Source organism: Aphelocoma coerulescens, chromosome 4 (genome assembly GCF_041296385.1).
Source record: "Aphelocoma coerulescens isolate FSJ_1873_10779 chromosome 4, UR_Acoe_1.0, whole genome shotgun sequence".
In the NCBI taxonomy this organism is placed as follows: Eukaryota; Metazoa; Chordata; class Aves; order Passeriformes; family Corvidae; genus Aphelocoma; species Aphelocoma coerulescens.
The window spans coordinates 76,860,659-76,931,945 of NC_091017.1; the positions used below are offsets into that span (position 1 = coordinate 76,860,659).

Here is a 71,287-nt window from a genome sequence, read left to right on the forward strand (position 1 = left end):
TAGTGTCCTTCCCTCTTCATCCCCAGTTTCAGCTCCAGCTCGTCTCATAGGATCTTAGCAGGATGCCCAAACCTCGCCCAAAATGTTTTCCCAGCTGGCAGCAAACCCAGCCACTCTCCCAGGAAGGGGGAGAGGGAGGAAAAGTGAAGCAGAGACGTTCCAGCCTCCAGCACAGCCTCTGAATGCATCTGAAGCCTTCCTCTGTCCCCCTTGGATCTGCCCTGACACCATCCCATCGTGACCTGCTTCCAGAGACGTGGGAGAATCCCCTCTCTACCCAAGGGACCTCTTGGATTCCCTGGTGGCACAGGTCATTCCCGTCCTGATGGGTCCCTGCCCTTTTATGTTAAAAAATACATTTTTATTTAAAGCTGTTGGCAGGGACAGAGCCATGGGAGCCCAGCTGCAACCACTCTGCTCAGTGTAGGATTTTTCCTCACAGAAGGTGTCTGGACATCTTAAGAACGTGCCAATTTCAATATCTAGAGGTGTAGAGGAGGGATGTGGTTCCTGACAGCCTGATTTAAGCCTTGCAGAGGAAGAAAAAACTCCTTTTTCTCCCTTTTTTCTGGCCTTGGCTCAGAGCAGGCTCCATCAAACTGAAGATTTGATGTTCCCTGTTGAGCTCAGCTGGTTGGGAGAACAACAGGACTCCTGGCACGAGTCAAACCCTCTGGAGAAGATCCTTCTGCCATGTTTCTGTCCAAGTTTATTGTCTGGAGTAGACACAGGGGGTTGGGTTTGGGAGGAAGGGTGGGGATGTGGTGAAGCCCAGTCCCTGTGGTCTGCGAGGGAGGGAGCCCCTGGCCCTTGCTACAGCTGATCCCTGGGCATGTGAAAAACGTGGGGTGACCCCACATCCTCACTACAGAACTCCGGGAGATTTTTAGGGAGGTGCTTTTGTGGGGGAATTTTTCCTTTTCTGCTGTTCCACACAGAGAGGAGCCCCACAGGCTGAGGGAATGGGTCAGGCCACTGCCAGCAGCCAAGGCTCCCTCAGGTCCAGAGGCTGGGGTGGGTTTTCAGAACAGGACAAACAGCTGGGCTGAGCTGGGTGTTTGTGAAGCTTCTCAGAGATTAAAAATAAAGCTCAGACTGCTTTGGACAGGGGGCAGGATGACTTTCCTGGCATAATCAACCTTCTAGCAGAGAAAACCAAGGTCCCTTGCAAGCACCACCGGTGCTTTCTGCTGCCTGCACAAGCAGTTTGCTTTGCATTCTGGCTTTATTCTATTCCATTTCAATTTACCCAAAATATCTCGGCATGCTGGTGAGTGGCAGCTCTCTGGGATGAGTGTGCATGTGAATAAACTGCTAACTCAGTGCGAATCCTTTCTGCCAGTCAGGCAAATAATGACAGCAGGGAAAATTAGCAAGGGGAAAAAGAAGACAAAGTCAAGCAGCATCTCTGGAGAGCGACCAAACAGCCCAGGAGAGCTGATCTGTGCCATTCCCACCCTCCTTGACCGGGTCCTATGGAGCTGGGCACCACAGCTGAGGTCCCTGTCCTGCCCCTGTGCCATCCTCCTCCACTCCTGACTCTCCAGACCATGGGGACATGGCTTGGGACAGGGCACCTCACCCACTGCTGAGCTGGTAAAAGCTGCAGCCCTTCAGAGCTGTTCAAATTATAAAATGAAACAAGTCAGGATCTGTCCAACGAAACTTCCAAAGGAAAACAGGTGTAATCCTTCCAGAGAGGAAACCCAAAACTGCACAAGAGTAGGAGCCATCTGGCAGATTCCTAAGGATCCCAAAGGCATGATGATGATGACGATGATGATGATGATGATGATGATGATGATGATGATGATGATGATGATGATGTGTGTTTTTCTGTGGGGTCATATCTGCTGTGTCAGTCCTTCTCTGGGACTGGAAACCACAGCAGCTGGTCAGCAGGGCTGGAACAGCAGCAGGGCAGTGCCTGGTTGTGCTGTGTCAGGTCCCAGCAGGGTGACACCAGCATGGTCAGCACCTCTTGCTGGAGCTGAATCCCAAAGGGAAAGATCCAGCAGCTGGGGAGCGGCCCTGGGACAGGATCTGTGTTGTTCCTGCTTTCTGCTGGGGGGAAAAGGGATGAATGAGCTCCAGGGATCAGCTTGTGAGTGCTGGGTTATCCCCCCAGTGCTGAAGGGAATACCACTGGAATTACAGAAGGGGTTGGCTTGGAGGGGACCTTAAAGCCCATCTTGTTCCACCCCTGCCATGGGCAGGAACACCTTCCACTATCCCAGGTGGCTCCAAGCCCTGTCCAACCTGGCCTTGGGCACTGCCAGGGATGAAAGCATCAAACTGAGCAATCAAATGTAATTTATTGACACAACAGAGCAGCCTTGAGAACTTGATACAACCCCTTCCAAACACTGCCCTTGCCCTGCTTGAACAGCACTTCGAGCCATGCCTTGACTCCACAGAACGATGGCACGTTTGTGCTGACAGTGGGAATGGCTTTAAACTGCCAGGGGGCAGGGTTAGATGGGATATTGGGAAGGAATTGTTCCCTCTGAGGGTGGTGAGGCCCTGGCACAGGGTGACCAGAGCTGCTGTGGCTGCCCCTGGATCCCTGGAAGTGCCCACGGCCAGGTTGGACAGGGCTTGGAGTAACCTGGGATAGTGGGAGGTGTCCCTGCCCATGGCAGGGGGTGGCACTGGATGATCTTTAAGGTCCTTTCCCACCCAAATTCCGTGATTCAATGGAAAACCCCTTCCTTGGAGCTTTCCAGCCCAGGTCTGAGCTGCATCCCAGAGCTCAGCTCATGACCTGCCCACGATTCACCCCGCTGCGAGTGGCATTAGCCACAGAGGGAAGGACACGTTCCCGGCGACAGTTCAGCGTTCTGTTCAAATTAGGGTGGCGCCTAATTGCCAAAAACTCGCCGTGCAAGTCCCCGGACGAGCCGCGGCGCTTCCCGTGCTGCGGGAGCCGGGCTCTGCCACCAGGAGCATCCCCAAGCGCTGAGGAGCTCCCCGCGCTGCTCCTGCCACGAGCGCGGCCGTGGATTACAGCACATGTGCTAAGCTGCTTACTCGGGGAGGAAAGCTGGGAGCAGCCAGCTTCCCAAACACTCCGGAGCCTCTGTTTAGGAGCAGCAGGATCTAAGCTCGCCAACAATTCCCTGCTCCGGCTGCTCCCGGCCGATGGCCGCTACACAGTGAAGATGCTGCAAAGCTTTTGCTGTCAGTCCTGCCTTTTTCAGTGCATCCAGGAGCTGCGTCATTTCTCCGGGGGCTTTTCCGTGCTGTTAAAAGAAGTAAAACTCGGCAACCTTGGTTAATTCAACCCCGATCCCCGGCTGTCACCTCAATGTCGCAATGCTGGGCGAAGAGCAGAACACCAGCGGGTTCCTCCAGCCTGTCCCGAGCCCCGGGAAGCCGGGAGAGGGGCTGCGTGCCGGGACACGATGGTTTTCCCTAACCTTGCGGTCGCCCTCCAGGCTCTGGGGGATGCTTCGCTGCCGTTGCCATGGAAATGCTGCGCGGGAGGGGGGGATGCGAGATCTGCTGCTGCCATCTCCTGGAGGAGCCGGGATGGCGAGGGGAGGTTAGGAAGAGCACGGGCAGGTCGGAGATGTTCCGGGCAGAGCTCAGCGCAAACCTGGGCAGGGACATTGGTACCGAGTGGTCTGGGCACAGCAGAGCTCACCTGGGGCCACCAGATACTGGCAGAATGTCACCCTGAATCCGCGGGCTCTGCCAGAACTTTAATCAGTGGCCATGACCCCAAATCATGAAGTCATTAAAGTTGGAGAAGCCCTCTAAGATCATCCAGTCTAATGATGAACCCAGCACTGCCAAGGCCACCACTGACCCAAGTCCCCACATGGCCTTTAAATCCTTCCAAGGATGGGGACTCCACCACTGCCCTGGGCAGCTGTGCCAGGGCCAGACAACCCTTTCCATGAAGAAATTTTCCTGAATCCAATCTAAACCTCCCCTGGCCCAGCCTGAGGCCGTTCCCTCTCCTCCTGTCCCTGCGAGCAGAGCCCGACCCCCCCAGGCTGCCCCCTCCTGCCAGGGAGTTGTGCAGAGCCACAAGGTCCCCCCGAGCCTCCTTTGCTCCAGGCTGAGCCCCCTTCCCAGCTCCCTCAGCCACTCCTGGTGCTCCAGCCCCTTCCCCAATGTCCTTTTTGTCACAAGGGGCCCAGAAGTGCCGTCAGGACTGGAGGTGCCCCAGCAGTGCCAGCCCAGGGGACGGGCGCTGCCCTGGCCCTGCTGCCACCCCAGTGCTGGCACAAACCAGGATCATGCCCAGAACTGCCCATGCTGTATTTTGGGAGCTTTGGGCACATCTCGTGCTGGACTGGCCTCCCTGGGAAGACCCTGAAGGGCTGGTGAGGTCAGCCCCAGGATGAAGAGTGGCTGCCGTTAGAAGAGAACACCCTGAAGGAGTTAATCCCACCCTCTTTAATTCCACTGATGGAAGCAGCAGCAAGGAAATAAATGTGGCAGCACAGGGTGCAGATGGGAGGGGATGGGTGTGAGGTTCCTCTGCCTGTGTGGAGGCACCACAATGAGCGTGGGACGTGTTGGAGCTGCAGCTCAGCCTCGTTTCTCAGGGTTATGACCAAGAGCTGCAGCTTTGCTGCACTTTTCCATCCGTTCCCATCCTTCCTGGCAGCAGGCGCTCACGGGGATCAGGGATCCCAGCCCACAGGATGCAAACCTCGGCTGTGGGTGGCTCCTGGTCGTGAAGGTGACATGAGACACATGCCAGGCTGTTGGATGGCATGGACACACTGTGGGGCAGGAGATGGGAGACACGGCCTGGATTCCTGTGAGTGACCATTTTAGGGACAAGGTGACAGGAGCTGGAACATGGGAGCACCTGTGCTGATGGCCAGAAACACCGAGGTATTAAATGATTTTCAGTGGGGTAGCCTGACCCTGTGCTTGGTCACCATCACCCAGGGAAAGGTGTCCTCAGGAGCTGCCATGCTCCTGTGTGATGTCCTCATCCCACCCTGGAGGAGATGAGAGAAATTTAGATAATTGGTGCTGCCAGCTCAGCTCCAGCTGCAGCAGCACCTCCTGCAGGGGTTGTCCCATCCCAGCCTTCTCCTTGCTTGGACATCCGGGGCCCATGATCCCGCTGATCCCCTCAGACACCTGAGCTCTGCCCTTCCCAAAGAGCTCAGGCCAAGTGGGAGAAGTTCACACACAGCATTCCAGAGGAGCATCTTCCCAGCAGGAGGATGGGGAACAAAGCCACACCAGTGTCCCCCAGCTCTTCTGGGTGTGGGAGATGGTCCAAAGGTACCATCAGAACCAGGATATCCACATCCTGCTCCGTGACTGTGGCACCCACACTCCTGATCCCAGAATCCCCTGCCAGGCTCAAGCAGGGCCACTGTTCTGCTCCTGTCCCCTGCTCTTAATTTGGTACTGGCAGGAATTCTCCCCTGACACAAACCAGGAATCTCTGTCCTCTGCAGGGATCCTGGATCCACCTGGCCAGGAGGTGTTTTAGGAGGTGCCCATCCCTCCTGCAGTTCACATCTGAGCACAGGGCGAGATCCCCTCTGCAACCATTCTGACCCTGCTTTTAGTCATCTTAAACAACTTCCAGGCCACTAAAAGGTCTGAAAAAGAAAGACCAAAGGGAATTGTGCCTCTGCTGCTGGACTGCATCCCAGAGTGCAGGTCTGCACAGGACCTCAGGGATAACCAGCTCAGCTGGTTCACTTCAGAAAGGGAAGGGCAGGTCTTTGGCTCTAGAAGGGAAATGAACTGGGTTACTGGACAATGAATAAAACTGGAGTTCCTCTAATGTCATCACCAAACCAGTCCATGCCAGTATGAGAAGCCTTTTGAAGAACCCTTTTGGTTTGGGTTGGAAGGGACCTTAAAGCCCATCTCATTGAGGGACACCTTCCACTCTCCCAGGTTCCTCCAGGTCCTGTCCAGCCTGGCCTGGAACAGCAGGATGGGTGAGGAAGGCAAAGCCATACCTGGACCAGGTGGGCTGGGAAGGGCTGGGGCACCCCAGGTGTGGGGGTTTTATCCCAGGCCAGCTGATGCTGCTCTTTGCTCCACCTCGTCCCCAGGGACAGAAAATGTCACGTTTGATGACTCCAGAAGTATCCAGAGAGATCATAAAATGTTCTTTTGTCTTTAGGGCAGGAAGGAGATATTTCCCCCCTCCTTTGTTTTACTTTTCTTTTGTAGCAAAGAAGATGAAAAGAATTAAAGTCCCAACCCTGCAGTGCTGCAGGCACAACACTTCCCTGGGTATCAGCTTTTTTCTGCAGGGATCCCTGCAGCCACAGATTGGTATTAATGATCTGGATTTGCTTTTGGGGTTAAAAAGAAAGAAATCTGTGATTGCAGAACGTGGCTGTTCCTGCACAGAGGGGAATACTGCAGCTTTGTAATTCACTGCCATCTTGTGATATTTAACATTTTCCTAAAATGATGAACATGCAACATGAATTAGAACAGAACCCCAAACAAGAAAAAAAAAACCCCCAAATCTGTTCCTAGTATCCATAGTTACAGAGAAAACTCAGAGACCCTGAGGGTGATGGGTAAAAAATGAAAAGTTGTGACATTTGTTGCTTTTATTTTCTAGCCTGTAAACACTTCACATAAACTCCATTATTTCATAGGAAGAGAAGCTGGAGTTTTTGATGAGATCTCACCTTGTGTGTTCTGGAGACAAGGTTTCCAATCTCATTTTTCCTGGCCTTTGCCTTTGGGTGGAATGGCAAAATTAGGACAATTGAGCTCGTACTTATTATTATTAGTGGTAGTAGTAGTATTCCTTCCATGTACAGCCAGAGTACCTGGGAGTCCTGTGCTACTTCAGAGGGAAAACATGAGGAAAAATGCTGCATAATGCATGGACAAAGTTTCACAGAAAATAGGGAATGGAGTTTTTTGAAAGTCAGATAATAGGGGGATGTTCCACCCTTTTAAAACTGATGAAAGCAGATTGGACAAAGCAGCAGGAAGCAAAATATCAACACCATCCTGCCTCTAGCAAAGAGGGGCAGTGGGAGGAGCTGCCCTTGCCCACAGGATAATCCTGATGAGCCATTTGTGTATGCATCAGCCCAAAATCCCCTGCCCAGAATTTTACTGTATTTACCATTTTACCAGTGTTTTGCTGCCCTGTATTTGGTGCTGACTGTGCCAGACTGTCAGGGCTTAACCCCAGCTGGCAGCTGAGTCTCACAGAACCACAGGGGCATGGGATGAGGGAGGGAATCAGAGGGGTAAAAGTGAGAAAACTCATGGGCTGAGACCACAGATTGATGGAATTGTGTGGGAAGGGACCTTAAAGCCCATCCAGTTCCACCCCTGCCATGGGCAGGGACACCTTCCACTATCCCAGGTTGCTCCAAGCCCCATCCATCCTGGCCTTGGACCCTTCCAGGGATCCAGGGGCAGCCACAGCTTCTCTGGGCACCCTGTGCCAGGGCATCCACACCCTCACAGGAAGGAATTCCTTCCCAATATCTCATCTAACCCTGCCCTCTGTTAAGTGTGAAGCCATTCCTCCTTGTCCTGTCACTCCAGGACTTTGTCCAAAGTCCCTCTCCAACTCTCCTGGAGCCCCTTTAGGCTCTGGAATGCTGGAGGGAGATAAAGACAGTTTAATACCTAAACATTGGGGAAAGAGGAACACTCCAGTACCCACAGACTGTTTGACCTCTCCTCCAGCACCCTCAGCCACCATCCTCACCCACAACACTGGGGACAACTCCCAGCTCAGCCAGGACACCCAGGAGTGTTCCCTATTTCAGTGCCAGCAGGGAGGGAACAACTCTCCTCCCATTAGATGTCTCTCTGGGATATATGAAATGTCTGTTTAGAATTCAGTCAGTGCAGTAATTCTGGGGGCACAGCCCTGAATTTCTTCCCCCTCCACTTCCAGAGATGCAGATTGAAACAGCAGCGTAGGTTTGAATTGCCTCATTCATAAACCATCCAAACAGATGGCCTGAAGCAATGGTGTTCCAGACTTTCAACTGCCTCCTTGGACTTTGGAAGTGGATTCCTAGAAAACACCAAGAGCTCCTTAAGAGAAAACTGAGCTGCAGCTGGAAGAGTGGTGACTGTTCCCCAAGGCACAGGGTCAGAGCACCAACCTGTCCTCACCTCCTAGAGCCACTCAGGAAATGCAGAGAAGTGGAAGAATTCCTTCAAGGCAGAGCAGAGTTTGTTCCACAGGAGTTTTCAGCAGAGTTAGAAGCCCCCTCATGTTTTTTGTTACCTGCATTATTTTCCCCTGGCTCATGGAATTCCCCAGCCTCACAATTCACATGCAGCAAAGACCCCAAAATGAGAGAAAAATGAGTTTTCCTAAGTGCTGAGAGGATGCAGCTGGGTGAAAAGAACAGGAATGGAAATGGTGGGAGAGGATTAAGAGAGCAGAGCAGCTGCTGGCAGAGCTACACAGTCATGTCTTACCCCAGCTGTGTCCCTGCCCATTTCTAACACAAACCTCTGCAGTTCTTTCAATATTGTTGACTTTATTACAAGAGTAGTTTAAGACAGAACAAAAAAATAATGGCAAAACCAAATGTTTTTTAAAATTTAATATGAAATCCATACGTAAGAGACTTTACAAGCCTCAAATGTTAAATAACTCTTTGCTGGCTGTGGTTGTACAGCACTAAGAATGTGCTGATCTTTCACACCAACACGTGGTGCTGGTGGAACTCCACTCTCCTGCACTCTCACATCCAGCAGCAGTGCAGAGATTAAAAGGAAGTGCTTCCTTCCATTGTTTTACTGCTGTCTCATCCCACTGCTAACGTGGCTTTTAGTCTGCTCAAGTTAACTCCAACTTTGGCAAAAACAAAGCCTCTTGTCCTCCCCAATTTATCCACATAGGTTCTGCTGATTTCAGAAAGGAGAATGAATGAATGATCTAAAAAAGAAATATTCTTACGCAGGAAATGCAGTGACCCATACAATTAATACATTAATAATCATTAACTTGGAACATTAATTGCATGACTCAGAGTGTCTGAAGCTTTTATTTAAAAATCCCCAAACCTGCAGAACACAGAGGCCACGGGGTGGGGGTGTCTGAGACCTTCAGACACTCTGAGCTGGCTCTGACTTCAAAGGATGAATCACCAGGATCTGGTTGGTATCAGCAGAACTGGCCTGCACAATAAATGAGCCGAGTTAGCCCTTCCCTGGAGGAGTTTCTGTCTCTTGGCTACAGGGAAATGATGCAGCTTGTCTGCAAGCCAACTTTTTATATTATATAAACCAAGGAAAACATATTTATATAGCAAAGGTTTCCTGAATTAGCCCCTGGAAGTTTTCACAACAGAGCAACCATTCTTTCCAGAGTTTTGGGATATATTTCAGCAAGAACAAAGACAAACTTAGAATATTTTCTTTTTACTCTTTCCTTCCAGTGTGGGTACAGCAGCCAAAACCTACACACCTATGGCTGTGTCCATCATGAAGTTAAACTGCTCCACAGTGCAGAGCAAGTCTGGAGAATCCTGAATGCAATCAACCCCAAATCTATTTGATACAGACATCAGAATGTGCAAAGGATAAAAGGTTTGTTTATAGCAACGTGAGACTGACTGCCAAGGGACAAATTACTGATCTCCAAGGGCTACAGGTGCATCAGTGTTTCAGTTCCTGGCCAGTCTCGTGTACAATCAACTCTCCCATTTAAAACCAGTTCTAACAGAAGGAAAAGCAAAACTTCTGAGTTTGCAGCTGATGCTTCCCAAGAGCATCCTACCTTCAGGCACCACCAACGGACCGGGGAGATTCCTGTTTGTTTTTAATTACGTGGTTTATTCATTAACAGGTCGAACTCCTGCAGTGTTTTTTCTCAGGCCACGGTTGGAGGCACAGCTCTGCTGTCAGGCTGGAGGTTGATGAGGGAGTTGCTGGCCTGGGCCAGCTCTGCGATGGAGACTCGGCCTCGCTGCTTGATGTACTGGGCCACGGCTGCCATCTCCTCTGCAGTGATGTAGATGAACTTTCCCCTGTCATCAATCACACCTGCAGGACAAAGACAGGACCCTGCAGTCAGCACTTGGGCTCCCAACAGGCACCAGTCACTGCTTTGGGAAGGGACATTCCAGCTGCTGAGGCAGCACTTCCTATCTAGGCCAGGCTGGCTTTTATCTCCTCACCACGGCCGGGTGCTGGAGCAGGGCTGTGCCAGCAGCCCAGGGCCCTGGGAATGCTCATTCTGGTCGAAGGAACACGTTCTGAGCACTGGGCACAGCTGGCTGGGAGCTCCACAGGTCCCTCGTTTTCATGGAATCACAGAATGTCCTGAGCTGGAAGGAACCCACCAGGGCCCTGCCCAGCCACCCCAACAATCCCACCCTGTGCCTGGGAACGCTGTCCAAGTGCTCCTGGAGCTCTGGCAGCCTCAGGGCTGTGCCCATTCCCTGGGGAGCCTGGGCAGTGCCCAGCCCCTCTGGGGGAAGAACCTTTCCCTGATATCCGACCTAAACCTCCCCTGACCCAGCTCCAGCCATTCCCTGGGTCCTGTCACTGTCCCAGAGATCGGAGCTGCCCCTGCACTGCCCCTCAGGAGGAGCTGCAGACCATGGTGAGGTCTGACCTCCATCTCCTCCAGGCTGAACAAACCAAGTGCCCTCAGCTGCTCCTCATATGGATTCCTCTCCAGACCCTTCCCCATCCTCATAGCCCTGCTTTTTTGGTGCTCATGTTCTCAGCTCAGGCAGTTGGTGGAGAAAGGCAGAGCAGGAGGGGCCAGGAGGGCACTGAGAGTCCCTGTGGGGCCCAGCTCAGCCTTTCCAGCTTTCCCTGTGACAGGGAATGCAGCTCACTTTCCATATTTCAGTTGCTCCAACCTGACTGAGAACAGAACTCTGCTTTTATGTATTACACCAAGGCAGAGCCTCCCTGGCTTTGGGCCTCAGCCAGCCAGGACAGCACACATCCTTATCCTTATTCCAAGCACTTTTAGGGCATTTAAAAGGGCATCCACATGTACCTGCTGAGACACTTGTTCCCCAGCCACGAGCACAGGATCAGGTCAGTAAATGTTTGTGCTGGCACCTTCCCCTACTTCACCCTTGCAGAGAACAAGGCTGCCCAGCAATAAACCAGCCTTGTTCATACTCAGTCTCTGCTGCCATTCCAACTTGGACTGGGTGGGTACGTGGCTGGGAAAAACACTTCACTGACTCCAGCATCCTGCAGTGCTCTGGGATGTTTTGCCTCTCCCACATGCCATACCCCAGCCCTGGCTTCAGCCACCAGGCTTGGAAGCCACCCCGCATCATCCCAGTGATCCTCTCAAATTCAGAGTTCAGAGGGCCCCATTTGCAGCTGGCTGCTCAGCAGCCCCAAGAGGCCTTCAGCAGATGGGAAAATAAATAAAATAGAAACATCTAGCTATCAAGTCCGACTAGATCCTTAAAACAGGAATGACACTGGAAGTCTCTCTCTGTAACAGGCATTTTCTGCACCACCACCTCTTCACCAGCTACAGAAAGATCCCCTTTGTGCTTTGGCTGTCACCTGTCAGGGTGCCATCTGCCATCAGGTCCTGGATTCTGTTAATTGCATCCTGTGCAGAAGAGAAAAAGGAATAACAGGCTGATCAAAAGGGAAGCAAAAAACATTTCACACGTTCAGATAAACTACAGAGGGATTTTACATTTAAATCCCTCAGGGTTAAGGAATTCAGTACTCCCACGTGGAGAGATGCAGGAAGCCCTTTGGTCTTAGAGGGATGAATTGTTTTTGCGTTTTGGGATGTTCAAATTAAATTCCCCTATCCCTTAAATGAGACTTTTATTTCCATTACTTGGCTGTTTCAAGGAGCAGGGGGTTACAGGAATCTTCCCATGGAAAGGCTGTGCAGTGCCATGAAGTTCCATGAAGCACACTGAGGTCCTTCTCCAAGGTCCTTTGCTCAATAATTCCACATTTTTAAAATATCTTTTCCTGCTCCTTTCAGGAGCAAACCTCTCCTACCAACCCAAAACAACAACTTGTTGAATTTATGGCTGGGTTTACTCTACAGTTACTCCAAGCATGCAGGTCCACTGGACCTTAAGATTGGTTTCTGCAGTTCTACCTCTCTTTTTCTTGTTGTTATATGACTGCAGAAGGAGATTATAATTTAGATTTTAACCAGATAAATTCCTTTAAGTAACCCACTGCACACTTAAATGGAGTTCTGGTTTAAGAGGGAGGCAGGGACCCAGCAAAAATTAGTGCTTCCACCCCAAACTCAGTGCTTACCTGTGTCCTTAAACCCATATGTGAAGCCAAGTCCTCCAGCTGGACAACCTTTGTTTTCTGTGGAAACAAACAAGAGTTAAGCTGATGAATGAGAAGGTTGGGATTTTTTTTCCATTCAAATAAAAAATGCATTAACCAGACAAAGCAGAACCTGTCCCTGTAACTAGCTTTTCCTAGTAAGCACTTTCCTCTGATGAAAAAAAACTCTCAAGTTACCTAAAGCAGCGAGCTCTGTGGAAAGACTGAGTGCTCTGACCCACTTAGGGCAAGACTCAAACACATTTGCCAGCGTTGATCCTGGACTTTTCCTTCCATCACAAGGAGCACAAGGAACAGCCATGGCTCTGCTCCCCCACCTCCTGAGTTCCTCAGCTGCTACCTTTAATTTCCAGCGTGTTTCATCAAGATCCCTTTTTTCTTCGAGGGATGTTTCAAAGCACCTTTTAAAACGCTCACTGGTGTGCATCAGCACTTACATAAAACCCAGGCAAGACTGGCAGCATTAAGTGCTTTAGTCTGTTTTACTGATGTCGTGTGTATTAATGCCATAATAATCTTCCTAAGCAAGCCAACACCTTATTAAAATTGTCACTGTTGGAACTGCAAATTGTCACTTTGCTTTTGACAGATTCTTCCTGCAGCTTTTCTCAGTCAGGGTGCAGCCACCACTGCTCACATCTGGTTTTGTGCTTCTCTGTAGCTCCAGAGAAAACACCTGCACTGCTTGTCTGGAGCTACTTGGTTCCTGTTTTCTTCTCTGCCAAAGTTTTAGGAACTCAACTGTTTAGATGCAAAAGGATGCGGTGTTTGTAAGGAGCTTGGAAAAGATAAAACTGTTGGAAAGCTCAGTTGATATTCAGGACTACATTCCTAAAATCCATGTATGTACAGCCACAGGAGCTGCATCTCCATTAACAAATTAAATACTTCAAACAATAAAGTCCTTTGTTTCTGGTCTTGAGAATACACTGGGAGGCCACTGAAGAAATAAAGAGAGGCTGAAATAGATTAATTTCTTTCATTAATAAAATCAGACAAAAAAAAAAAAAAGCCACACACAGATTTAGCAGTTGTGAAGTTCGATGCAGCCAAGCTAGAGAACTGAATACCATGGACTGAACACATGGAACTGGAACCAGTCCATGGAATTCAGTTCTCAGAGCTGGGAACTGCCAACATTCGTCACATCTTCTTTTAAAGGGACTGGGGGGAGGGTTGGTGCAAAGCCACATGAACAAGAAAAACAGGACTTAAACCTTCACTTAAAGATATTCCCCCTCAATGACCACGTTTAGTGGAAACTCTCCAAGACAGATCCTGCTGGGAATGAGAGCCCGAGGGGGTGGGGTGGGATTAGGATGCACCCCACATGCACGCTCTGGAATACAAGGACAATGTGAGGTCCCAAGGGAATGAAACACTTCTCCACATGCATCATGTTCCAGAGCCAGGTTTAACTTTCCTTCAGCAACAAAAACATATCCACATTTTCCTGAATTCATTTCATTTTAGGGGTGATGCTGCTGCTGTCCTCAGCAAGGGGTGAAACAGAGCAAGAGGCTGCATTTTAACTCCAACATTTAAGAACGAAGCACGGGGTTGAGCTATCTCCAGTCAATGACCAGCATAAGAAATTATTCAACAGAAGAGCTAAAGTCAGTTTTATTTTTTAAAAAATGCCAATTAATTTATACATTTTTTCAGACAGCTACGAGCAGCTCAGCGCTGCTTCCTGTCAATGGTTTCTGTGAACAGAACAGAAGATGAGGGCAATATGTAATCTATATGTTAAGCACACTTTCAAGATTAAAGAAAAATACTTAAAACTCGTAAAAGAAAGCGATGCCCCAGTTCTGCAGCTCAGCTCTGCAGAGGAAATCAGGTGTCGAATATTCAGACTTCGGTTTTCAGCCCAAGTTTAATTTCTCTGACGTCAAGATGGAGTGACTGATACAAAACTCAGTGCTGCAACACTGAACTGGGAGTTTCTGACTAACCTGGTCCATCCACCACAAGCCCCGGGGCAATGGGCAGAGTCTGCCCCGGCTGTGTCATCCCTTGGAAAACTCCCAGTGTTTGTGGAAGATCCCAAGGGACACTGGAATCTCCTTTTTTACCTACAGAGGTAGAAGAGAGGCAGAGAACAGCCCTGCAGAGCTTTGGGGGGGCTCTGCACCGAGCTCTCCTCCAGAGCTGCCTGGCAATCACTCCAAAGGACTCCCTAAGGAGAGTTATCCATGAGGCCAATCTGTGAGTCCAGGAGGTAAATCAGCTCTAAGTCCAGGGTTTTGCTGGGATAATGGACATGCAAAACCGGCCCAAAGCATGAGATTTTGGAATACAAAATGATTAGGGGCTCACTAAGCATCCAACTGATTTGCTTGCTAGAGAAGCCTTCCACACACATCACACATCCTGAGAGTTCAGAGACCAGTAAGGGAAGAAAGGGATTCATTAGGAAAAAAAGATTTGCATGGCACTGTTAGAATGAGAGGAGAAAAATGCATCTGACCTTTGCTATAGCAAGAGTGGAGAGCGTTTGTCCTCACCGATCAAAAGCACAAACCCTCATGGACACACCCCAGGTTTTAAATACCCAACCATACAATGGGATGAAAGGGAGACTGACACACCCTGTTTAAAACAAGTGAGCTGCTTCTTAAACTGCCCTGCCGAACATGATGCAAGCTGCAGGGATAGAAAAAAGTGAAGGAACCACAGGAAAAGTCGGGATTGAGCTTTCCAATGCCAGTGTTGGAGGCCCAGAAACACCCTCCTGGTACAGCAACTCTCCTTACTGCTGAGCTCACATGGAGAGACAGGTTTTTAAATCCATGGCTGATGTTCACAAACAAAAAAACCTGAACGTCCCAAATCTCAATCCACAGCAAACATTGCTTCCATAAACTCTGAGGGAGATCCACCAGGCTGTCTTTATAACACAGGGCAAGAGCCACATCCTGCTCCAAAAGCCAAGACCCAGCTGGAATGAAACGATTTTAGCAATGCTGGATGTGCTCGTGCTTGTGCACTAAATAACACTTAGTGAAGGTATCACTCTTGTTACTCGTTGAATATTTAAGTAAATGAAAGAGGAAGTAAAGATGTCCCTCTTTGACAAAAGGGATTTTACATCATCTAAGGAGAAAAACCAATGGCACCTTACCTTAACATATTCCAGGAATTCCATAAGAAAGCTGCGAGACTGGAGAGAGCAAGGAAAACAATTGTTATTTCAAATTCATGAGCATTAAATGCATCAAAAACTTGCTGAGTATGAACACTATAAAAGTGTTTAGATTGCATAATTCCTAAATTTTAACTACACACACTGAGATGTTGAACTGTGAAGAAAAATAATCCAGATTTAATCTTAACGAGGGATTTCTGACAGGTATTTTCTGAGACAGAATGTGGCTCAGGTACAACTTAAGCATTTTCTGAAAGGTTATCATAAAATTTTTTATTCTTCCCCGAAATAACCACACCTGAGTGAGTTTGAGCATGGTTAAGTCACACACCAAGGACATTCTGTGCAGAGGTAAACCCAGAGTGAGTCAGGACACAGCTCCTGCAGATGGCCAAGTGCAGCACAGCTGCAGCACAGCTGGGGAGGCTCAAGCATTTCAAAGGGATGCACCTGGAATGCAGCACATGAACGGCAGCAGCTCCATTGCAGAGGCAAGGCAAACAATGTGCATTGAAGTTAACAGGAGATCGGCTTACTCTGCAACCCTGGAAGTCAATCAGCCTTAATTAATTAACTGCTTAGCTCTGGACTCAGGAGGTGGATTTTCAGCACAGCAGCTCCAACAACACAAGGCAGAGTCAGCTTTTTGAACAGGATCCTGAAATGCTTCAGTACTTCAGGAACCACGAGGCCAAGGTGGCTACTTAATCTCTTTGTCGTTTCTGCTGTCTCCAAATAACTCTGTACCTGTTATAATTTCTCAGTATGACTTTTAAATCACCTGCAATTCAAGTTCTAACTCCCCACCCCCTACCAAAGTTATCTCAGGTTGAGGTCCAGGCATCATCAACTGCCTGCCAAGCTCTTCTAGGTGAGGAACACCCTTCTCTGTTCTGACATCCAGAAAGATTAATTTCTCTTTGACAGGCAGCTGTAGGAACATGGACAATCAACACATCCCAGCTTTAATGGGTGTTTGAAGTGGAACACATCAATATTTAGGGATAATCTCATCTCCTAAAAGGACAGGCACAGATTTTTGAAGGAACTGTCAATAAAAGTGTGCATTTTGCTGTTCACTGCATCTTAGGGAATTCCCCATCACCAGATACAACTTCTCTTCGTGTTAATCCTGGTGTGGTGGAGGGATTTTTCTTGATGGGAAGGGGTCCACAGTGAGAATCTGTAATGAGTCAATGCTGCTTGACACTAGGCACAATCTGCTGTGCTCAAAGCCACTCTCAGTCACACTAAAGCAAATCCATTTAATTCCAGAGTCTCTTTAGCAGAGGAGTAAATGCACACATGGCCCTGAAATAAATCCTTCCCCAGAAATGCACTGGACAGCTCAAATTGGCAGCTACAACCCAAGAGCAATTTCAGGATGTGATAGCAAATAAATTGTGTCTAACAGGTTTTGAGCAGACAAAACAAGAACTCGGCCTCCCACGACAGGAAACCTTTTTCAGGTTTGCTGTGATATTATATCAAGTATCACATTTCAACCTCCATCCACAGCAGCTCCACAGGCAGCCACAGGAGCAGCAGTGTGGGTTTCTCCTGAGAATTCTCTTATCAGAAGCCTTTTGAGACAAGAGCTTGGTTTTTAATTTGATTTCACAGCAGCTCTCTTGGTGTAGAAAATAAACCCAAACTCAAGAAATTGCCCCCAAGGTCCGAGGGCACTTTCAAACTCCAAATTCAGCTTTGCTGGCTCAGTCTCTGTGGGTAAAGCAGAGCTGCTGACGGTGAGAGATTATCTGAATTCCAGAATGAGTTTTATTTCAGCTCTTAGACACAGGGAGGACAGAACTCATTTCCAGCAAGAGACATTTCCCTCAGAACTCTAAAATAGCCCATAGGAGTCTGGTATGAGGAACTGCAGCATTCCCCAGGAAATATTCCAGGTTAACCTGTGCCACGGACACAATTTAGCTTTCACAAGGAAAAACCTTTGGCTGACTCCTGCTCTTGAGTTCATTTTACACGAGACAGAATGCAGCAAGTCTAACAAAGAGAAGGGGAACTGCAGAACCAGCCTCACATACCTGTTCCTCTGTCATTGATTCTTCAACCCCTTCCTCTTCAACTACGAAACTCTCCTTCAGCTTCAGGTACTCTTCATACTCTCTCTTCTCCTCTTCTTCCTTTGCCTTCCTTTTTTCCTCTTCCTGGACAGAAAAGATGACAAGTGGTCAGTTTGCTCTTTCCCAAGTAAGGTTTTAAGTGAAGCAGCATCTTCTTCATCTGCAGCCAGTGCATAAAAAGTTTTGAAAAGGAGTCCAAGCTCTCCCTTGATGGCACGAGTCTCACAAGCCACCCCCGAGGCAGTGACCATCTCACACCCAGTGCTGGCTTCCACACCAAGGCTGCTTCTTACCAGAGCTGACAGAGGGCAGAAAACCACTCTTAAATAGCAACCTGCCCTGCTTCATTTGCATGAATCTGCTGCTTCTGACAGGAAGTCCCTGCCCCTCCCTGCACTTTGATGCAACATCCACACTTTTGGTTACCGGCCCCAATTCTGCTCTGCCACTACAGGACATTGGGAGAGCTCACAAGTACAGTGGAGTTACACAGTGGAGAGGAAAAGCTGGCCTGTAAAAGTTTCAAGTAAAATCAAGTTTTCAAGGAAAATCTCTTTTCTTATGAAGACTTTCCTCCAGAAGCTGTGCCTTCATGGAATGGAAAGGACTGTATAAAGTGTTTTAGGCACAGGAGGCAAGGCATGATTCTATTAACAAAAGGGTTTTTTACACATTTGATTGTTAAACAAAAGCTTCAGGCTTTGCTTTTAGTTACCTGCAATAAAAAAACCCCTTCATTGCCTACCCCTGAAATAAATCTTAAAGCCTTAAAGCCCACCATAAAGCTGACCCAGAAAACTCCAAGCCCAGCATGGTGATGCCTGGTTCTGTAGAATTCACACCTTCACAAAGCAAAATGGTGATTAAAGGTTTGGGAACGTGACAGATTACTTAGAAAATGTTTCAAATAACAACAGTTTTTTACCAGGAACTCCTAAATTTGCAGCTTTCCATTATTTTAATTTAAAATTTGTTTTGCTCTTCTCCAAGAGGAGGTTGGATTAAATTTGAAGGTTGGACTTGATGATTTTGGAGGCCTTTTCCAATCTAAAAGATTCTATAGCTCACACAGAACAAAAATGTTTCCTTACAGGACAGTTTCTTCCACAGAGAAATTTATGTTTGTGCAGCACCTGGTACAAAGAAATTCCAAAAGGATCTGGCCTCTGCCTCCATCACATTCCAGAGGCTGATTAAAACAAACAGAGGAGTTCTTCAAATTTCAGTGACAAGCCCAGGACACTCCTCTATCATTAGCAGGGGAATTGATCTTTTAAAGAACAATATTGATTTCTAAATGCTTGCCATGCTACATCTGTGACAGAAATATGGTAATTGCTTCCTTAAATAGCTGAGGCGTAAATATTTGTTCCATTAAAACAGGAAGAGACAGGAACAGGTCATTCAGTACCGAGAAAAATATCCATATTATAAAAGATGCCACGTAAGGCCAAAACCAGCAAGGTACCAGAGATGGGGATGGGAGAGCTGCCCTTTGATAAAACACAAAGAGTATTTGGTCTCTTTTTTTTTTTTTTTCCATCTAATTCCCAGAAAGTCAGGAGGAAGAATCCTGCCAACATCCAAGAATGAGAAAAACAGGACTGGACGGATCTTAGTGCATCTGCAAAGCCAAATCCATTTTTTCAAACTGCTATCTCATGAAAAATCTACAGATCTGAGGAAGCTCTTGAGACAAAACAAGATCATTTTTTGGGTCATTCATCACCACAACAATTAATCCAACAGCAGATTTTTTTTCCTTATATGCACTTCAGATGCCAAGAGCAACATAACCGTATTTCATTTGGAAGCAACAGCAAATTGTTCTTTTCTTTTAAGTGCATTAAATTTAATCTTGATCCTGGAAAGACAAAAATAATGTTCTTCCCCCTGTCTATTAGAGAGGTTGTAATTCAGCAGGATTTGAAATAAAGGAAAAAAAAAGCAATCAAAAAGCCTCAAAATTGCTCTGGTAAATAATTTCTAGATGGTTCTACAAAAAAAAGAGAAAAAATCAGAAGTGTCCCATTTGTAATTGAGAGCAACAATAATTAAAATATATTTTCTTGCTTCTGGAAGGTCCCACAAACGGGCAAGGCTCATTCCTGTGGTCCTTCCCTACCTGACAAACAGCACCTTGCATTTTCTGGAGGCATCCCAGTGCGTTCCTATCAGCACTTCCACCCCCAAGACACACAGAAAAGCAGCTCTGCCACGAGACTGGCAAAGCACTCAGCTACCAGCCCCTCCTTTGCCAGCAGGAGTTCGTTTTCCAGATGCTAAATTTTGATCAGCAGAGCATTTCCAGGTGCTCTGAGCCACTGCTTTGGTTGCTAAAGTGTGTCAGCCCTCAAAGCTTCCTGGTGGTTGTAGCTTCCTCCATGACATTAAGTATTTCCAGCTGCTTTTTTCATCTAAAAATTAAAAATTCATGCAGAGCCTCGCATGCTTTACAACCTAAATTCACCTATGATTGAATCTGTAGGAAAAAAGGATTTATCCAAACTGTAGCTTGGTTCAGAGCAAGAGGAGAGACAATTTTGCACAAGTGCCCAGGGAGAGGCAACATGGAGGCTGAGCAGGGGAGCCTTGGCAGAGTCAGGATGCTTGGGAATATTTATTCCCAGCTTTTTTTGTTCCACCATCTCTCTTAACCTTCCTCTCTCACATGCTCATGGAGCAGCTGCATGGGAGCTGCAGGGTGAAACTGAGGCAGCAGCATTCCCACAAAGCCCAGTGTGTCCATACAAAGAAACACCCCCAGCCCCTCGGGGTCTCCTCACAGAACTGAGGCCAGGATTCCGTGCATCACACAGAGGGCACTGGGCTCAAACCCACATTTCAAACCCCACATCTCTGGCACTCAGCTGCCTTCTGAGCTTGTGGCTCAGATCAGAGAGCAGCTGGGCCACCCTACAGCCATGGGTGGGGTGCTGGGGAAATCCCAGCAGATGGAAATTTGGTATCTGCAGATGCTCATCTTCAGCTGCCTGCTTTTATTTTTTGGGTTTTTTTGAAGCAGCTTTGCCTCTCTCCTCACCCATCTACATGTGACCCACACTGGGGGCTTGAACAGTGTAAAGATTTCTTTTTGATCAGTTTATTCCACTGCATGTGAAGAACAAACTACCCCACTTTGACCACATTTTTATTGAACAAATAAATAAATTAGTCACTCAAACCTTTGTTCCTTCTGTTCTTTTTCTCACCCAGTCCCCCCTGCCCACAGAGGACTTGGATTTGCTGTGAGGCTCCTTTCAGATCATCACCCTCTGTTTGCCTCTTACCTTGGTCCCAGGGATTATTGCCAAACACATTCCTTGTGCCAGCTGCACAAGAGCCCAACCTTTTATCAAGTGAAACCCACAGCATCCCAAAAATTCTCTATGGCTTACAGCTGGAGGCACAACTTGATTTCTGGGATCACTGAAAAGTGCTCAGGAGTTCTGGGATGCTGCTTGGGTGGAAAAGATCTCACTGGTAGTGAGGAAGGCAGAGCAAATACTGGACACTCTTCAGCCACTACCTGCTCCCTGTCATTCCTTTATTTGTGGCTGTTTCCTTAATTTGTAGGATGAGGAAGAGCATCCTGATTGTTTTGAGGGTCAAGGACCACAGAAACCTTCCTTGTACAGCATCCAGCTTTTGTATTGTCAGTGCAGGTTCTGCAGGAAGCCAAAAGCGACTTTGCAGTGAAAATGTGGCACAGAGCAGATGATCTGTAGGACTCCTGTCCCCCTCACTGCTCAGACAGAGCAAGTGTCCTTATCCCTTCAAAATCACAGGAGAAGGAGGTTTATTGCAAGCTTTTCAGCTCGTACTCCCTTAGGAGAAATTAATTTTGAGGGAAGTATACACACACTTGAAAACTGATGTGTCAACTGAAATTATGGAGTGGTTCTCCAGCAGCCCCCAGAAATGCACTGTTTATGTAGGAAAAATGGATATAAATATCAAACAGATCATGAACAGCTCTGCTGAGAAACACACGAATCTTGATGTTCACATCATAAACCAACTAAAACTTGGTGCCTCTGCTCATGTGATCAAATATCAAAGAGGCAAAACTTTCGGGTCAAACCTTGCAGAGGCTCCTTGTGATCCTGCTGACCCTCCACTTCTAGAGCTCTGCAGATCCAGACCATTTTTATTTAGGCACTTAAATGCAAATTTACCAAAATCTCTGTGCACAGGCAAAGGAAAAAGAGCCTTTATTGTGAGCAATCTGCAAAGTTTTGGCTGAGGACTCTGTTTTGCAACATCAGAGGAAGTTCACTCTCATTGATAAGGTGTCAGTTGGTAAACCCAGCTCACCACCAAAAAACTCCAAGAGTGAAAGGGAAATCCCCAGGGTAAAGCAGAGCTGAAGCAAATGCCAATTACAAAGGAGCCTCCTCAGGCCTGTAGCCAATCAGGTCAGCAGAACACTGGAAAGGAAACTTGAATTTAAAAATACATAATCTGGTTTGCAACACTCAAGTCAAGGGGCAACCACATTTTATTTGTAAGTGCATACAAATACATTGAAATAGAAGCAGAGGGTATTTTTCTCAAGACTAGGCAAAATTTTAGCTCCCAGAACTCCCTCAAGGTACAGCTCCCACCTGTCAGCACAATTTTAGTAGCACTTCTTGGGAGAGAGACTGAAAAAAAAAGGTTCAAAGTGGAATTTAGCTACCAAAGCTGGCTCTGCTTGTCTGGGGAGTTGCCACTGTCAGTGTACCTGCAGAAATACTCTCAGGTACTGGGAAAGGAAGGGGAAAATGAGGTATCTGACAACTGTAACATTTCTCAGGCAAACTTCAGTGGCAAACTCTGAATTTTTTGTGCCTTGTGGGATTACATAAACTACAGCAATGTCAGTGACCAAAATGCCTCTATAAAAACCAGCTCCCCCCTGGTTTTTATCTCCTGACTATCAGTCACTACCTGAGCTACCTTTCAGAATTCTGCCTTGCCACCTCCTAACTTCGATGGAGGGATGGTTTCATCACGTGTGAAGTCCACAAGGTGCCAAGACATTACTCATGGCAATGAAGAATTCCTCCTCTAGAGGAAAATAAATGACATTTTATCCTATGTATTCCACAACCCAATGATCCTCTCACTGCTCACAGAGGCTGGTCCTTTTCCATCACATCCTGAATCTATAACAAGATTGGAAAGATAAGATGTTCTGAGCCTAAGGACAAGCTCTGCTTACAGGCACAGCAATCAAATATCCACTCAATTTGTTTCCCCTCCCATCCCCCTGTCAAGGCTCAATCACTGAAGGTTTGTTGTTACCACACTCCCCATGCTGCTGCTGGCTTTGCAGGAACTGGAACCTAAACATGGACAGCTCTTCAATTGTTCTGTTTCCTGTTAAAGACTCTGATGAAGAGAGATTTAAAATGACAAGAAAACACTTGAGCATGGACATTAAATGATGTCAGACACATTTACTTTGATCCACGCTCCAAATGTTCAGCAGTTACTGGATTAACAACTTAAAACACAAGCAAAAAAATTAAATAATTGAAAGCACTTTCCTCTGAGAGGCAAAATAATATTCCTGATGTAGCCTGGTGGGTGGGCTTGCTGTCCTGATAAACACTGGGAAAACAAATAATTAAACCAAACTAAAGCAGCTTAAAATTTACAGAATTTCAGTGGCTGAGGAAGGTACTGGCTAAAGTAACCATCAAGCTGGATTCAGGCATTTGAGCAATTTTCCAAGTTCTAGGAAGTACTCTGTGGATTGCTGGGCACAAAATCTATAAATAAATCAATAAATAAATAAAACCAGAGCCTTAGTTTATATTCCTCTTTTTCCCTGAGCCTGGTGAAACAGAAGTGCTGTAGTGCAGTCTTTACTAGGAATACTGTAAATTAAAACAGAAACAAATAAGAGTTCCTTCATTCAACCAAATATTAATTACACAGCCCCTCAACTGAACAGAAACAAAATTAAAAAAAAAAACAAAAAACAAACTAAATAAATATTTCTGTGTGAAGAGATCTCTGGTTAGAATTTCACCCTTATTTTCTATTCAACTTTTCAATGATGCCTGAGTGATCCTGATGATGCAGCTGAATTGCTAAAGCCCAGGTAAAATCCCAGGAGAACATCTCAGTCCTGTGCTACAGCCCCTTCTGAGCAGGCCAGCCCATTATTCGGGGTTTCAAGAAGATGAAATTCCCAGAACTTGAGGAAAATACTAAAAGAATACATTTGTACATCTCTCTTGGAAGGGAGGCTGTGGAATTATTGGTACTCTGGAATTTTGGTCAAGCTGCTTTACGAAGTCTCAGACTATTCTATATATCCTGATGTTGTAGTACTGACATTCTCTCCTTTCAATTTCTGAAATTCAAGACTTCTACTGATGGAAAGGAAATGAGAGTTCAGAAGGGAAAGGATTTGGGGGGACAACCCCAGAGCTAAATGGACATTCACATAAAGATCTCATGGATAAAATCTGTATGTGTAATGTATAGATTATTTGATTTTAAATTTCTTTATCCTGCCTTCATGCCCTTGACAGAGGAAAGGAAAAATTGTCTCTTCCTTTAAAAAATATCATCAGCAACACACCCCACTTACACAACTTGGAAAAAATCAAAATAAATCTCTACAAAGCAGAGACATAAATTTCCAAAAAATCCAAAAAAATGCACAGTGAGAGCTGAGGGCTGCAATTTTTCATCTCAGGACTGTGCAGAACACCTCTGTCCTTTCCTCCAGAAGAAAAGCCACCACACAACTTGAAGCAGCACCAGAGCATGAAGTTCTCAGCCAGCAGCACTGATGGCCTGAGTACAAAAAGCAGCTCTGAACTCAAGTTTGTCTCCCTCACTAATGAAAAGTTATTCAACAAAAGCATTTCAGCTGAGCAGTACCTGTTTTTCTGGGTCACTCCTGCTAACACATGCATAGCTTAGAGATCTCTAATTGGGAAGCACATGCAAATATGCAGAGTTAGAATGAAATCACACAATTTCACACAACACTTGCAAAATCAGTTGCTGCTGCCTTTCACTTTCTGCCCTGCTGGTTACAGCTGGCAGCTCAAAGGGAACAGGGGAAGTTGTGACATCTCCATCCTTAGGAGACACTCAGAGCTGGGCTGGCCAAAGCCCTGAGGTCCAAATGCTGGCTGAGGATGGAGCAGGACAGACCCTGTGGTCCCTGCAGGTCCCTGGTCACAGAAGCCCCCAGAAGCAATCCCAAACCCAAACCTGGCTCAGTATTTCCATATGTAAATACAATTATTCCCACCTGTCGTTCCTCCTCCAGACGAATTCTCTCCTCTTCTTTCCGCCTTTCCTCCTCTCTTTTTGACTCGAGCTTTCTCCGTTCTTCTCTCTCTGCTTCTTCAGCCTAAAACAAACATTATGCAAGCCAAGCCTTACTCTTTTTTAATACAGACATTTTAGAATTTCATATTGTGATACCACAGGGGGGTTTCTCACCACCTTTTAGATGCCTGCTCGGAAAGAAACATCAAAAAGAATAATCAGAAAAAGTCATTCTCATTTCACTTCCCCTCCCCTTCAGCACACTCGACATTGTGGTAAATTTAGAAATTACCCTCCTCGCTTGTCTTATCTGTATCTCAGTAACAGTTTAACTTTGAATGTGCTCATGAGCTTATTACTACAGTGATATTAAGCAATGTTGTGTCGTGGCATTCCATTTCTCCCCCTTTGAAGTTTAGTTAGAATGGATTCCAAGGAAGAAAAAAAGAGGACTTGGAATACAAACTGTAAAAATAAGTGCATTCAAATGTATCACTAACCTGGGCAGAATCTCCTACAGAAAAAGCTGAAGTGGTCTCTTGAAATAATTTTATTTTTGTTTTTAAGCCAAAGAGATTGTTGAAAAATGAGGGAAAAATAAGAAGGGTGTTTAGTGTATTTTTTAAAGATTTTTTTTTTCAGGCTCTTTGGGATACTTAAATTTGAAAATATATTAAGAGGACAAGCAGAAAATATTCCAGTGGAGGATTTGGTTTTGACTGTTTCAGAGAAAAAGCCCCATCCAAGGAATTTATCTGTCTACATGGGAAAATAAAAATCAGCGTGTTTTAAAATGAAGCGGGAGATTCCTCGCTCCACCAACTGATGCTTATCCAACTTCATTCATCAACTTCATTCATCCAACTTTGCTCAGATTTTCCACAACATAAAAAGGAAAATTAAACACAATGTGCATGGAAAGTAACAACAAAATCATGAAAGCACTGAGTGAGAAAAGGTTTGTAATGGAAGTTTATATATAACCAATAATTAAGTTTATTACCAACTGCTCCATCTACTACACTGGATTTAAACCTCAGGTGACACTAAAATCCCCAACTTGGGATTTCACAAGCTTTAGAAATGTTCATACAGAACAATACAGAGTCTGCAAAAAATATATAGAACAATTCCAAGGACCTAATGCACAAACTGCTGCCTTCCACAGGCACAGCTCAGAAGGCTGAAAAGCCTCCCTGAGATTAACAAAAGCAAAATGCTTTTCATATCCTCCAATCTGTAAAAACAATAAATATGGCTAAGCACGTAAAACCACACCAAGTTTCTGCACTCTGAGAGCACCTGAACCACTCCTCACAACTGCCCAGGGTGTTACAACAACACCAGGGGGGTTGGAGGGTATTTAAAGGGGAGACAGTGCCGACATTAAGCTGAAGGCAGTGGAAACATCCAAGAAAGAGCATTCAAGAGTTTAACTATTCAAGAGTTTAACTCCCTTCCTCCCCACAAGTCTGAATGGAAAGAAAATAAGACACTGTTTTCCATAGCCCTCTTGGGCCAGCAAAAGCTGAATTTACAATTTTAAAATAAAACAACCATTTAGTGATGACACTGCCTTTGCCTTTCTGGGCTGTCTCATCCCCAGTTCTCTGCTGAGCTGTTCAGGCTCTGCTCAATACGTGGCAGGAAATACTCACCTCTCTCTGTGCTTTCCTGGCTTGTTTCTCTTCTAGTTTCCTCTGCTTCTTTGCTCCAATTTTCCCAGACACCTGAAATTCTGGCACCTCCTCAGCATCCTCTTCCTCTGCAACATTGCATAAATGACAGATTTTAAATCATCTGTAAAAAAGTCCCTTGGAGAAACTTCAGTGCTGCCTAAAGCAGCAGCAGATGAAAAGGAGACACACATGCACTTCAGACAAGACCTTTTAGATGGAAAAAGGAAAAAAAAAAAATCACAGGAGACTGCCAAAGCCACAGAGCAGAAGTAACAAGGCAAACACACACTCAAGTGAAGACAGAAGTAAAAATTTCCTTGATCCTTTGAAGGAAGGCTTTTCATAAATATTTCTTGCTTTCCACAATTAAAAGAGAGACTTTCTCTGATACAGAAATTGTGCTAATGGTTGTCATTGTTTATCTGCTCAACACTGGCCTGCAGAGACTTTCTTCCCAGTTACCCTCAGGCTTTGCACAGCAGACATCCCTTGAAAAAGTGGGATTCAGGGGCACCCCACTCATCCACTGGCTCTAGCCTGACAGAACTAACCATTCAGGGATGAGGGGAAAAAAAATCCTTGAAATGCAAATCTTGGGTCTGCCTGCAAAAAAAATGACATGTAAATATCTGCCTGTTGTATGACAAATGGCTGTTTACAGAGGTGATTTCTGCAGCAGGGAAATATGAAAGAGTTTTGCTCAAAGGCTGTGCAAATGAGGGTTTCTGCTCACTCAGGAGCTGAGGAAGAAGAGCTTTTAAAGGCAACCACTTCCTCCCTGCCCAAAGCTCAGGAACATTTGGCCACTTTATTTGCTGGTCTAAATCAGCCCTTGATCCCACCAGAGTACTGGGGACTGACCTCAACACTCCAAGAGAAATCCTCAGCTCATTGCACAAACACCACACAACACATTCACAGTCATGGCAGGACCAAAATGAAGGAGCCTCACACATGGATCCCCTTTTTGGGTAAAATAACTGGTACTTTGAGCATCCCCAGTGCTGTTCTGCTCGATGCTGACTTCAGATCCAAACTGCAACAGATTTGGCAGGGCTGGTGCCAGGATGTTTTCTGGAGGGAGCTCTCTCCAGAGCACCTGGTCCCCTTTTTTGGGAACCCAAAAAGCTGCTATGAAAGGAGCATATGGAGGAATGATACTCCCCCTTCTTTTACATGCAGAATTAGGTTGGAAGCACTCTTGTTTTACTAATTCCAAGACACAGAATGGGACTATGGTTAAACCACTGAGACATCATGTGAAATAAATCTATCTGAGAGCTGTGTAGGTGGCTCTCAAATAACTGAGCTGTTTTCAGGAGATGGAATTAAGATGAGCCTGGTTGCTGAGTTGGGCTTCAGAGAATTCCTGGAGTCTGATTACTGGGATGATCAAAAGGGTTCCCCTTCCTGCACCACACAGAGCAAGGAGGGATACTCAGACCTGACACAGTTGCTTCTATAATTTTAATGATGCTTAAAATAACTTTATTTGTATTTTAAATACAGGATCAAGGGGAGTTCCAAACACAATGAGTGAGCACACCCAGCACTGGCAGTTATTACTCCAAAATTAATTGTTTAGAAAACTATTTCTTGCAAACACCTCAAGTATAAAACCCCATCTATGACACTATTCCACCTGAGGGCTTCTCAGATTTCATCTATATTAAGATTAACTGAGCCAGAGGTTAAGCAGAAATCTAAGGAAGGCTTGCTTTTAAAGCTTTTTTTTTCCAGTCCTGGATCAAATGTGCCTTTGTTGTTCAGCATTTGCTTTCCTCCTGTTTGAAGTATCTGATGTGACCCCTTAAGCACCACTTCCTCCAAGCTTTCTCCAGTGCATGAAGTTACAACAGCCAACAACAGATAGAGATGGTGATGCAGACACAGCATGTGATTCAGCAGAGCTGGAAAGGTCACCAGTGCACAAACCTGGCAGCAACTAATATGTACTAAATAAACCTGAACATGCTGACAGCAACACAAACACATGGTCAAAGTATTTGCTGAATCAATTTGTTGTTACAGCAGAATAGCTCCACCAAAAGCAGGGAGGGTGCTGCACACACAGCCAGCAATTCTTTATTTCATTTTAATAAAGCACTGATTGTTTCAGCAGCTTTTAACAATCACTTCTCACACACTCGTGGCTGTGACAACACTGGGAGACTCCATGGGGGGTGAGTCCATAGGAACTTGCACTCCATCTGTCCCTGAGCCTTGGGTGTGATGCAAGATGTTCAGTTAATGGTGTGTGAAAGCACTTTGGCATCCCCCAAGTGCTGTGCTGGGGCAGCCTGTGTTTGTGCCCAGCTGGGAAACCCCACAACGCTGACATCATTAAAACTGAAAGAGGGCAGGGTTAGATGGGATATTGGGAAGGAATTCATCCCTGTGAAAAGTGCTGAGGCCCTGGCACAGGGTGCCCAGAGAAGCTGTGGCTGCCCCTGGATCCCTGGAAGTGTCCAAGGCCAGGTTGGACAGGGCTTGGAACAACCTGGGATAGCAGAAGGCATCCCTGCCCATGGCAGGGGGTGAGACTGGATGATCTTTAAGATTCCTTCCAACCCCACCCATTCTGTGATTTCCAGAGCTTGCACAGCATTCCCACCAGTTCCCATCTCAAGAGTCAGAAAGCACAACCAGTGAGACATATCCTGCTTTACACAAACGTGGGGTTGCTCAGCTGCCCAGCTGAGAGGTGGCTTCAGGGGATCTTTGCTTTTCCTTAATATTTTGAACACACTCAGAGGCAGCACAACAGGCAATAGTTATCAGTCACACAGGTGCCTGAATTTCTTGAAATTTACAGACTTCTTTTTAAAAATGCTTGCCAGTACCATTAGAAAAAGTGCTGGAGTGCTTGATGTTCTCTGTAAGGACAGAAACTGAGCAGAATTCTGTACTGTGTACAGAATAGACAAAATCCTCCAAAATCAACAACCAGCATCAGGTATTTCAGTTATCCCAGAATCACAGAATGGTTTGGATTGGAAAGGACCTTAAAAATCATCTTATTCCAACCCCACTGCCACTCCCACCTTCTACTAGACCAAGTTTCTCCAAGCCCCATCCAACCTGATCTAGTTGTCCTTGTCTTGTTTCTTTCTAAGTTCTGGGCGAAGCAAATGGATTCTCATCCATGAAAAAGAATGAGAACTGCACATGTGGCTACTCACAGAAAGTCCTTTGGGCACAGCCAGCTGCCTTATTTATTATTTATGCAGCACCTAACAAAAGGAGTGGAAGAAAGAAGGGGGGGTGGGGAAGATGCCAGGCAAAACAGTTCGTCCTGAAAGCAGAAGATGTTATTAACAGCACGTAATTAATATCCAGCAGATGTGTGACACCAGCCACAGGGAAGGTGTGGCCATTCCTGAGTAACATGACCCTGTGGTGGGATTAATTACAGTCTAATAACTAATAACTAATAATTTCTGTGTTTTTTAATTTTAAATTTAATTTGGTAGCTATCCACTTTAGAACCCGAACAAGAAACTGGTTTATTAACCTGAAGCCACAAAAAGCAGGCCACATTTAGGGCAGAAAAGTGCAGCAGACACAAAGGACAGCAGACCTTCAGAGCAGAAGGTAAAGTTTATTCTCAGCTGAAGCCCTTTGGCAGAAGTGAGAAACCACACACCTCCCCTTTCCACACCCTGTCTGTGCCTGGACTGGATCAGACACTCACTGGGGGCACTCCGAGAACACCAAACTCACGGGATGAGTGGTACCAAGTCAAAATTGACTTTTGATTCACTAGTTGGGATATTAGTCAAAGTTTAACTGTACTAGAAAGGTTTTCCTACTGATTAAGCATTAAAATAATTTCAACTACTACGCCAATTAACGCAGCTCCATTTCACAAGAACAGCGTGGGACCACATCACCGGTTCTAAATTTACACATTTTCCAGATCTTTCAGCACTCAGAAAAAGTGCTTATTTTAAGAGATTTCATCACAAACACATTCTTCTTGAACTTATGCACAATATCCATCACTCAATGGGGGTGAAAAACTATTTTTATATTATTTTCCCCCCAAAACCAGCAGAAAACACTCATACAAGATTTTTTTTTAGCTGCAAGATTTGAATGCTGATCTTAAATGCTACACAAAGCAATAAAGGGCATTTTAAAATGCCCAATTATTATAATTTTAAAAACTTTAAAAACATTCTTTGTTTTGTGCTTTCTTTCTCAATAGTGATTAACACAATGAAAAATGTGAGATTCTGATCTCCAAGTCTTGCCATGCAAAAGAAGAGAGGAAATTATGATTTCATTTATGTTGCACTCTAACTTTTCTTTACCATGTTTTATTTTACAAGCTCGAGCACTCAGACTGTCAAAAGCTGTTGGATTTATCATTACTGATGCTGTGGAAGTAAAATAATTTAACCAGATGTTCACTGTAGTGGAGATTCCAACACCTGTGCTCAGATGTACAATGCTCAAAGCTCAGAGAAAAGCCGTGCAGATGTTGGGATATTTAACCTTCTGGAGTTTTATGTTGCTGCCAGAAGTAGAGAGCCCAGAGTTTGTATCAATTTGGGGTAAATAATAAAAGCAACCTGCCAAAACCAGATTATTTCTTTGAGGGAGTCCTTACTTTCTGTTTGTTAAAAAACCAAAGCAAAACGTAACGATCCACACAAAGTCCCATTTTTTGGCAACACTTTTTGCAACAAGTCAGAGAGGTCATTTTGAGGATGTGAAAATGAGTGTCTTTCAAAATTAAACCCTCAAAAGTACTCCCTGGAAAAGGACTGGGCTGCTGAGGCTCTTCTGGCACGTCCCTCCCTTTTGCCTCTTTTCCTCCCCCACACCCCCACCAGGCCCAGAGCGCTGCCCAGTGGTCCCTGTTGTGTTGGACCCTTTGGAAAGTGCTGTCATTTCTTAGACAAGTCTGTTTCTTGCTCACCACACCATGATTAAGGGCAGTTACATTCACCAGTTTCTCTCTCCCTCCCATCAACAGCAGCAAGTTTTGGCCCAGACATCCCTCCAAGTGACAGAAAATTCAGACTGAAAGGCCAGTGTCCCACTCACAAGCCTGGGACAGGCTCTGTGCCTCTGCCTCTCCACAAAGCCCTTGCAAGGAGTGCCAAGGCAGGCAGGCTCCCTCCCTGCATGTTTTTACAAAGCCACTGTCAGAAATAATGTCCAACAGTCCCCCAAGCAAACACATTTGCCTCAGATCCTCACTCTTGTCATTTTTACCACAGCAGGATCAAGATGACCCAACCGTACCTGACATTATTTCATCCTCACGAGTCTCCTGTTACTTCATAGGAAATGACATTTTTGATGTAAATATCGGATGGATGGGTCACTTTCTGCTCCAAAATGCAGTCTCAAGAGAAGCACCTTCTTCACCTCTGAGCTCCTTGGTGTGTTCAAGGACAACGGGCAGGTTTGGAGGGATAAACTCAGTTTGAGAGCTGGACAAGTGTTTTCTCTGCACACAATCAGCAACCAAGTAAAAGCACTCAACAAAACACCCTTATGTCCACCCAGAGGTGAGCAGGGTTCAAGTGGATGCACTCAGAGCATCAGTCAGGCAAAACAAGAGCCAAGCACACCCTCCTTGGATGGTAAATAAAAGGAATCTGAAATTAGAAATGGGTAATGCTATTTATTTACACTACCCCATGCCCCAAACAACCCTCAGTCCAACTCCAATTTATCCCCTTTTCCCACTGCTTAGCTTGGCCTCTCTTGCCCTAAATGATTAATGCCTGAAATCCTCACCCATTTATGCCTTGCAGCATTTTCATCTTGGCTGTAGCCAGTCCACAAAGCCACCTCTGTCTGGGTTCAATTTAAATTAAGACACACAGAGTTAATTAAGTCTGCAAGCTGGGATCTCAACCTCACCACATGAATACACAACTCTCCTTCCAGACTCCTTTTCCACAGGGAGAGGAGCAGCACCCTGCTCCCATGTGCAGAGCACAGAGGCTTTTTTTTAAACAAGTCACCCAGATTGCAGAGGGCTGCAGGAAAGGCAGGACTGTAGTGGCTGGAATTAAATGGAGCAATTTAAGGCAATCAAGACCATTTTTCAGCCATAAAGCCAGCCTGAAAGTCACGCTGGTGGAACGGCCCAGGGGGTCTCAGTCATTTTGAGAATTACTTTGTCACCAAGGAGAACCATCTCCCAGCAATCTTTGGTTATCAGAGGGTATTTGCAGGTGCTGATGTTCTCCTGACAGGTGACCTCCTTGGAGCACTCAAGCCCCACTGAGAAACACTGCTCAGTGAACTGAGGCAGGGTGGGCACCTGACTGGGCCTGTCCCACAGCACAGCCCCCATGGAACTCAGGAATCAGGAACCCAGCACCTGTGTGGGTTTTCCTTCTGGGAGGAAAGTCAAGATATTTAGTGTGGCACTGTTTTCTGTCTGTGACACTCTATCACTAATTTAGAGGTCTTTCCCTAACCCAGCAAGCTGAAGGAAGAATTACAACTTGGTTTAGCTCCATTGGCAATGGGTGTGGATTTGAATACTGAAAATAATCATTTACTATCCCTGTCCGTATTAAATAACTCCTTATCCAGACCTGCAAGTAAGATTTCAGCTACAGAAGGGACAATTAGAAGTTTTCAATCTTCATGCCCAGGGCTTGGGATTGTTTCTCCTCCCCCATTACTCTGTGAGAGATCTGAGTCCTGGCAAAAATGCAGCAGCTCAGCACAGGCAGCAGAAACCGTGGCCTACGACTTTACCCTTGAAGCTTCTTTCTCATTCTGGAATTGAAATCTGATTGTTAGATGGAAAACAGAAAACCCTCGTGCTAACCACAACTCCAAAGTCTGCAAGTGCTGCTTTGGGGACATTTCCTAGAGTCAGCAGAACTGGCTCCCAACAGGCAGAACTCTTTGGTGGCAACAGCACTTCCCACCTGACTCCACCTTGTGACTATTACAGGGACACAGGGATGGGTCAGGGCATCCTCACACCCTCCCAGAGGTCAGTGCTTGGTATGTTGCAGTGAGGGGTTGGTGAAGAAATCACTTATTGGAGTGAATCAGAGTGACAGAGTAGGATCAGGCAGCTTCGCCCAAAGTTCAGCACAGGCCCAGAGTGGAAATTCCACACACGGAACAGAAACTTACCAGTAAAATATTGCAACACATTCAAACAAACAAACAAAAAAAATCTGCTTCAGTTGCAGATGTTCAGAAGTTTTCAGAGCATTTACAAGATAAGAGTGGAGAAAGCAGACTGGCTTGGGTTTGGCGTTTCTGTCTAAATTGCCAAATAACTTTGCTCTTCAGCCCTGTCCTGCACTGCACTGGGCTCTCTTCCCATGGAGTCAATGAATTCTTTAGCACAAAACTCTGCTGTGGAGAGAACTTGCTATTCCAGCTGGTTCAAATGCATGCAGCAATTAGGCAAAACTGCTCTATACTGCAGTGACACAGAGAAAATGCAAAAAAAAAGAGGATAAATCCAAGAGTGATTCCAGGCTTATGGCACATGTCCACAGAAAGGGTTTTAAATCATGTAACACATCCTTTTGTAAGGGGAAAACCCAAACCCCACAGTAAGACAGGTAGCTCAGGGCCAGGCTGAAGGATTTGCAGCACAGAGGGTGGCTAATCCCAATCAATAATGGCTACTGGTCACTGAGCACCTCAGTGCTGGGGAACCAGGGACAGATGCTTCTCTCCACAGCTCCTCTGCTCAAGTCTGTGCTCAGTCTCCAAAGGCTTTGGTGTTGCTGCTGTGCACCTGCGCTCAGCCACTTGGAAAAACCATCCCAAAATATGAATAAAACCACCCAGAGAAGCAGCACAAAACAGAAGCAAAGAGCAAGAAGCCGTTTTAATTTGGGTAAGAAATTAGAGAAAACAAATAAAAGGAGGCATGTCATTTCAAAGGGAACTTCATGCAAAAGCAGCAGCTCTTGCATGTGATGTACAGAAAGCTGCAAAAGAATTATTTATAAAGCCCAATGACACAGATTCTTCTATTGCTAAAGTGACAAAGTAAGATAAGATAAGATAAGATGAGCCGTTTGCTTTGACAGCTTCGCTGTCGGCCTTCAGCATTCAAACTTTTGATGTCTGGAGTTGAAAACCAAATATTTTTAGACTCCATTTTCTTTCCAGGATGTTATCACATGAGAAGAAATAACCAAAGTTGAAAAGTTCACACCTGTCCATTCTCCATCTGTGAAAGTGCTGAGCATAATTAGCTGGAAAAGCACATTCACCTGCCAACGTGAGGCTTTCTGCAAACTGCAGGGCAAGAAGAGCTGAACAAAGGGCAAATAGTCCCTAATGAAGGCATCACAGAGGTGTGTGCTCAGTGCTTTCACCTCCTGCACACCACAAAAACACCCTGATCTCCACTGCAAACTCAAGTGCAGCAGAGCCCACTTGAGCAGAAAGCCTGAACACTTCACCCACGATCTGAAAGTAGAAAGAATCCAGGGGGGTGAATCATGGTGATATCATCTCTCCAGCAATAAAGATAATAACGTGTGAAGCTTCACCAGAAAAGGGAGTTACACTTACAGGGTGTAGAAAGACGTTATTTATCACCATATTTTTGTCTACAACCACACCACAGAAATGTAGCTGCTAACTGCAAATTGCCAACAACCTGCTGGCAAAATGCTGTAGTCTGTGGTGATCTCCAGGTAATCCACATGATCCTGATCACCCACCTGGATGGCTCCTCGGAGAGACAACTCCACATTTTGCAGACATTACATTGGGGAATTAATGCTTCCCACCAATTTGCAGGAAATCAGTATTTTACTACAGCTTGTTATTCAGTGCAAGGTGTGGATTCTGTTTTCCCAAGATTAATTTAATTCCCTGCATGGCTGAGCAAGAAGTACAAAAGGCAGATTTTAGGAAGGATGGGAAGAGTGGCACCACAAATAGCCAGGATTCACCTCAGGAGGAGGCAGAGGTTAAATGTAAGGAGTATTTAGAGAAAGGGGATGAAGTAGGGAGAGAAGACAGATTATAGTCAACCTGTAACTAATCCATCAGCAAAACTCAACAACTTCCTCCAGGAGGCAGCTGCACCCCTTCCCCAACCTCAGCCTCTGCCGTGAAGGTTTGTTTCAGTGTTTGCAAGACGAGCTGAAGCCAGTGTTACCTTCCAGCCACTCCTCTGCCTGCTGGGCTCTCCTCTGGGCCATCAGCCTGTTCCCCATGTTCCTGCGGCGCCTGGGCATCCCCTCTCCTCGTTCCTCCCCGTGGGGCCGGGGCCTGGCCCCTGCTGCTGCTGCTGCTGCCACATTCTGCTGGTGCTCCTCGTCAGCTGCAAGAAGGAAAAAAAATATTCCTATTAAATCTGACTTTCCCTTCTGCCACCAGTTCTGAGTTATCAAACAGCAAGGACCCAAAAGGGCATTTTTGTTTCCAAAGTATTCAGATTTATTTTTATTTTGTACTTGTGTAACTTAGATTCGTCTGATTGAAACCTCGGAGTATGAATGTTTCAGAGAGGAATATGTAAATCATTACACATGAAACAAAACCTGAAGAGCAAACAAGGATCACAAATTACAGCTGAAATAAACACAGTTACAGGGTAACTTCATTCATTCCAACTCCCCAAAACACAGGTAGGTACACACAGGACACCAAGTGTCACTGCAGCTCTCACTGCCATCCTCTCAGCATATGCTGCAGTCACTAATTAAGATCTGGCAAATGAAGAATATCCTAACAGGAGCAGCTGGGAGGACAGAAGTGACCAGTGGGTTCATTCCAGAAATTTTCCAGAGAAAACGGTCAGATTTTTTTTTGAGGCCTCCTGTTGCTATTAACTACGGCAGTAATGCAAAAAAAAAATCAGATAATGGTAAAATACCATCATGCTTGATACCTGCTTTGCATATTCTGTTGATAAGCCTAACTGATATTGTGTACAGTGTTACCTGCTCCATATCCTGCAAAGTATGAACTCTGAAGCCTTAATTCAGGCAAATATTCAAATAGTCTCATGGAAAACTGCAGTAAGAACTACTCACTTACTTCAACTCAGGACACATTTATTTTGTGATCTGCTGCATTATGATGTGTCCCAGCAGGATCACAAAATGCTTTGCACACCGTGCCAAGTCTCCAGCATCCCCTGATCCAAACAATGCCTTCCTAAAAAAACTCCTATTAGCATATCTCTGATCAGAAAATGAGGTTCATTATGACTGAATCTATGCAGCGACCAAAGGTGTGCCTGCAGCTCACCTCAGTTCTCTCAGTCTTCAAAGCACCGACTTTGGGACTGATAAGGACACAGCTGCAGCCCCAGCTCAGGAGGACTGCAGAGCCACCTGGGGCAGGGTTTGGCCAGCAGAGCCCTCAGCAGCTCAGGCTGCTGCAGCAGAGATGTCACAGGCCCCCCACAAACTCCAGCCCCAGCACGCTGTGACATTTGGAAGTGAGTCACTGAACTGTCACACTGCTGTCACCCCCCGGCCCATCCACCTCTGCAGACAGAACAGGGCTCGGAGAAAGCACCGAGTGCAAGCTCCAGAGCTGCCATCATTCCGCTTCAAGGCTTGCCCAGTGCTATTCACAGCATGATAATGCTCGTTTGGAATGCTACAGGAAACATTTTCCTGCAGAGGCAGAGCAGCAGATCCCTTCTTGGACACTGTTAAATGCCAAAAACTGCAAAAAGCTTTTTATACAAATGCTGTATTTCTCTTCCTAAGTTCTTGAGATAGGCTGCAATTCAAACCTCAGCATCCTTCCACCTGGCAAGCTTCACTGTCCCTCAGTAATTCCAAAGATGCTCTTGCCCAGCAGATGAGCAGTTCCAGCACTCATTCATTCTGGTTTTGGTTCCTGTTGTCCTGTGAAACAGAGACTGCTTTGCATTTTATGAAAGAGGAATCTATTTATAAGTCATGCATTTATTTCAAACCAAAGAGCTCAACCCTCACAGATAAAAATGTATGAACGAAGCTCTCTTCTTTTCTCCATTAAATTCTCTACAGGAGACTCAGTAATTCCTCAAGGTGACCAGCACGGAGTGGGCTCAGGATGCAGTAAACCCCACCAAACCTGACCCATATCACAGTCAAACACACAAAGCACTTGTTGGATAGTATCTGTCACATCTCCAAAACATCCACATTAACAGCAGAAGACACTCAGCCACTATGGACTGTCATTTAGTAGGAAAACAAATGTTTTAATGAAGCTTTTTTCTTCCTTCCAGTCCCTAAAATATTTTTCCTGACTGCAGTTTCTTTTTCAGCAGCACACAGCTGGCTGAACATGAGCCAGTGGCACCTGGCTTGTGCCAGCACTGGTGTGGCAGCAGGGCCAGGGTAGTGCCCGTCCCCTGTGCTGGCACTGCTGGGGCACCTCCAGTCCTGGGGGCAGCTCTGGGACCCTCACAGAAAGACTCTGAGGGGCTGGAGCGTGTCCAGGGAAAGGAATGGAGCTGGGGAAGGGGCTGGAGCACCAGGAGTGGCTGAGGGAGCTGGGAAAGGGGCTCAGCCTGGAGCAAAGGAGGCTCAGGGGGGACCTTGTGGCTCTGCACAAGTCCCTGACAGGAGGGGGCAGCCGGGGGGTCGGGCTCTGCTCCCAGGGAACAGGGACAGGAGGAGAGGGAACGGCCTCAGGCTGGGCCAGGGGAGGTTTAGGTTGGATATTTGGGAAAATTTCTTCACCAAGAGGGTTGCCCAGCCCTGGCAGAGCTGCCCAGGGCAGTGCTGGAGTCCCCATCCTTGGAGGGATTTAAAAGCTGTGTGGATGTGGCACCTGGGGACGTGGGGCAGTGGTGGCCTGGGCAGTGCTGGGGGAATGGTTGGTACTGGATGATCTTAGAGGGCTTCTCCAACCTTTCTGACTCGAGTACTCTACAGTTTCTGTTTGCCAGGCACTCAGCTGGGCAGTCATTTGGAAAATGTTACTCATTGCATTTCTTCCTGTCCTTCTCAGAAGGAAGAGCAAACCCTCGTTTGCTCTGCTGTAACACACCTGGACCTGCTCCCTCAGGGGTCAGGGATTTGCCGACGTGACTCCAGACACAGCCTTTGTTGCAGAACACTCAAAGTTAAGCTGTGCTCTCTCTCCCCCTATGCCACTGATGGCACACAGAGGGGAGGCGCCACAGAACAGAGGACACACTTAAAAATCTCTTTTGCTTCTTCTTGGAACTGGACTGACCATCAGCTCTGAGCTCAAGAATGATTTGCTCTGGGGTCTGTCCCTGCTGGGGTTTTTTTTCACCCCCTCCTGCAGCACAGGGCGGGGTTTGGCTGCTGCACTTATCTGAACACATCTCTTCATTTTCCTGTAGCTGCAGAGGTCTCAGAAGTGGCACCCCAGGCTAGTCAGATCATGCAGAGATTAGTCACACAAGCACTAATTAGCCTTGATCCAGAGCCATCTGAGTGAAAATTAATGGCCAGCATTAAAGAGGTGAGACAAGTGATCCACAAGCTTTGCAGAATGGCAGGCCAGCCTAAATTAATGAGATAAACCCCTCAAATTAACAGGTAATACAAACAAAACACTCAACAGCTGTCTGAGAAATGGTCATGGCCTCAGTTTGTATTTTAAGCTGTGTTGTCCAGGGTCTGACTCAGCCCCCAAAGCCCAGGAACAGCTCTGTGCTGGGCACAGCAGCTCTGCCTCGGTGTTCAGGAAGCAGCAGTGCAGTCAAGAGATTATTTCAGCTGACTTGTCAGCCAGGGCACAGCAGCAGCTTGGAGACTCTGGCTGTGTCTGCTTCCCGAATGGAGAGAGAACTGAACTGTGCTCTGAAAGCAGAAATATTTCCTCAACTGGACGTGAAGCACCACTGCAAAAACCACCACAGAAACTTTCAGAGCCCAGATCAGGAGCTCGTTTTACATTCTCCAGGTAGAAATCTGCCCCTTGACAAAATCGTGCAAACTTCTGCTTACAGCAAAGGTGCTTTTCTTGAGAAGGAACCCCCTGCCTATGACAGCAGCTTCCTCTCAGGTCCATCAGACAAGCAGGTGACACCTGGGCTGGCAGGTCTGGAGGGTGCTCAGAAAGGGACAGAGCTCCACCTGCTGCACCCTCACACGTGGTGGCACTTCCCACCACGCTGGTGGCACCATCCAGCACCTTCTGCCCCCATGCAAAACCTGTGAAATTCAGAAAGGGATTCAAAATGTAACAGGTGGAAGCTTCCCAGCGAGGTGCTTTAGCCCAGTGCAGTTTATCACAAAGAGATGTGGCAACCACATGAAAAACCAAAAATACTACTTTTTTTTTTTTTTTTTCATTTTCAGCAGAACAAGTCCAGGCATGATCCTGCTGGAAACACTGTGCTGCTCCAAGTGACCTTTCCAAGGACTACAAAGGTACAGGATTTACCTCTCCTGATCCTTAGCTCCCTAAAGCATGCAAGCCTTGAACATTTTTAAAAGGCAATTTCCAAGAGAAAACATGAAAGGAAGCTGCTGCCCCAATCCCTGCACGTTAAAGAGAAAAGATGAGAGCTCCCACCACTTCTTTAAGACAAATGTCCCTGGTTTCAAGTCCTTTCCTTGTGGCAACACAGATTTATTGGCAGAATTGTGGCAGATTCCATTTTCCACCTAAGAAAATTGAATAGGAAAGCAAATTCCTGCTTAAAACTAAATTTTGTAGCTATTAAATACACCGCAGTCCCAGTGGTTCTGAAAAATAATTTCTGTTGTGTACAGAGAACAAAGTCATCCTCGGCAGCTGAAATCCTGTGAAGGGCTTTATCACGACAGAAACCAATATATTAAAGTAAAAGATATCTTGAAACCACAGTAAAAAATGCAAGACCAATTTGGAAATGTTAAAAAGTTGCCACTAAAAAAGACTTCAACATGATTAAATTATCCTGAATGTAAATTAACTTCAACCAATGTACTCAAAATCAGTATTAAAACTTTCTTAAAAAAATAATTCCCATTATTTAAAACAAATGCTTCGGCTTCAGTTTAGAACTTTGAATGCTTAAAGAGAAAATAAATCCTCCTCAGCCCCACAGCCCCTGATTTATTTAAATCATGACAGGAGTCAAGCTCAGGAAATGATAAGGTTTTTCCAGGACATGCATCCCTCACTTTTACCAGAAGTTCATCTCTTCATTCATAAGAATCCAATGAAATGACATCAGTTTCCAAACCTTTCCAAGAGAAAGGTTTAGGCCAGGTCTGTGGAAGCAGAGGTGTGTGAGAGATGTGTTGGAAAATTTAATTATTATCAGCAAAACCTGCTTTTGACACAGATTCCTTAGGAGCAGTGTTGCACTGAGTGACTGTTTTATAATAAAGGTGTGGGGTTATTTTCCTCTTAATTAAAAATTATCAAAGCTACTCCCCCACAAGAAAAATAATACAAATTCTAACCCCAAACACCCCACATCCCCAAAATCTGTGGAGGTATTGACCAGGAGTTCAGAGTTTGTCCTGACTAAACATTTTAATGTGACACCTGGCAGCCAAACAACCTCCCTCCTTCCACTGTGAGAACACAACCAGGTCAGCGAGTTCACAGCCACATCTGACTCCTTCCCACAACACTCAGCTCCCACCCACACAAGGCCACTTCCAGCACAGTGGAATTGGCAGTGCTGATTATGGTTGGACTCGGTGATTTTAAAGGTTTTTTTCCCAACCCAGATGATTCTCTGATCTAACACTGGTCAGCAGTGACACAGGGCTGGAAGTGCTGCATCATCCACCTGCTTCCCACAACACCTGAACTGGGAGAGGTGGGGAAGGAGAAGTGGGACATGGCTCAGGATTGAATCCAGATGGCTCTGGAATATCTCCAATGAGGGAGACTCCACACCCTCCCTCTCTGGGCAATCTGTTCCAGTGCTCTCAGTAAAGAAATTCTTCCTCATGTTCAGGTGGAGCTTCCTGGGATCAGTTCCTGCCTGTTCCTGTTGTGCCATTGCTGGGCCCCAGGGAGCAGAGCCTGGGCCATGCTTGGAGCCCTCCCTGCAGGTACTGACAGACATGGATGAAGTCCCCTCCCAGTTGTCTCTTCTCCAGGTTGAACAGCCTCAGTTCCCTCAGCCATTCCTCATCAGGAAATGTTGCAGCCTCTCCATCATCCTCACAGCCTCTGCTGGAGCCACTCCAGGTCCCTCCTATCCTGAGGAGCCCAGAGCTGGACACAGCACCCCAGATGTGCCTCCCAGGGCTGAGCAGAGGGGCAGGATCACCCCCTGACCTGCTGGAAATGCTCTTCCTGATGCACCCCAGGATGCCCCTGGCCTTCCTGGCACAAGGGAACACTGCTGGCTCAGGGACAGCTCCTTGTCCACCAGAACAGCCAGGTCCTTGCCATGAAAGCAGACCCCAGTCTCTGTCAGTGCTCAGGGTTGTTCCTGCCCACGTGCAAGACCCTGAACTTGTCTGTACTTAATTTCAGAAGGTTTTTCTCGGCCCCTCTGTCCAGCCCTTCGAGGTTCCTCGGAAGGGCTGCACAACCCTCTGAGGCATCGGCCATTCCTTGTTTTGTACCATCAGCGAACTTACTCAGGGAGCATCAACTCCTTTGTCCGAGTCACTGCTGAACAAGTTACGAACACTGGACTCAGTACAGAACCCTGGAGGACACCACCAGTGACAGGCCTCCAACTACACACTGTGCCCCTGACACCGACTCTCTGGACCTGTTCTCCGTTCCCCTCCCCGTCTGCAGGAACCTCAGGGACACCTTCCCAGTCCCAGGGCCCCTGACAGAACCCCCGAGAGAGAACTCAGACTTCCAACCCGGCGCCCCTCACCCTGGGGCCGCCTCAGGCCGGGAACCCCCAGCCCCCCGCACCAGCGGCACCAGGCCTCAGCGCTCCCACCCCACGGCCTGCGGGGCAACCCGGGCGGAGGGCAGGATTAAGACCCCGGGACCCCCCCGGGACACCCCAAAACCCCCCGGGACCCCCCAAAATCCCCGCTCCCCCCCAACATGGCGGGTCCCCCTCAGGGGCCGCCCGAGGCACGGCGCCCCCTGGCGGCTTCTCAGAAACGCGCCCCCCCCCCACCCCCGCGCGTGCGGACCCGGTTGAGAGCAGGGCCGCGCCCACCGGAACGAGCTGCGGGTGGGCGAGGGAGGCCCGGCCAGTCCGCTCGGCTCCGCGACCCACCTGCCCTGGCCTGGCCGCGGAGACGGGTGGCGAAGAAGAGAAGGACGGCGAGCAGCACGGCAGCGGCGGCGAGCAGAACCGCGTCCATCCCGCAGCACCGGCCCCGCCCACATCACCCTTGGTACGCCCCATCCCCTTCCCCTGCCGCAAGGCCCCCCGCGTGTGGGCTGCCCCGCGGGGTGCCTGTGGCGGCGCGGCGCGGCGGGCGCGCTGCGCTCGGGCAGGCGCGGTACGGGCAGCCCGCGGGAAGGGTCTTGGCGTGCCCCTGAGGCGGGCGTTGAGGGAGGGCGCGGAAAAAGGAATTAAAGGCGGAATTAAAGCAGGAGTTAAAAGAGAAATTAAAAACTCTGAGCCAAAACCAGGCGTGAGCGCGGCGCCCGCGGGCCTGGCTGCCCGGCATGGCTGCTGCGGGCGGCTGGTGACGCGCCCGTCCTCCACAGGCGGCGGGTGGGCCCAGGCTGGGCAGATCGTCAGCCGTGACCCCGCACCGGCTCCACCGCAGGCAGGCCTTGACAGCTGTCGGGGTGTCCCTGGCAATGGTGAAACTTAAGTTACACCTCCGAGTAATTTCTGTCTTCTGCCTTTTAGGTCTCTGGAATTTGGGAATGGGGTGAAGCTGGAGCTGCCTGGCTCAGCAGCACGTCAGGAGCTATGTCCTGACTTGGCCTGAACCAAACGTGCCCCTGGCAAAATTAGGCGGGCTGACATGCCCAAAACCATCTGTCTGATGCAGTCATCTGGCTTTACTTGGTAAAAATGGAGGGAACAAAGCCACTCAAAGAGGGCTCCCAGCTGGCAGGGGCTCAGCCTGGAGAAAAGGAGGCTCGGGGGGAATTTCTGGCTCTGCACAAGTCCCTGACAGGAGGGGGCAGCCAGGGGGGGGTCGGGCTCTGCTCCCAGGGAACAGGGACAGGAGGAGAGGGAACGGCCTCAGATTGTGTCAGGGACGGTCAGGTCGGCCACCAGCAGGAATTTCTCCATGGAAAGGGTGGTCAGGCACTGGAAGGGGCTGCCCAGGGAGGCTTGGAGTGGCCATCCCTGGAGGTGTCCAAGGAACGCCTGGACGTGGCACTCAGTGCCCTGGGCTGGGGACAAGGTGGGGATCGCTCGCAGGCTGGACGTGATGACCTTGGAGGTCTTTGGTTCTGAGTGATTTGTTTAAAACTCAGGTTTGCATTTTTATGTGCAGAGCCAGGACAGGTGGGTGGGCTTTGGCTGTAGATAGTGTTTCAGGCTGGCCTGATGCTGGTGTCCAGCCAAATGAGGATTTTTGCCTCCTGTTTCTCCCTTGTGCAGGCAGCAGTGCTCCTTGCAACAGGACAGAGCAGGCAACTAATTCATTCTTTATTTTTTTCTGGATTCGGTTTTAGATCAGGACAAGTCTCAGCCCAAAAAGATGCAGTAACGTGCACTAGAGATGGAGAACAAATTTCCCCTCTTTGGAGGGTCACCCACTGTTAGATCTGAAACTGTTTGTCAGGCTCTGCCCCAATCCTGTGAGGAAGGGAAGTGTTTTAAGCTCTACCCATTTTCACTTGCTTTGTAGTTGTGAAGTTCTGGCTGATCAAGCCCTTTCTTGCTTCAGAAATGCCTTCAGTATGGCTTTTTAAAGCACTCTTGGTGTGGGAAGTGTTTTAATAAATTGAAAATGCAAATTAGAGGCTATGGGACATCTAAAGGTGATCAAAAGCACTGTTTTAGCTAATTAATCATTTCTGTGGCCTCCACAGCTGCCTGTGTCCCTGTCACGAGCTCGAGATGAGTTCAGATCTGGCAGCACATGAAAAGCAGCTTCTGATGAGGGATTTGCTGAATTTTAGCTATGTAGAGCAGCAACACGGTGGGAAGTCCTCAAAAAGGAACTGAACTACAGCCTGAGTGTTTTATGGCAAAGTTTTATTTTTGTAATAGTCTTTCAAATCTTATTTTGGGAATCATTCATGGAATCGTAGAATGGTTTGGGTTAGAAGGAGCCTTAAAGCCCATCTCATTCCACGCCTTGCCATGGGCAAGGACACCTTCCACTAGCCCAGGTTGCTCCAAGCCCCATCCAGCCTGGCCTTGGGCACTTCCAGGGATCCAGGGGCAGCCACCATTCCTTGGGCACCCTGTGCCAGCCCCTCCCCACCCTGGCAGGGAAGAATTTCTTCCCAATATCCCATCCAGCCCTGCCCTCTGGCATTGGGAAGCCATTCCCTGTGTCCTGTCCCTCCATGCCTTGGCTCCAGTCCCTCTGCAGCTCTCCTGGAGCTCCTTTAGGCTCTGGAAGGGGCTCTGAGCTCTCCCTGGAGCCTTCTCCAGGTGAGCATCCCCAGCTCTCCCAGCCTGGCTCCAGAGCAGAGGGGCTCCAGCCCTCGGAGCAGCTCCGTGGCCTCCTCTGGCCTCCTGATGCTGGACCCAGGGCTGGGGCAGCTCTGCAGGTGGAGCCCCACTTGAGCAGGGCACAGGGGCAGAATCCCCCTCCCCTGCTGCCCACGCTGGGGGATCAGCCCAGGGCATGGAGGGATCTGGCTGGGCCGTGTGAGCTTCTCATCCACCCCCAACACTCCCTCATGCTCAGTTTTGGCTAAAGCAGATGTGGGGAAGCTGGAGGTTCCCAGCCCCTGTTTGTGTCCCAGCCCTGCAGGCAGCACACACTTGTTCCAGTGCCGAGTGCTTTATTTCCCTGCATGGTCCCTACAGCCTCTAATAAGGAGGTGATGTTAACGATGGGATGCCACCCGCTCCTATCTGGGCTGCAGAGGGAGCAGAGGAGTTTTTCCTGTAGGTGTCACCAATGCCCCGTGTAGAAACTGAGCTTAAACTCCCGAGGAAGGACGGAGCAAGGGATGCTTAGGTCAGTTTGATAGGACACCAGTCTTCTGAAATATTTGACGTCCCTTGGGTTGTGTTTCACAGAAACCTTTTTTTATTTTTCCTAAATTAGGTCTAGAAAAATCCCTCTGGTTTCTTTAATAGCCATGTAAATTCCAGAGGATTTTGAGGCTGGCTTTCTACCAGGACACTGGGAGAATGTGTGAAGGCTGTGATGAGCTGTGGGTGGTGATGGAGTTTGGTGACTGCTGCTGGAGCGTGACTTGTTCCACTCAGTCATGCAAATACTGCAAGAATATCATGGAATCATGGAACGATATGGATTGGGAGGAACCTCACAGACCATCTCATTCCACCTTCCACTGTCCCAGGTTGCTCCAAGCCCCATCCAGCCTGGCCTTGGACCCTTCCAGGGATCCAGGGGCAGCCACAGCTTCTCTGGGCATCCTGTGCCAGGACCTCCCCACCCTCACAGGGAAGAATTTCTCCCCTAATATCCAATCTAAATCTGCCCTCATTTAGTTTAAAATTTCTCCTTGTTAATTAAATAATTAAATTAAATTTCTCCTTGTCCCAGCAGTTGGAAATCCTGTTATCACAACAATCCAGTATTTATGCAGACCTATGGAATTTCCTCACCCAGCGTGGGGGCAGCACCTGGTCCCAGTACAGGCAGTTTGGGGGGAAAATAGGTATCTTTTCAATTTATTCTTTATTTTAACAAAAGGTCAAATAGTACATTCCCCTCTCAAACACCTCATTGTATATAGAAATTATATAAAATCACAGAATCATTGAGGTGAGAAAAACCCTCTTGGATCATCAAGTCCAACCATTCCCCCACTGCCAAAGCCCCACCTAAACCACCCCGAAGTTCCACCTCTACACTTAAACTCCCTTTAAATTTCAATCGCTGCCGGGCAGGAGGCACATCCACGTGTGAGCGCTCGTCCCTTCCTCGCAGGAGCCGGGAGAACTGGCGCAGCCGGCAGAGCAGCCCCGAGGCTTTGATCCCGTGACGCGCGGGGGCGTCAGGTATCGATGGCCGCTAAGGAGGCTCTGAGGAGAGGCAATTCCGTGCTCATGAACTAAAGTGCATCCAGGAACTCGGTGTATCCCGGGCCCTGGGGCCAACTGGCACAAAACGCCCTCTTCCACACTTGTCAGCTTGCCTCGCCTTCCAGGAGAGAGTGGCTGGATGCAAAATGCCTGCTGGGAGGTGTTCCTGGACTGCTCTGTGCCTTGAACCGGGAATTATCTAGGAAAATGCAGCTTGGCACCCAAGTTTGTGCAGAGGGACTTTCTAACAATTTTCTCCCATGGATGTACTTCCCAGCGCCTGGACACGCCTTATTTTCCAGCAGGGATGCAACCTCCGTGCAGGAGAATTTATTTACACGGAGAAACGCTACAAGTGCTGCCTGCTGCCTCCCTCCCACTTGGATGTGGACCTCGGCTATTCTTCCAAGTCCTCTCTAAATGTGCTGATGGAGGGGAGTGTTTCTGCATCACTCCTTTGTGCCAGTGGGACACAGCACCTTCCAGGAAGCGCTCTGGATTGCAGGATCACACTCTGGGAAGTGTCTGCATCAGGGTGCCAAAGAGCTGCTGCTGTATTCTATAATTGCAGGGTAGTGAGCTCCACCCAGGACCTCCTTGCACCATCTGGAGCTCAGCACCTCCCCAAAGCCTCTGAAGAAGCTTCTGAGATCTGTCTTGGTCTGTTGAGGCCCTGCTGCTTCCTTCTCACTGCTCTATTTGTGTCATTGGTTTCAGGAGAAGTAAGATGGTTTATTGTTGCTTGAGATAGCTTCCAAATCTACCTTGAACAGTGAAATTTAAATACAAGTAATGGTCACAATCGAAATAGAATCCTAGTTCTTGAAAACAACATTACAAAATTAAGAAATGCATGAAAATTTGAAGGCTTGAAATCATTGTGAGGTGATTCCCTCTGTGTTGTGTTTCATGGCAGCTCATTTCTGCTCTGAAGGTTTGAGTGTCTGGTCTAGTTCAGCCACAGCTGCTTCTGGGCCAGGATGTCTGAGAGATGCAGAGAGTGAGACTTGATCAGATAAAGGCCTCTTTTGCCTTAAAAGCTGAGGGAGGATTTGAAGCAAATAATGCCAGTAAAGATATCAGTCTAAAAGAAATTCAGCCAGGCTAAGGATTTCTTTGAGTAGGTCTTCAAAAATATTTGAAGATCAAGACTGTTGTGCTAACAGGGGATTAAAGGAAAAAATAGTGGTGAAGTGAAATCCCTGCGACTGAAATTCAGATGCTTTCCTTCCTGTGGGCACAGAACCAAAACTTTTCAAAGGCTCTGGTGAACAGTGCAGCCACACAGGTGGTGGTTTTGGATGTCCCTGAGTGCACCTTGTGTGGCTGTACCTGCATCTGTGAATGTCTTTCCAGCTATCCATCTACAATCTTTTCTTCATCTGTTTGGACTATAAACTATTCCAAGTGACTCTTAACCAGTGTTTCCTGGGAATGGGCACATTCATAGAAAAGACCTGTTGGAGTCCCCATCCCTGGAGGTGTTCAAGGAACATTTGGAGGTGACACTCACTGCTCTGGGCTGGTTGACAAGGTGGGGATGGGCCAAAAGTTGGACTTGATCTTGGAGGTCTTTTCCAAGACTTAGCTCCAGCTGTATTATCTGAGCATGGTCCCAGCACTGAGCAGGCTACTCCTCTGGCATTTTGTAGCTGAAAATCAAAGATAAAAATACTTTTCTTCCGAAAGTCAGTCCTGGGGAGGTCAACCATCACAGATACAGCGGTGGTGTGGTGGAAACGTTCAGAGGTTGCTGCTGTTTCGGCTTTCTTTGTCATTCAGAGCTACTCCCCCTGCAGAGCTACCTCCTCTCTGCTCCTGCCCATCGAGCTGTTTGTCTAGAGCCTTAATGAGTTTCCTGTATCTTTTCAAAATGTAAATTGTAACCAATTTACAAGTCGTTAGTTAAGAAGTCGGTCACTGCAGCCCCGCTTTAATTTCACCTGTCCCTTCCGTGTTTCCATTAAACCCCATTTAATTACAATCCTATCTCGTTCTCCGGGCGTCAGCTCCGTTTGTAATAAATGTCCCTCAAAGTCTGTGACTCAGCTGACAACACCCGAGCAGTGACCAAGACCTGGATGATCAGGATTTCCAGCACAAATTAACAAAGAACTGTTCTCCAAAAATCCACCAGCACGAAGGGGAAAGAAAACCAGAGATGCCAAAATGGAATTTGGTTTCTTTGCTGCAGGTGAAGAAAAGGGGAGCACTTGTGCCCAAAGCAGTACCTCCCTCAGGTTGTCCCCAGGGACCACGGGGACTTGCAGCTGTCTGAGGGTTTGCTGCATGAGGGGAGGCCTTTAGGTACAAAAATCCACCTTTCCAGCCAACTCCCATAAATCCGGGGCGCTCAGTTGGATTGCAGACTCTGCTTAACGGGAACGTTGCTCACCATTTCACATCCTGGTTTTGGCACGAGCAGCTTGAGTCATGGGCTGCATTTCTCTTTCTGGATGCAGTACAGAAGAAAGCACTTTTATTTTGGCTTGGCTGGAGACTGAACTGTGGGGTGCCTGTTGTCTTTGGGGCAAAGCCTCCCCTCCTCTAAAGGCTTTTCCCCACCATTCTCAGCATCCCTTTACCTCTGTCTTCCCTCTGTGCTCCTGAGTATGTGGTGGGATTGGCCAGGGGATGGATCCTGGCTTCTGATAGCCTTTTTATTATCAAAACGTGTCTGTGTCACAACAGCATTACTGGTGTAACCCAAGGGCTGATGTTCATCTGCTTGTATTCATCTCCCTTTCAGACTTCTTCAGTGAGGCTGCACAAGCCCAGGTCCTCGTGCTCCCTGCCCTAGTGGTGGCAGACTTCTCCACACTTCCTGTGTCTGTCCGTCTTTCAGTCTTGCATACAAACAATTGGCCAGTTGTGGTCTTGCCTTGTGACATCTAATTTCTTTTCCAGCTTCATAATTAAGATTATAGAGAGTGGAGAGCCTGACTCCCGTCAGAGGGGTGTGATAAAAGGATGAGAAGCAACAGGGATTTGCAGCAAGGGCAATTCCACCCTGAGAGGCAAGGAACATCCTCACTGTGAGGATGGTGAAATGCTAGACCACGAGCCCAGAGGGGTTGGGGGCATCGCTTCCCTTGGAGGTGTCCCACATTCAGCTGGACAAGGCACCGCTCAGCCTGAATTTTGATGCAATTCTACAAACGCCCATGAAACAGAACAGAAGGAATTGCATGTCCAAGCAGAGATGAGTGTGGATGCAGCCTGCAGAGTCTCCTTATCTGTCTTTGAAATACCACTGCTCCGTTCAGCAGCTCCGCGCTGACAGCAGGCCAAGAGCTGCATCAGCGACCAGGAATATTCGCTTTTCTCCTCGGACTGCGTGGAGTACACAGATAACTCTGGGAGCAGCAAGGCTGCTTTCATCTTCCTGGAGCTAATCCAAATGGATCACGTTGCTGGGGGAAGTCAGGGGAGAGCAGGAGAAGACACAGTATCTTTATTTAAAAATAAATTAAAGAAATCCTTAAAATGAAAGCATTTTGCAGGGGTTCAGCAGGATCAGGAGGCACCAGTCCTTGCTGGTGCTGAGTTTATTGCCTGTGTTAAATGTCTGGACTGAATTGCCTTGTCTTCCCGCAAATGGGGGTGCTCCTACCTAGTGGTTGGGCGGTGGGGAAAAGGGAACAGAGCTGTGTGTGCTGCCCCTGCTCTGTGGATAACTGAGGGAACACGGAGTTGTGAGGACTGTCAGGCTGGATTAGGCTCAAGGCACAGGTAATCCAGTTCCTTGCTTTCTTCGATGACCAGCACAGCAGGTTTCCAGGAGTCATTTTAAAAGCAGAACAGAAAGCTTCAGAGGGAAAATGTTTTTTTTCAGGAGTCTCTTTCTGCAGGATCTGTCTCCAGCACAGGTCAAGATGCTCAGAAATGATCTTTGCTCTGGGTTGCAGGTCCTAAAGTGGCTAAACTGGGAGAGAGGTGCAAACCCAGTAACCTCATAAATGAGATTCACTGGATTTTATCTGCCAGTAGCAACCAAATAATTGAATCCCAGACTGGTTTGGGTAGGAAGGGACCTTAAAGACCATCTAATTCCAATCCCCTGCCATGGGCAGGGACACCTTCCCCTATCCCAGCTGGCTCCAAGCCCTGTCCAACCTGGCCTTGGACACTTCCAGGGATCCAGGGGCAGCCACAGCTTCTCTGGGCACCCTGTGGCAGGGCCTTGCCACCCTCACAGCCAGGAATTAAATCATTCTAATCCATTTAAATCCATTCTCCACTCAGCCTGTGTTTGTGCTCGGGATTGCCCCCATCCAAGGAGTTTAAAGGAATGCTTCCTGTAAGTCAAGAGGAGGGTGTGGATACCTTGTGAATATCATGGTACTCAGGAAAGTGGATTCCAGCCAGAGCTCCCAGGGCTCCCATAGCCTTCTCCATGCTCCTCAGGCACTTCCCATCCCATTGCTGGGCATTATCCCAACTCCAAGCCGGGTGAAAAGTGGGGAGATGAGCTCAGTGTGGCTGCTGGAGGATTTCCTGGGTATTGATGAATACATTAGGGGGATGGGGATGGGGACAGGCACTGTCTTTAGTGTCATTAACAGAGGGCTGGAGGATGAATTGATGGCCAGAGAAGAGTGCCCAGGTTACTTTGTCTTCTCTTTGATTTAAGCACTGTACAATTAGTGCAGAGCTTGAAAATTACGCCATTAAACATTGTGCTCTCCCTTTTAATGGATGGCTACTGGGAGAACTTACTGGAAGACTTCCAGTACTCCTGTTTCCATAGGAAGTGTGCAAAAGGACGAGGGCTGCCCAGGATCCCACATATTCACCCCAAATCAGCATCACCTCTATGCTGCATCCCTAATATCTGGCTGAATGCTTGGAAGCCACGTGCCCTGTCCCACCTCCAAACCCTTCCAGTTCATCACTGTCCCTGTCACAGCAAGGGTTTCCTTTATTCCTGACCTAAATCTTCCTGCAGACAATGTAAGCCCAAGATCATCCCCATCCCATAATGAATATTCATCATATTCTGTAACACATAATGAAGGTCAGTGTTCTTTAATAAGAGAGAAGAAAGGCACACAGGAGGTCCATTTAATAACAGAGGTGACTGGTACATAAAGCAGGGAGATGTTATAATTAATATCACAAGGGTGGGAATGTGCTAAGGAAAATCCTGGCAACCAGGAGGAAGGGATGCCGTGAAGTTTTAGCTTGAAGAAGTTAAAAAAAGCTTTGACTGAAGTTAATGGAAATTCTGCCCGCATAAGAAACACAGGTGGAAGGGAAAATCGGCTTATTTTAATCAAAGCGAGAGGGGAAAAAACCAACCCTAATTTAAATCAGTCCAAGTGATTGCAGGCTTAATTCTCTCCCCTTATTAGACTCTTCAATCCTAACCCTACAGTCCTAAGAGATCTCTTTACACTGGAGGCACAGGAATTTAATTTGTGTGCGCACTGACCTCAAAGTGATGGAGTGAATCCATCCTCTGTCAGTGGGGCGGATTCCCAATTAAATCTGCTGGGAAAGATGATTACATGACCCCATCCTTTTCAGGAAGTGGGATGGGTGGGGAGGTTCCCCTCTGTCAGTGCTCTCAGGTCTGAGGTGCTGGATAATTGCTACGGATGGAAAAGGGAGGAGGAGGGTGCTTTGCTCCTGTTCTGAGCTGGAGGGAAAGGAGGGGTGAAGCATCTGTCCATAAAGAGAGGCTGGAAGAATTGGGACTGTTCAGCCTGGAGAAGAGAAGGCTTGGGGTGACCTCACTGCAGCCTTCCAGTACCTGAAGGTGCTCCAAGAGAGCTGGAGAGGGATTTTGGACAAGGGATGGAATGACAGGACAAGGGAGAATGGCTTCAAACTGAAAGAGAGTAGGATTAGATTGGATATTGGGAAGAAATTCTTTCTTGTGAGGGTGGTGAGGCCATGCAGAGGTTTCCCAGAAAAGCTGTGGCTGCCCCTGGATCCCTGGAAGTGCCCAAGGCCAGGTTGGACAGGGCTTGGAGCAATGTGGGCTGGTGGAAGGTGTCCCTGCCCATGGCAGGGGGTCTTTAAAGTCCTTTCCAACTGAAACCATTCTGTGATTCTGTGGTGGAGGTTAAAAAGGAGGATGGGGAAAGTCAATCAGGACATGTTTACTGTATTAAAAAAAAAAAAATAATTCCCAAAACTTCATAATTAAAAAACAATCCCAAACCTCACAGATTTAGTTTTCCTCCCTCCTGCAATTTTTATCTGCTTCAAAAAAAAAGAGAGGAGCAAGGAAAAGGATGCCAGGTAGGTGTTACTTTAGAAAGCCCTGATAAAAAGCCTGATTTACCTTGGTTTTAATGGGGTTCAGCCAAAATTCCTACCAGGACATAAATGTGAACTCATTCCTTTCCTTCCCATTTCACTTTTTTCCATCCCAGAAATTACACAGGCAGAGAGGTTGGAAGCAGCCAATTCCCATGAATAAGTGGAGGAGAGACCCCATTTCATCCTGGCAGTCATTCTGGAAACGGGGCCAATTCATTAGGCAGACATCTCCTCATCCCTGAGCAGAACAGCCTGTTCTGCCTGCCCCGAGTGCCTTCTGCTCTCCCAGCATCCACAGAGGTTCCTGCTTGGAGAGGGACAGCCTTGGAATCCTACCCTGAGATATTTATATGGATTTGTGTGTGGGGAAAAAAAAAAAAAAAGGCTGGGGTTTTGGCAAAGTTTTTTAATTTTTCACCCCTGCCATCCACCTTCTTCCCCATCCACAGAAAGCATCCAGCCCTGGAGGATTCATCCAAAAAGAATGGTGTGTTTTGCAGTTATATTGTCTTTTCTTCTTTGGTTTGTTTTGGGGGTTTTTTTAGGGATTGCTTTTCAACAGAGAAGCAAAACTAGCCCTGAGAAAAAAGACCATTGAACCTCCCCTCATCCCTGTCCTTTTGCAGCCTCGGTTTGGGCTCTGTGCTGCCAGCCCCAGCCCTGCTGCGTCCTGGTGCCAGCAGTGGTACCCAGCCAAGAGGGACTGGGAAAACTGGGCTTGGAGACTTCCCCAGTGATGGATTTTGCTGCCATCCCATGGGCACTGCCCGTTGAAGCCACTGGACTGGTCTCAAGGGAGGGGCTTGATGGGCTACATCGGTCTGGCAGTGACACCCCAAAAAGAGGAGCTGGACAAGCTCCCACCGAGCCAGCAGAGAGGGGAGAAAGCCAAGAGACAGGGACAGGGATTTGTCCTCCAATCTCCTTCTGAAACACAAGGACAGGATGTGTAGGAGGAGGTACTGAAAAGGTGCTTTAATCACCTTTAGGCATGAGAATGCCCACGGGATCCTATTTTCATCTGTATATATCCCTAAATTTTTAAAGGATCATAGACCCATGGAACCTCCTGAGATGGAAGGGACCCACAAAGATCATCGAGTCCAGCTCCTGGCCCTGCACAGGGCACCCCAACAATCCCACCCTGTGCCTGAGAGCGTTGTCCTTTCAGGGTCCTGTCAGTGATGGAGTTGTGTTCATCCATTTCTCCCATGGATGAGCTCCCAAAAAAGCTTCCAAATCACGTAACCTTTCTGGACTTTGCCTGCAGAGAGGACAAACTTCCTGGGTTTAGTTTTATCCCTTCCCAACAAAGAAGACATTGAGGGACTGGAGAGTGTCCAGAGAAGGGAATAGAGATAGGGAAGGGTCTGGAGCACCAGGAGCAGCTGAGGGAGCTGGGAAAGGGGCTCAGCCTGGAGCAAAGGAGGCTCAGGGGGGACCTTGTGGCTCTGCACAAGTCCCTGACAGGAGGGGGCAGCCGGGGGGGTCGGGCTCTGCTCCCAGGGAACAGGGACAGGAGGAGAGGGAATGGCCTCAGGCTGGGCCAGGGGAGGGTCAGGTTGGATATTCAGGAAAATTTCTTCATGGAAAGGGCTGTTCAGCCCTGGCAGAGCTGCCCAGGGCAGTGGTGGAGTCCCCACCCCTGGAGGGATTTAGAAGCTGTGTGGATGTGGCAGCTGGGGACAGGGGTCAGTGGTGGCCTGGGCAGTGCTGAGGAAGCAGTTGGATTTGTTGATCTTAGAAGGCTTCTCCAACCCAAACCCTTCTGGGATTCTGTGGATACAGATATGCTGCTAGCAAGAATTTTTCTTGCTCCTTTCCAGTCCTGTGAGATATTTTTCTCTCTCATGGAAGATGTTAGTAGAGTTCTATAAGCTATGAACACCTGCGACCATGCAAAGCTTTGTTTATAGTACAGTAGAAAAATATTTTGACAATGGATATTTTAGGATTTTAGCCAATCACCCCAAGGGGTGGCTGATTCTTTGACCAATTAGACTATGAAGAAAAAAAGTCTATAAAAGAGTTGTAAAATGATTTAAAAAATCAATCTTGCTGCACAATTCCTGCCTGCTGGATCTCTCTTCTCCTCCCTACCACTGCGGGATACCGTGACAGGATTCTGTGATTGTATGGTTCTGGGATTCTGTGGTTAAGTGGTTCTGTCTTGTCTGGCCACCCTGGTGTGACCCACTGCTTTAATGCATCAGGTCTTGGGTGTGAACCAAGCTGAACCTTTATCTCCCCAACACAGTCTGGATCAGAGGGAAGCAAAAAATGTACCAGGACCTGGAGGAGAAAAGCCACTGCCACCTCCTGGCTCATGGAGTGACTTAAACAGCTCCATGGTTTTGGTCCAGGTCCCTTAAATGAGCTCTTGGCTGGATCCCAGCATGGACCAGGATCTCTCACACCCAACCTCCCTGTGCAACCCATGCCGAGTGAGGGCTTTCTGGGTTCTAACTATCAGTGAGCTATCCTTTTTCTAACTATCAGTGAGCTATCCTAAAGAAAGGCTTCTTCTTTTCATCGAGTCCAGCTGACCCTTCCTCATACATTTCAATCCCCTGAACCCCTAAATCAGGCTGAAACATCCCGGGGTTTCTGATTCCCTGGCTCCAGCGCTGCCACTGAAGTGTCTGGGCAATCATTTTCCAGTCAGTGCTTGAGTGGCTGGTGTGGATTTAGTGTGTCAGAGCAGAGACTCCACAAAAAGCAACATTTCCTGCATGCAGCACCACATTTCAGCATCGAAGATAATTCTGTATTCCCATCTGCTTTATTTTAAGCAGCTCCAGGGATGGAAAGAGCCACCTTAAGAAAATAAGCCAGCGCTATCCTGCTCCAGCCGCCCACGGGCTGACAGATTAAATCTCGTTTGCTTGTGCCAGAGTCTTGCTCACTTGTTTGTCATTATCTGGAGTTTTGTTAGGCTGTGTTAAAAAACAAAATCAGCAAAACAAAACTTTTTTTACTTTTTTTTTTTTTTTAAATAAAAATGGAAGCTATGCCAGGGATGGGGAAAAGTACAGGCACACTCTTGGAGAGCAGCAGAGCAGCAGTGATCTGGTCCTGCCAAGGATGTGTGGATGGGAAGCTCTGGAAGACTGACAGGAGGAACTTCCAGCCATGCCTCACCTTGGATACTCACCCATCCCCACAGCCTGTTTCCAGGACTTGCATGGCCACTTCCACTTCTAATGGCATTTAAAAAAATTCTTTCAAAAATTTGCTGTTATCTTTGGAGTTCTCTTATCATGCACATCTTCATCCACCCACGCTGGACACCAGAACTACGATATCACAGTGAATTACATCCTTCTCCATTCAAATTCAAGTGGAAGAAATCCTGTGAAGAGCTGAGCAGACACATTTTGCCACCCTACATCAGCTTTCCGTGCTGGATTCACATCTCCCTTTCTTTTTTTTCTTGCTGCACATCCTGATCCAGAGAATAAATCAGGTGGACTGAACTTCATTACTTGGGAAGCCACCACTTCCCAGACCACGTAATCACAGAGTCCTGGAATGGTTTGGGTTGGAGGGGACCTTAAAGATCATCCAATCCCAACCCCTGCCATGGGCAGGGACACCTCCCACTAGCCCACATTGCTCCAAGCCCCGTCCAACCTGGCCTTGGACACTTCCAGGGATCCAGGGGCAGCCACAGCTTCTCTGGGCACCCTATGCCAGGGCCACCCCACCCTCACAGGGAAGAATTTCTTCCCTGTATCCAAGCTAAACCTACCTGTTTTCAGTGTGAAATACCAGCTCTTCAAAACCTCACCATTTGCTGCAGAGCTGTTTTTGACAGTTCCAGAAATATTCAGGCCAGAAGAGCCCAAATGTTCCTGTAGCTCACGCAGACCAGCCTAGACCCAATCCTCTGGGATCTGTGAGGTCATCTGAGTGGTGGAGTGCCCGTGGGAAGTGCAGCTGTGTCCCAAAACCCAGCCAGTGTCCCCTCTGTGGCTGCAGGAGAGGTGGCAAACTGGTAGGGAAAAGGTGAAGGTCAAAGGCGGATCCAAATTGTGTCTACAACCCCTAAAGGAGGGTTTTAGAGAAGGTGGACTCTTGGAAGTGCACAGGGAAAGACAGGAGGTGACAAATCCAGTGAGATGCAAAAGTTTCCACTGTGAGAGTGGTCAAACATAGGACAAGGAGGATCAGAGAGGCTGTGGATTCTCCATCCTTGGAGATATTCAAAATTCTGCTGGACATAACCAAGGACAATAAACTGGTGTAAGAAGAGGACTCATCTTTGATCCAGAGGTTGAACTGGAGGCCTCCAAAACTGTCCTCCCAGCTCAATTATTCTGCAGTATTGACACATGGAACAGATGGAGGCACGTGAAATTATTCACATCAAACTGCTTGCAAAGCAAGACAGGGAAAGGGTTGTCCAGCACTGGAACAGGCTGCCCAAGGCAGCAATGGAGTCACCAGCCCTGGAAGTGTTCCAAAAACATGTGGATGTGGCACTGGAGGATGTGGATTAGTGGTGAACGTGGTGGTGGTGCTGGGGTGGCTTGGAGATCTTAGAGATTTTTACCAGCCTTAATGGTTGTGTCATTCTGTGCCTCCATGGTGAGTTTTCCCACCCAAATCTAAGCCTGGGTGATCTTCTCAGGGGCATGGGGTGAGTTTCTGGCAGGGCTGGCCATGGAATCCAGGCATCTGAATTCCAGAGGGCTGAAATTCCACCTGGATGTGCTGTAGGATAGACAATTTAGATCAAAAGCAAGGCCAGTTTTAAGACCATATAAGTGCCTGTGGTACATAAACCTCTGTGGCACAATTTTAAAATCATCCTTTTTTACTAAAGGGAAACAAAAATCCACAAGCAAAATCAACTTTTCCTTTTTCACCCCTCCCAAAGAAACCTCACCAAAATGATAACGAACAACCCGCACAGAATTTAAGAGGTGGAGCTGCACTTCTCTCTGGGTTTGTGGGTAATAAACAGGAGCAAATAGCTTGGAGGACCTGGGAGAGTTACACTTTTATCACCAGGGATGAAAGGGAAAAGGGACAAACGCAGTCTCTGGATAGACTCAAGCATGGAGCATCTTGTTTTGCCTTCACGGCCCATTGCAGAGTCATTACATCGACTCAAATAAATTGCCCAACAATCAGGACGTGCTTTCTGTCGACCTCTGGGGACCAAAGACAATGAAAGCTCCAGTGCTTGAATCAGGCTGGAATGTGAAGATTGATGTTTTTGGGAAGACTTGCTGACTGCAGCTTGGACCACTCTGCCAGGAGCTGGCTTTAAGGGCTGGCCTTTGCTGGGGCTGCTCCTCTCCAAATGGTTTTCCCATGGAGAGGCTTTGCCGGGAGCAAACGTCTTCCAGCATCCTCCTGCTCTTGGCTGGAGCAATTCCACTTGAAATAACCTCCCTGGCTGTGCTGGTGAGTAAAGAGAGATTTTTTTTCATGTGTAAGAATGCTGGAGGAAACTTCCAGAAAACAGCTTTGATTTTTTAATTTTCAATTTGTTTCCTTTTTAAAAATATTTTTATAATTTTCGTGAATGCACACTTGTGGTTCCAGTTATACCAACAGTAAATCCTTGACTTATGTACAGAAGAGAATCAGGAAAAGATCATTGAGTCCAAGCATTAACCCAGCACTGCCAAGGCTACTGATGCCTTGAGGTGGCCACCTAAAAACAGAGACTGGACAAGAATAAGAGAATAAAAGTAGGTATTTATTTGAAGGGCCCTCAGAGGCTCAGCCTGGGCAGTCAAAAGGCCACACCCAAGATGGACCCTGGGTCACAGGTTCTTCACCCTTTTATAAGTTTGGTTCATTTGCATACCAGGGTTAATTCTCCAATTATAACCTCAGTTCATGATGTCATTACCCCAAGTTTGCCCCTCCTCTAGGTTTTAGTTTACACATTTTGGGGCCTGGGACAATCAAGGTGTCCTTGAAGAGCAAACCTAGAGAGGTTTGTTATGTCTAACCAGCATGGGAGAACAGCAGCTGACGGGCCACACGAAACTTCAGAGTTACACACTGGGCAGCGCAGGGCTTGGAAAATATCAAAGTTAAAACCTAAGGCATCACCACCACTTAACACATCTCTAGATATAAAAATAAGGGGTGTTTCCACTTTGCCCATATAAAGTATTTTTAGTGCAATTCTGTTAAATCTGTGTCTGCAGTGATTGCACCTGATTTGCACCTTTCCCCATTGTCAGAAATGGTTTTTCCCACCCTGCCCCGGGCTGTTGTGCTGCATGGATGCGTGGCCATAGCTCCTGCACCAAGGGTGGGCACATCCCAGCTGCAGCCAAACCTGGATGTCCCAAACCTCCCCCTAAAGGTGCAGCCAGCTCTGCTGGAGATATTCATCCCACCTGGAAAAGGCTCTGGACAGCCAGCTCTGACCTTCAAGCTGACCCAAAGGGTTGGACTAAAGACCTCAGAGGTCCTTCCCAAACTCAGTCCTTCAATGTTTGTGGTGGAAATAGAAGAACACCCCTGAGTCAAGGACATGAAGGAAAAAAACCCACACAGACTTGAATTTAAATCCCTTTGAACTTCTCCAAGATCAGCCAGAAGCTCTGATCTGATTTGATTTGACTTCTTTTTTTTTCTCACTTTACAGCCTTGACTTGAACCAAACTAAAACCCGTGGAACTGTTAATTGAAAACTGAGTGTCAACAGCAGTTCAGCGCAGAAAGAGTTTCAATTAAAAGCAATCTCTTCTTGCCATCCAAAGTAATATTTTCCCTCCTGGCTAAATTTTAAGTGAAGCACAAAGTGGTTGCTTGTCAATGCTTTAATGGGATCTGAGCTATTGTGTGGGAAAACTTCCTTTCACTCAGAGGCCAAGGAGCTTTTCATTTTTCGAGGCTGAAAGCAGAGGAAGGGTGTTTTTGGTGTGACGTGGCTAATTTGCTCTTTTCTTCTGGGCTGTGTGGGTGAGAAGTGAGGTGTGATGAAGAACACTATCCAAAAATCAGGGCTGGGTGGGATGGGAGTCACCATTTCTCACTCCCTGCCCCTGCTGGACCTCCATCCACTCCTCTCCAGGTCAGTGCTCAGCCTGGCTCTGGTATTTATCCGGGATGAGTGGGGATAACATGGCCAGAAGATCCCCAGGTGCCCTCGGGAAGCTTCAGCTGCGTTTTTGGCCAGTTGATGCTGCCTGATCCACGTGTGTGGGACACCCAAGGACATGAATTCTGGAGGGTTCCAGAGGAGGGGAGCAGAGGAGAAAGAGTTGCTGAGAGAGTGCTGAGAGATGTAAGAGGGGAGCTGGGTCTGGGGGTGTGGGGAAGGCTGCCATCAAGCCTGGTGACATCTCCTGGGAAAGGGGGGCTTCTTGCAGCAGGAAGGGTTTGGATCACTTTCCCTGATGAGACCATGTGGGAGTGAGTTGCGTTTGGGATGAGAAGAAACAACCTCAAGCTGTGCCAGGGCAGGTTTAAGTTGGATATTAGGGAAAAATTCTTTATGGAAATCGTTGTCCAGCTCCGGCACAGTCTGCCCAGGGCAGTGGTGTAGAAGGGTCTGTAACTAAATCATCCTCACAGCTTCCAGGGATCTGGTCTTGCATCCTGCTCCCTCCAGCGCCAACCTGGGTGGCCTTGCAGCAATCCCTTCTCCTCTTGGTCCCCAGACACAGCGAGGATGTAACAGGGTGTTGCCTTCCTGGCTCAGTGTGAAAGCCACTAATGAAGCATGAGGGTGATTAAGAGCATTCCCAGATTTCTTTTCCTGAAAAGGTGTCTAAAACACCCTGAAAGGAAGTGGTGAAAATCGACAGCTGATGAATAAACTGCTCCTCATCACTGGGAAACGGAGAAAATGCTCTGCCTCCTGTTTTAGGGCTTTCACGTAAAAAGCATTTGGAAGAAGGTTGTGGGGGCTGCATCTCTGTGAGGTGTTCAAAACCAGATCATTTTGGGAACAAACCCACTGAATGCTTCTTTGTGCACCAGCTCCGCTCCTGTGCTTTGTTTTCTGATCAGCATCAAAATGCTCCTTAACATGAAATTAAGGATGTGAGGTTCGTATCAGCGCTGCTCCCAGACGAGCAAAAGGGATTTGAAGGCCCTCTCAGTTGTGTTAGGACCTCCTTTTTCATGTTTAACGAATTCTGTTTAACCATTAACAGGGACATGGGGCTGCTGACAGCTCCTGCAGGCCCTGGGGCTGAGCTCCCAGGGAGGAACACACCAAGGCTGAGGAGCCTCCAGCCCCACATCCCATCCTCCCTCCATCTCCAGCTGGGTTTTGTTGTGTGTGCACAGTGTGGCTGCTCTGCTCCGTCTTTTCTGGGCAGATGTGCTCAGCATGCTCAGATCTGCTGTGGCTCTGGGCTTCCAGACTTGTGTTTGTGTGGGGACAACCCCAAACACAGGGAATAGCCAGGGTTTGTGTGGCTGCACCGGTCCTGGGAGCACCAGTGTTGGCCAAAAGAGCTGCTTGTCATCGAGGGAGCCTTTCTGGGGTGCACAGGGCAGCCAGTGCTGGAGGAAGTCAGAACTGCTGTGCTATAAATGTGTGATCTGGTAATTTTTTATCCCTTTTTAATGAAAAGGAAATTGCTTGGGATTGGGAAGAAGTGGGAGCTTGAGCTAAAACTTGTACCCTAGTGCACAGTCCTGTTGCTTTTTGTTTTGCAGAGTGAAGGAATTTCTAACGCTGAGGAAACGTGGCAGCAAGCATTATTTATTTATTTATTTATTTATTTATTTATTCAAATCCATTAGCCCTTTCATAAACAAGTGGGAACAGCATTTCCTCTGTTTGCTTATCTCTAAAATGGGGAGATGGCACCGACAGCTTCCCTCACAGGTCTTGAGATCCTGCAGATCTGTGTTACCCTAAGAACCCCCCTTTCTTCTGGGCTGGTCTTTGCTCTAGTTTTATGTTTGGATTCTTTTTCTCCTTCTTTACTTCAAAGGTGTTGAGGAGATGAGCCAGGCGTAACCGACTGAGATTTATCTCTGAGTGCATTCAGCAACACACATAAATCACTCCCAAGGTAGGTAAAGCATTATGAACAGGATCATTTCCATTTTGTTTTGCTACAAAGCCTCCTGGAAGAGTCGTGGCAGGTTGCCTTTGTGCTGAAAGATGCAGTGAAGTTGATAAAGAAATTCCACGAAGAGCTGATGTCAAGAGAAAATCTTTGCGAGACAGATGGGGCTTGGAGCACTGAATGTAGATAAATGATACCAGCAAAGTTCAAAAGCCTCAACAGTTTCTGCTTGTCCTGTGGTTCATAATGAGGATGGTGATTGCTCTGGATGATACCCCGGAGTCGCATTTGCCATGGCAGAGCTCAGGCTGGTGTTTGGCACATTGGTGTGGGCAGGAAATGATGGGGACCTGGGCAGCCGTCCCCTGGTCCTTGGTGTTGATCTAACCTGAGCCTCTCTGTGGGCAGGATTTGCAGGGCTCTGCCTGTAAATCACGGGAGATATTTCTGCCTGTTGTTTTGGGCAAGATTCAGTAGGTTTATGTCCATCTGTCCAGTATTATCCTGGTATGACCCATCGAGCTTGTTCAGACACCAGTCTAGGAGCGGCGTGGCACAAGAGGGAAACTGACCTTGTGCAGCAGACTTGGGCTTTCCAGGCCTTTGAACTTGCACAGAGCAAAGGATTCTCCCTGCCAAAGCAGGCGGGCAATTCCCTCCATTCCCAGTAAGTTCCCATCAACTTGCAGCACCCTCTGTGTTTTGGTTTGCAAACAGGTTTGTTAACCAAAGGACGTGGGAGACCTTCCCTTGTGAAATCCTTACTAAGTGTCCCTGGAAGTGCCCAAGGCCAGGTCAGACATGGCTTGGAGCACCCTGGGATAGTGGAAGATGTCCCTGCCCGTGGCAGGGGTTGGAACTGGGTGGTCTTTAATGTCCCTTCCAACCCAAACCATTCCATGATTCCATGCTGTAAAATTAAAATAGTACAATGCTTGTTCAGGGGAAAAAAGCCAACAACCAACCCAAACCCTCTAATTTTTATGTTTTTCAGGATTCTCACTTCCTTACAAGCTTGGCAGGACAGCAAGATATGATCCCGCTGATGATTCAGAGCTCTCTGGTGCTCCCAGCACAGCAGCTCTGTCACAGGACCAGGGTCACGGAGGTGTCACAAAATCAGTGACTCCTTTGACTGAGCTGCTGTTGGTCCTTCCAATACCTAAAGGGACTCCAAGAGAGCCAGAGAGGGACTTTGGGCAAGGACATGGAGTGACAGGACAGGGGGAATGGCTTCAAACTGACAGAGGGAAGATTTAGATTAGATATTGGGAACAAAAAAAAATTGGTGTCAAAGTCAAATGCACCTTCTAGAGGCACCCTGGGACCTTCTATGAGCAAAGCTACTCACCAGCCTTCCTTGAGGACATTCAGGAGCCCAGGGGACAGGACAAGAAGTGGGCTGAGAGAGCTCTGCCGTGGCAACTCCAGTGAGTGACCACGGTGTGTCCTGGGAAAGTCACTGCCCCAAACTTTGCAGCTCTTACATGGACCTGAAGCCACCCACTGTGGGCTACTGTCCACCATGGGTTTAGACAGACCTTTGTTTGCATAGGGGAGGGTTAGGTTGGCTATTAGGAAGAATTTCTTCACTGGAAAGGTGCAGGCTGTCCAGGGCAGTGGTGGAGTCACTGTCCCTGGAGGGATTTAAAAGATGTGAGGGTGTGGCACTTGGGGACAGGGTTTAATGGTGACCTTGGCAGTGCTGATTGGACTGGATGATCTTAGAGGGCTCTTCCAGCTTAAATGAATCTCTGATTCTGTTGTCTGGACTCGCCTGGGGTGGATCAGCTCTTGCCAGAGGTGCGCAGAGCTCCCAACAGCCCTGCCAATCTCCTGGCTCTGAGCATGCACACAAGAGAGACCAAACGTGGTCAGCCTCTCGCAGGAAACTCCCCAGCCGATATCCCAGGCAACTTTCAGCCCTGTTTTATTTTAAGCATTCATGAGCCTTTCAGTCGTAGTGATATGCCATCAAATTTTGATGTCTAACGAAGCAACAATCATCTCTTCCCTTCCCTTTTAGAGCAGTTGAGGCTTTCAGTAACATTATCCTGCCGTGTTTTGACATCTGGCTTGTCAGCAAGAACATTATCTACCCCAATGTGTTTTTTCCATGAGCAAAACTTCGACATCAATTCCCTGGCAGGCTGGAGAGGTCCCGCTGCATGCAACACCTCCCTCTCCCAGATAGTAAACACGCTCCCAGACACAGGGCTTGGAGCCTCTCTGCCATTCCAAGACAAACTGAGATGTGAAATCTTGCACCAAATGACCGCCCTTGGACTGTGCCATAAATCCCAGGAATCCTGGTGGTCCCTCTTTGGTGTAGGCTCTGGGGACAGGGTGGTTTCTTTCAGTGTCACCACCACCACCATCACCAGTGCGGGGTCTCACCAACCTTGAGACACCCACACCAATGTCCACAGTGCAGGGGTGTGGTTTGGTGGCCTGATCATTGTGCCAGAAGCCACCTGAGGTGCCCTCAGGAATATGACAGGCTGCCAGGTGTGACACAGGTGGGAAAGGTGCAGGTTTCCAGCTCTGATTGCAAATCCAGGCCCAGTTGCCATCTCCAAGCCTTGCTGTTGGCCAATTTTTAGTCAGTGATTTTCAACCTCTGTGGATGCAGGTGTGGCCCTGGGATATTTCCCACCCTGGGATGGACCACCAGAAGAAGACCAGCTTGTTGATCACTTGTCTTTCCACCTTCTTTTCCACAAAATTATTCAGGAATGGTGTGTACCACCTCAACATCTTCCCACCTCAACATCTTCCTGCCACAGTGGCATTTCTGGGACTCGCAGCCATCTGCCTCCCCCTCGGCAGCAGCGCTGCTGCCAGGAAGGATATAACATCTCCAGTGACTTCCATGGACTCCCAAAGCACTCCTGGCCCCCTTCCACCCTCTCTGCACCTTGGGCCAAGTACAGCTGAGTTGGCATCTTTGGTCTGTTGCCACTTCATCCTGGAAGGCCTCGGCAGTGCTGGGATTTGCCAAGAAGAGGGATCTCAGGAGCGTCTCTGCCAAGCCCAGATGGCACTTCTGCTTCCCTTCTCGTTCAGGCTCCTCTCCGTGCCCTGGCCAGCACACAGGGTGCATGTCTCCAAATCCCAGTTTGAAGATTACTGTGGATTCAGGCTAAACCTCCACATCTCTCTGCCCAAAGGCCAGCAGGGCTTAGAGCTGTGTTCAGTCCTGTCCCACAGCAATCCTGTGTCCCCTTTCCCATCAGTGTGCACATTTCCTCCATGTCTGATTGCTGGAGGAAACCTTCTCCCACTTGGGAGTGTAGATACTTCGGGGAGAATTTCAGGGCCATCTCTCATGGAATCCCAGAGTGGTTTGAGTTGGAAGGGACGTTAAATATCATCCAGTGACCTGAATTTAAAGTTGATGAGGCCCTGGCACAGGGTGCCCAGAAAAGAAGTGTCCAAGGCCAGCTTGGATGGGGCTTGGAGCAGCCTGGGCTAGTGGAAGGTGTCCCTGCCTAAGGCAGGGGTTGGACTAGTTGGTCTTTAAGGTCACTTTCTACCAAAGCCATTCCATGATTCCATGATTCCAAGACACCTTTGGGAAGAAGGACGCGTGGGGCCAGCTGTGTGTTCCACCCCTGTGTCTCGTTGCCCTCCAGTGTTCCCAGCCAGGGATATTTTGTTCTGTCTGAAGCTTCTCCCACTCAGCAGCCCGGAGTGTTTTCTCCTCCTAACGAGATGTGAAGGCAGGCAGGCCCTTTGCTGGTGCACACAGCTATTTTTGGCTGCAGGAGGACTGACTGTAGCTCCTTCTAATTGCATAAGCATTTGTATAATTCATTGGCACTGGGTTTCCTCGCTGGGAGCCCGGGCATACAGAATGCAAAAGGACTTGTGCGTTTCCCCTCTGTCCTTTCTTTCCTCTCCAGCGACTGTTCTGCAGGCGATGGGTTTAGTGCCAGGTCAAATCCTCTCTGCTGGCAGGAAATGCTCTGTTTCATCCCTTTCCCAGTTTCTTGAGGAGTTCAGGGCAAACCCAGGAGGATCTGAGAAAGTATTTCCTCCCACGGATTGCAGAGCACATGCCTGGGAGCGGCGGATCGGGAGCTGGAAGCCAAGCAGCCGAACAAACTCCCGGGGAAGAGCTTCTGAAATGGCACGGGTGGGTTTGGTGCTGGGAATGACTCACGCATCCGAAGCTTTGGGATCTCCAAACAACACTGAAAAACAAACCTGTGGCCACCCCTCCCTCCTTGGGGACACGTGGTACCTGTGAGCACAGAGGAAGGGTGGCTCCGGGGAGACCAAATTTTGTGGCCTTTCAACACTTAAAGGAGGCTCCTGGGAAAGATGGGGACAGACCTTTAGCTGAGTCTGTAGCAACAGGATGAGGGCTGATGGTTTTAAACTAAAAAGAGGAGAGATTTCGATGAGATATTAGGATGAGATTTTTTACAATGATGATGGTAAAACACTGGCACAGGTTGCCCGGAGAAATTCCCATCTCTGGGAACATTCCAGGCCAGGTTGGACGAGACTTGGAGCAACCTGGGAGAGTGGAAAGTGTGTCTGCCCATGGCAGGGGGAGTGGAACAAGATGAGCTTTAAAGTCTCTTCCAACCCAAACCATTCCATGACTCCATGATTTTATGATTCTGTGACTCTCTGATTGCTGGAGAGGCTTTTGAGGAGGAAAATGTAAATCTTCCACTGGGTAACATGAGAAACATGAATGCTCTTCCTAAGGTGGGGTCTGGCTCACAGTGATCATCCCCTGTAAGTGGTGCTGCCTGAAAGGGCTCTAATCTCCTTAAGATCATCCCTTTGCTGGATATTTTCACTCCATCCCATTGAAAAGTGGTCAACAAGTGTTGAAGATCAAAGCAGAGGAGAGGCGAGTGACACAGACAGCTCTCCTTCTCTTAGGAACCTGGGGAAAAAAAAAAAGATTAAATGATAATAAAGCGGGGATTAGTGATCATTAGCCCTGCTGTCAGCACCCAGCAGGAGAGCACCCAGCCTGCATCCTGCGAGAGGCATCGGCTCGTGTGGGCTGGAGGCATGCCTGGAGCTAAAACGAGCTCTGCAGCTGCTGCCACGGGGATATTTTCGGTGACAAGTGGAGACTGGCTGTGAGTGCGTCGAGATGTGGCGTTCCATGAACGCGGGGGCTCCGCTGCCTCCCCTTCCCTCGTCACCTGTGCTCAGGTTGTGGTGGCAGCAAAGCCAAGGTTAACAAAAGCTCGGATTTAACACCTCCAAAGTGATGGGATTGCCTAAAACAATCCACAACAGACTTAAATCTGAAACAGGGCTTTGGGCAGGCTTAAGGATGGAGCTGAGACGAAATCCACGCAAGCGCTGATTTGCTTCACGACAAAAGAGTTCAAAGCATTCGCTTTATTTTCAAAAAGAAAAGTTTTCCAAATCCCAGAACATTGTATTTTTAGGCATCTGAGGCAAATAATTGCTGTGGAAGAGGAGACCTGCTGGCTTCGTGACAGGAGAAAAAAAAGCCATACCTGCCTCTCTTGCCAGCTGCCTGCTTCTGACAATGCTCCGTGTTGTGCTGGGGGACCTGAGCCTCCTCCAACCCAAAGATTCTCATCAGTGGCGTAATTACACCTCGATCACGGTCATTTGTGTCCCTGGTTTTTCACACTTGAAACCTTAATGTCTATTTTCGTTTTTAAAATGTTTATTTTAATTTGATGTTAATTTTAAAAGTCCATTTGAAATTTTTTGAATTTAATTTTTAAATGCTCACACTGTTGCTGGTAACACTCTCCAAAGCTGGAGGGTGGCTCCACGCTCATGGAATAACAGGAGATTTATTTATTGCAGGCTCCACACCTGGAGGTGAAAAGGTTCCTCTGAACTTGCCAGGCAGAAGAACAGAGCAGCTGTGTAACTACCTAGGAAGAGGACTTGCAGGGAATTGCATCTTTAACCTTCTTTTTGCCATCCCCGGGCTGACTTCATCCTCCAGCTGGGAGATCATGAGTCCTTTAGTGGCTGCAGTGCTCAAGCCATAAACTTTCATCCTCTCCACTGGGATTCTGGTGACTTCCCCTTGGAGTTTGTTGAGGTCAGAGCAGAGGAGCTGGTTGAGGTTGAGCCCAGAAGAGCTGGCTGTGCCTGGGTCTGATGTCCTACGAAACAACTCATCACCTCAGCTAAAAATGTTGCTTTCTTCCACCTGTTTCTGCCTGTTGCTGGAGACAAGCAGATGGGAATGTGTCTCCCTGTGTGGTGTTTCTCCCTTCCCTGCTCCCTGGACTCATGGATCTTGCCAGACAGCAGGTGCTGGATGCTGAAAACAGCCACAGGTACAAGAAAACAAGCTCTGATCACACACTGACATTATCTTGAAAGTTTACCATGGACCTGTCCTGTCCTGAAGTCAGTCTGGGTTTAAACTGAAAGAGAATGGGTTAGATGGGATATTGGGAAGGAATTCTTCCCTGTGAGGGTGGGGAGGCTCTGATACAGAGAAGCTGGGGCTGCCCCTGGATCCCTGGAAGTGTCCAAGGCCAGCTTGGAGCCAGCTGGGATAGTGGAAGGTGTCCCTGGCCAAGGAGAGGAGGCTTGGAACTGGAATATCTTGAAGGTCCTTTCCAACCCAAACCATTCTGGAATTCTGTGATTTTATTGCAGTCACTGCCTTGGCCCTACCTCCACCCCTCTCATGTCCTGCAGCTCATACCAAAGCTCCCCACCTTCTCTTTCTTATCTGATAGGAGTTAGATCTTCCTGGAATGGGTTTTAAGGAAGCTCACCTCCCATCTCAGGCTGGTCCTCACACCAGTGTGGGAGGAAGGAAGAGCAGATGCTCAGATAAGAGCAAAATCCAGGAGCAGGGAATTGCAGGGGTCCCTTCTGCCTGTTTGCCTCTACCTGCAGCATGTGCAGTGGGGTCAGTCCCTTCCCTTTGGCAGTTTGATCCTTTGACTCTGCTACCCCAGATTCCCTTGGGATTCCCTTGGGATGAATAAGGCATTGTGCATTCAGGACAGTTTTCAGACAGCAGAAGTGTTAAAAGTCAGGTTTACCTGTTCAGAGGTGTCAGGGGGATGTTGAGACAACAAACCCAGTTTAGCTGAGGGGGGATAAAACTCCAGCTGAATTTTTGGATGTCCCAGTGGATATAAACAGGCTGTCCTGGAATCTGAAGAAGGCATAGACAAAGCTATAGGTTGGTACAAGAAATTCCTGTATACAGGAAAGTACAGGAAATCCCAGAGCAAAGACAAAACAACTCATGGGAGGAGCAAACGAGGAGGAGAAATGAGCAGCCACTTTCTCCCTAGGCTGATGTTTCATCCTCAATTCTTTTATTTGCAGTTTTGTGATATTTCAAGGCCGCTTGGTGAAATTTGTGAGGAAGATGAGAAAATCCTGGAAAGCACAGGAGCTGTTCTGCCATGTCTCTGCTTTGCTCTTGCTTCAGTGAGTGCCACGTATTTTGGGAATACCCACACTGGGAGATGTGCTGGGAGCCTCAAATTGGGCGGAAGGTGATGCAAATTGACACACTTCTACCCATGGAGAACTTCTGGAAGCAGTGAAAGCTCTGAGGGGGGAAGGGAAGGCAAAGACGCAGCTGCTGCTGTGCACGGTGAAGATGTTTTGATCTGCAGCCGTGCACAGAGTCACAGTGGTGGCATCAGGGAGCAGACACAGAGCACAGGACAGGCAGCACAAAGTCCTCTACTCACTCAGGGGCAGCTTCACCTGGAATAATTCTTCTTCCCATGTGTCCTGGGTTGCAGTGTATTCTATTACCATCCTGAGCTGTTGAAATCAGGTGGGGCAGTGTTTCCTTGCCTCCTCCCCCCAGACTATCTTGCTGTTCATGGCCCATCATTGTCCTGCCCATGACTCACAGATAACTCCCTCCGGACCATCTTCTGTTAATGAGCCTAATCAACACTTGGCCTCATGACTCATTACCCCATTGTGAGATGCTCCACCCAGAGGGAGGAACCAAGCATCCCATCGTGGATATAATCTGGGACTCTGAAGACCAGAGACAACCTTTCCACTGGATTTCCAGGGGACAGGAGCTACACAGCCACCACTGGACCTTCTGAGGAAGAGCAGACCCCTTCTACTACAGGATCACCGCTTCAGAGGACTGCAGTCACCATTCCACCAGACTGCTCCCACCACCCTGCCTAACAGGGACTCAGGTTGTATCTTGACTCTGTCAGTGTTTTCTTTTAGTTTCTTTGCCTTTCCTTTAATTTCCATTAAATTGTTATTCTGACTTGGCGCCTCCCACTGGTTTGTTTTCAAACTAGCACACCATGGAAATGGACTTTAGAGGGACTGGAAAGGGCTTGTTCCTGCGTGGGTGAGGTGTTACGGGAAGGGAGGCTGGAGATGGGAATTACTGAGCACCAGCAGAGTGTAAAGTCTCTGTGATCTGGCCCAGGTGTGATGGGGCTCCTCAGGGGATACCTTGCAGTGACACCCCTGTTGTGTGTTTTTGTACCAATTCTTGGCTTTTTTAAGGATGATGAGACATCCTGTTGACTTTGAAGCTCTTTGGCTGTGAAGGGCTTTGTCTGTGGGCAGATCCACTGAAAAGTGGTGGCCTCTCTCTCTGTGGCCCATCACATCCCACTGTAGAATCAGAGAATTCCTTGGTTTGGAAAAGAGCTCCAAAATCATTCAGTCCATCCATTCCCCCAGCACTGCAAAGGCCACCACTGACCCATGTCTCCAAGTGCCACATCCACACAGCTTTTAAATCCCTCCAGGGGCAGCTGTGCCAGGGCTGTCCAGCCCTTCCCATGAAGAAATTTCCCTAATATCCAATCTAATCTTGAGGCCATTCCCTCTCATCCTGTCCCTCATTTCCTGGGAGCAGAGCCCAACCCCCACCTGTCTCCACCCTCCTGTCAGGGAGTTGTGCAGAGTAAGAAGACCCTGCCAGGGCTTTGAACACTTCCCATGCCCTATCCAAAAGCATGGAGACATGGAAACACGCCGGCCTCTCCAGCAGCCGGGCCAAGTGGGCTCTGCAAACACAGGCACGGTGTCAGCAGGGCATGGTCAACATTCCCTTGTCTGTTTGATGTCCCTGCAGGAGAGTGAACAAATATGTGGAAGTCCTTCGTGCTGGATGGCAGAGTGAAGAGGAGAAAATAAAAGAGATGTCCAAAGTCACTCTAATGAGCTTTCTAGGGCTGAGCTGAGGGACAGTCAGAGATTATCCATCCAGGCGGGTTTGGATCCGGTTGTTTTATTAATAATACCTTTGCTCATTAACTGTGGTTCATTTCCCTGCCTTGTCTGTGGACAGATCTAACAGTGCATTAGCAAACTCTCCAGCTTAATTAATCCTTCTGTTTAAAGAGAGCAGAGCAAGCAAGGCTTGGCTGGCTCGTCAGCCACAGGGGAAATGCGGTCAGAGCATTATCCAAGAGGATGGCAGGGAAATACTTCCATGGAAAGTCCCTCTATCCACCAGGTGCAAAGCTGACAGAGAGAGGTGTTCTTGCATCCAAAAAACACAGCCTGATGCATGTCCAAACAGAGGCTTTATGCATATTTCACACAGAAGGATGTACCTGGCAGGGAGGACAAGGTTTTATTAAGTG

General features: G+C 47.8%; 1 protein-coding gene across 1 annotated transcript; it reads right to left on the reverse strand.

The window, feature by feature from the left end:
* Positions 1-8,457: 8,457 nt before the first annotated feature.
* On the reverse strand, positions 8,458-42,665 carry DDRGK1 (DDRGK domain containing 1). The gene is made up of 9 exons (XM_069014777.1): positions 42,556-42,665; positions 35,584-35,748; positions 26,436-26,542; positions 24,758-24,859; positions 17,455-17,577; positions 15,383-15,421; positions 12,217-12,273; positions 11,488-11,536; positions 8,458-9,987 (listed from the first exon to the last, which is right to left on the reverse strand). Exons 1-9 carry the CDS (start codon positions 42,641-42,643, stop codon positions 9,815-9,817), a joined length of 903 nt encoding a protein of 300 aa, XP_068870878.1. The 5' UTR covers positions 42,644-42,665; the 3' UTR covers positions 8,458-9,814.
* Between the last annotated feature and the right edge of the window lie 28,622 nt (positions 42,666-71,287).

Bases quoted from the DNA above. Each gene is read 5' to 3' on its own strand.
- DDRGK1 (XM_069014777.1), bottom strand. From the start codon at position 42,643: ATGGACGCGGTTCTGCTCGCCGCCGCTGCCGTGCTGCTCGCCGTCCTT. The intron at 26,543-35,583 runs GTAACACTGGCT...GCAATGTTGCAG, and splicing joins GGCAGAGGAGTGGCTGGAAG to AGGAAGAGGATGCTGAGGAG. The intron at 15,422-17,454 runs GTATGTGAGGCT...TGCTCTCTCCAG, and splicing joins AATCAATGACAGAGGAACAG to TCTCGCAGCTTTCTTATGGA.